The sequence below is a fragment of the Pleurodeles waltl genome, chromosome 6 (assembly GCF_031143425.1).
Source record: "Pleurodeles waltl isolate 20211129_DDA chromosome 6, aPleWal1.hap1.20221129, whole genome shotgun sequence".
NCBI lineage: Eukaryota > Metazoa > Chordata > Amphibia > Caudata > Salamandridae > Pleurodeles > Pleurodeles waltl.
In genome coordinates this window covers 1,711,089,825-1,711,153,680 of record NC_090445.1, presented here as the reverse complement: position 1 = coordinate 1,711,153,680, position 63,856 = coordinate 1,711,089,825, and the positions used below count along the sequence as shown (strand labels likewise).

General features: G+C 48.5%; 1 protein-coding gene across 6 annotated transcripts; it reads left to right on the top strand.

Annotated features, from left to right (window-relative positions):
• Positions 1 to 4,991: 4,991 nt before the first annotated feature.
• BRD2 (bromodomain containing 2) lies at positions 4,992 to 41,589 on the top strand. Of its 6 annotated transcripts, none has more exons than XM_069241910.1 (13): positions 4,992 to 5,381; positions 6,303 to 7,296; positions 7,706 to 8,009; positions 8,485 to 8,622; positions 8,715 to 8,853; positions 8,941 to 9,152; positions 13,850 to 14,215; positions 14,322 to 14,450; positions 24,714 to 24,920; positions 37,449 to 37,711; positions 38,902 to 39,224; positions 39,312 to 39,434; positions 39,947 to 41,589. In XM_069241910.1, the coding sequence occupies exons 2-13, from the start codon at positions 7,118 to 7,120 to the stop codon at positions 40,072 to 40,074; spliced, it is 2,511 nt and encodes an 836-aa protein (XP_069098011.1). In that variant the 5' UTR covers positions 4,992 to 5,381; positions 6,303 to 7,117; the 3' UTR covers positions 40,075 to 41,589. The 6 variants fall into 6 exon arrangements, with proteins under 6 accessions (XP_069098011.1, XP_069098010.1, XP_069098016.1 ...); XM_069241909.1 differs by having other exon boundaries at positions 13,847 to 14,215; XM_069241912.1 differs by lacking the exon at positions 4,992 to 5,381 and adding an exon at positions 5,452 to 5,563.
• The last annotated feature ends 22,267 nt before the right edge of the window (positions 41,590 to 63,856 follow it).

The following is a 63,856-nucleotide window of genomic DNA, read 5'->3' as shown; positions in this document are numbered from 1 at the left end:
GAGGCATATTATCTAGCATATCAACTACAATGGGTGGCAGGCTGGATGGCGGGCAGGGGACATCTGGATTTGTGCACTGCCCAAGGTGAGATTGATATAGCTTGGATCGCTGCGAGTAAGGCAGGCAGGGTGATTCCCCCCATAGGGGACAATATAATGAATAATGTTGGAATTAAATACTGGAAACAGTGCACGAGAAGGGTTGGAGTGGGTCCTCCATACTCCCCGGCTCTGCCACTATCAGTCCTTGCACTGGACCCGGAAGGGAAAGGACAGGAGGGCCAGGGGCTGGGACCGTGGACGAGAGCAGGAGTAGCGACAGTGGGGGGGCTTTTTAAGGAAGGGGTGCTGAGGAGCTTCACTGATCTATCGGGGAATGCCCCAGGGACAGTTTTTACTCCATAGGAGATTAGCGCACACCTTGAAAGACCATTGGGATACGATTCATGCGGAGCCCACTACCAACGTGGTCTTACATCTCCTGATGACCTCAGGGGATGAACCCCATTTGGTGGCTAAAATATACCGAGCCCAGGTTGAGGCTGCATCGGACCCTCTGCGCCCGTTAAGGGAAAGGTGGGAGAGAACAATTGGGCGGGATATGTCTGAAGCAGAATGGAACAGTGCACTGGCTAGCCCCCGGACGATCTCACACAACACGAGATTAAGATACATCCAATACAATTACCTCCATAGGTCGTACCTCACTCCCCACTGACTGTTCCGTATATATGGGGGACCCCCAGGACATGCCCCAGATGTAGCGACGGGGAAGCCGACTTTGACCACATGGTGTGGGGATGCCCAGTACTCCAGACTGGTTGGGGGGAAATGGTGACAGTCCTGTCAGAATTATTTGAGACGGAACTGCAGCCAACGCCTGCTATGTGCTTGCTAGGCCTCAGGGCGGGTGCCCTTCGGGGGAAGCTGAGGGGACGCTTCTTGGACCGGACTGTGGCTCTGTATAAAAGATTGATCACAAGGGGTTGGAAGGCCTCCAGTCACCCATCGTTGGCTGAATGGAAAGGTGATGTTGCGGGATGGGACAAGGCTGAACTGCAGGTGTTAAAAGCGGAGGAGGCCAGGGGAGTTCGCCAGACCCCCATTGCCCCGGAATGGGAAGACTTAGTGATAGGCTGGGACGACCTGATGAAGAGGCAGATAGCTCCCGAGGGAGTAGGATGAGTTGGCCAATTCACCAATCAGACTTGGCCCCTGGGGAGGGCCCTTGGAACTAGAACTGGGGCATTGTCTGACACACTAACAGGCCGTACCCAAAGATAAGGGGGAAGAAATGGATTGGTCACAAAAGGCAACATACCTAATGGAGGGGGGGGGAGAACAGACATCCCCGACTATTGAAGTGCCCCGGCCGAGCCTCCCCCATAAAGACACGAAGGCCCACCCACATAAGCCATTAAGTTTATATATAGTTTGAAGTTGAGTTAAGGCTGTTATGAGAACACATTATTCGAAAGGGTAACAAGAACTCACAGAATGAATAACCACTTAAAGCAGGAATGTTAATTTACTAGAAATAGTGTCTAACGAACACTAAACAGCAACCAAAATGACTAAAGAATTAAGTAACAGAGTATTTGTAAATTATAATAGTAATACGGATTGATGGTTTAATATGCATGAAAAAAGCAAGATGTTACCGCAAATAGACCTACACATGTATAACAGCGAAAAGTTAATAAACATATATTTGAAAAAAAAAAATACACTGTTTGCCAAACTTCTGACGGGAAGGTTGCCACCATATAGGTTACCTCCCCAATGGCCCCATTAAGAGAAAACCCTGCACGAATGATGTTACTTATGCTAAAGACTGGTTTGGCTAATTAACCTGAAGTGATACATCTGTATGTTCAAAATTCATGTTTTGCACCTTAGGTACCCTGACAAAGATATTGGGCTTCCCCAGGCATCTCGCAAACAGTAGAATTTCCTTTTTGGAATCCTGTCAAAATTGTAAATTCCTTAATCCTAAAGTATAGCACTAACTAATCGATTTACAGTGAAACAGACTGAAAGTTTTGCTGATTTACACTGCAGTGCCAACAGGTAGATTTTTTTCTTTTTCATCTGGCTTGAGAAAAACCAAGACATCAAGCACACAGATTGATTGCAAAATTATATTAGTAGTTCAGGTTACTAGTGAGACTTAACTGTCCAACTGAGCATGCTTCAACAGAGATTAGATCTAACCAGACCTTCATAGATGAGCAACATAGATTTATTGTTAGACTATTACACAAAAATGGCTCTGAAGGAAATATTTCAGACAATGTTTATTTTACATCCAATATACAACTGAATGTCAACATGAAGAATGTCAATTTAAAATAATATTGAGGAGGGAATATTGAAGGACAAAATATAGAAATGTTAAGTTTAGATTTACTACTCCTAACTCCACATATACATACCTTGAAGATACATGTACTGCTTAGGTACACCTATGCAGAGTTAAGTATAGAAAATCTAAACTTACTTACCTGTCGATATTTTTTTCCAATATCTTGTACTTGATTCTTAGTACCACCAATATTCTGTTATTTAATATGCAAACCATTTAGAATGGTTAATTAGCACTTTGAAGTCATAGGTATCCAGTATAGTTACATGTGTTTGTAGCTTCCTTCCTCCACATCTGCTGGGGTCATATGCCACCATTTGCTCAAAGTAAGTTTCTTGCAGTATAATTTTAACTTGTTTTACCATCCAGATCATTTGAAGTATTATTTTTCAAATGTTGATATGCATTGGGTGATGTTCCTATGTGTAATTCTTTAAATACACACACAGGGGCGAAAGTCGTGGAGCAAAATTTTCATTATATAAGGCCTTTCACACAAATTTATGTAAGTAACCAAATGTATTTTCGTGTAAGTTAAGCAGAGTTGAAAAATACTTTATAGAGAAATTGAATGAACAAAATCAAATGCTGAAGGAGTAAACAAAGGAAAAATAAACAGCAGTTAGGGAGTTGGGAATAAATCTGAAACATATCTGGATTTTCAAAAGAGGGAGAATGTATGTGTGGTAAGAGAGAAAGGTCCGGTTGAAAGGTCAGAAATTGTTTGGGTTGAAGTGATTGCATACAAGGAATCAGAGCTACTGGTGATGAAGTTATCTCAGGGAATTAATCTGTTATGAGAGGAGTTTATTATTTATGTGGGGAAAAATGCTAACTTTCAGCTTCTGCAAAATTGGTTAGGTAGTTGTTACCTAGCTTTAGAGTTTCCTAAAGTATATTATGTAGATGAAATAGATGATAAGAGTTTAGTGGCTCCTAGAAAAATTAAACTTTAGCGATTCACAGGTAGTAGGTGGTATATCTGGAGCAACTTTACCTTCTATAAGTGTCATTTTAAATGAGTTGAAGATCAGAAAGCTATCTACTTTGGTAGATCGTTTGACTACTGGTGGAGGCTGTCCGTGTATATAGTGGGCAAAGCTAGGTGCACTGTGCAGGGGGGTCTAGGTAACCACATGTTGGTTGCAGGTGTAAAAACTACATCACCTAATGCTCTAATTTTTAAGGTAGCTTGAAGTGCAAAGCATTTGTTGTACTCATAGCATCAATCTTGCAACTCACACACTCAAATACCTTGAGACCAATTTATAAAAATACTTCATTTTTCTATAAATTTTAGCACCAAGAACATCAGAATTGGGTACGTACTTAGAGATATGAATTTCTGAAGTTTCATAAAAATAGTCTTTTTATGCATAATCACACACCATCTATCTACCAATGAAAGTATGGTTAAAGACTGAGGGTGTTAAATGGTGATGGCAATGAAGTAACCACCGCCAAGCACTGATGTGTAAGTAGGGTATCTTTCAATATTAGTTTCATCTAGGGTAGTGGTGGAACATAGGAAGAACTATTGGAGATACAGCAATGAAAGGTGGACCCGCTCTACAATGACCCTGGGCTTCATGTGTGGTAGGCATAAAGAATGAATCTAGAGCTAGTCTCAATTCAGCAGCACTGAAATAATCGCCAGCATGTAGCATACTGATGCCTCCAACAGCTGATGGCTTAAACAGGATACTTTTCGTAACTTGCTCCATACTCCAGGAGTTTCTGTTGTTTTGAGCGGGTGGTGGTGACGGGGATGAAAAGTGGGAGCGCCTGATTGATATATATCAGAGTATATACTTCATTTTAGGACTAGTTACACTAGAAATGTTACATGATTCTCGCACACATACAGGACAGTGCAACATGGGTAGCTAGCACATTAAGAAAGCATGAGGAGTTACAGAACTGTTGTATGCTCTCTAGAAGTCTTGAAACATACAATACGTACAAAACACTTGGAAGAAAACCTCTTTATGGAATTACCATATATTTGTGTACTCACATAGGACAGTAAACCCTCATCTACCTGGTGTGGCATGCATCACTTCTGGCTGCCACATATAGCACTGGGAAGCATCCAGGAGTGCTACTGTCAACAGGCTCCTATGGGTTCCCAAGTATAGGTGAAGTTATGCCCATTACAGTAGTATTAATGTTTTCCCTTTGTTAAACAGTCAGAGCTATAGTAAAACAGCTTTTGAGTGGTACTGTAGGTAGGGATGTTAGACCCGAATCAGGCAGGAGACTCCAGATGTTTGCAGCCTAAAATGGCTTTATTTTGATAGTATAATGTCTGAATTTGCAGCTGCCTCAAAAGAGGTCAATGGGGGAAATATATTCCCCTGAAGACTTCTTAAAAATCTCTAATGTCCTCTTCTAAAATGCTGGCATGCCTGGGGTGTGGGGTGTGGAGTGTTTCTGCTGAGAGCACTAGTCACACTGCAGGGCCCTGCTGTAACTTCCTAGAACTCAATGTCATGCTGACGTTTCAATGTTTAACACAGCCAGTGCGTACTACGCATGCGCATCTTTCAATGAAGACACCTTAGGACCGCTGCGCATGCGCAGCAACACATACGACCTGCCCAGCCCCATACTATTGAGCATGCGCACTGGGGCACCAGCACTGGCAGCCATGCTGACGTTAACCCGAACCAGAGCCCGGGGGGGCAAAATGCGGCGGAGCGACCCGGGCATTAATTACGCACAGCAGCCCGAACAGCAGCAGCAAAGATGCACACTGAGGAGCACGGATCGATGCCGCGGAATCCACGCGGGAAAAGGCCTTCGAACGCTCGACAGCTCGAAGGGCGGGGGAGCAAGGCGCGCCCCCACGTGACCGCCTCGGCCAATCATGCGGCACATGACGTCACCGCAACGCGCTTTGTACCGATTTTTCGACGTTTTTCTCGTGTCTTCGTACTTTAAACAGGAATTTCGGACCAAACGCAGAAATGGCGGACCAGACATAAGATAGGATAGGAGCGAAGAGGATAGACAGGTGAGCTGAAAGGAATCTGCGGTTCGGGGGACCGGGAGGGGGGCCACGTGACGGCTCGCGGCCAATGGGCGCGCGGCCCTGGCAGTGAGTGACAGCTTGCGGCCGTTAACGGCCGTCCGTGGGGCCCGTACAGGCCGGTTGTGCTGTGCAGTGAAATATCTGTTTAATGCAGTAAAACACACGTACGTGTGACTGGCGGAGTGCGCGCGAGCCATGCGGCCGGGCCGCTCACTCGTGAAAATGGCGGCGCTCCTCTCCCCAAGGTTACCCGCGGGGGGCGCCCCCTGTGACACGAACGGGCGGGAGACGGTACTTAGCGGGCGAACGCCAAGCATCTTCTCTTCCCCATAATTCACGCCCGAGGGTCCTGGCTCCGTTAAGTCGTGTGAGTGGTTGCTCGTTTTGAGGAGATGTACGTTTGGGCCTAGGTGGACTGAGGCGCCAGCAGGCCTCGCTTGGCTGTCTGTGCTAGGGTGGGCGTGGGTGTTACAAGGTGTCATCCCTAGGGGGGACCTTCCCGGCTCCCGTGGCCCCCATGAGTTGGCGGACAACACACGGCCCGCGGCGGAGACCTCCGCCCACGGGCCTCGGCCGCCTCAAGATGGCGCCGGCCCCTCCCCCGGCCGCGGGGCGGGGGCAGGCGAGGGAGGGACGCGGGGGAATTTAATGATATCTCGCAGCCTCCGCGCCGGCCTTTCCCCCTTTCTATTTTTAATATTTGCCGTTTTGGACGCAGAAGCGGTTGGCCGTGGTTACTTCCTTGGGGGAGGGGAGGCATCACCCCCGGGAGGGTAGCGCGGCCCGAGGCCTCCTCCACGGGCCCTGCTCGGGGTGGGGTTTTTCAGTCAGTGTTCTTCGGGGGACCCTCTCTGTGCTTCTGTGTAACATTTGTCTCCGTTTCTGTTTCCGGGCGGCATGGAGGCGGCGCAGGGCTGCTTTGGACAAGATGGCGACTGCTGAGCTGTGAGCCGGAGGAGGGCATCGGCTTCTCTCGCGAAGAGGATACCGGGCGCCTCCGTCAAACCGGAGCAAACAACGGATGGGAGATGTGTACAACGGTGGCCACCGAATGGTGTTATTTCCACTTTGGTCTACAACGGACGTCACTGGATTCGTGTTTTTGGGAGTATACAACGTTACATCGTATTTATGGATAGAACCACACATTTTCCTCGGATTTTGAACATTTGGTAACCGCGTTTTGGGCCGACAATTCTCGCAACGGTACGTCGTGCGCTGCCACAAAATGGCGCCGCTGCTTCGCACTGCAGAGGCCAACTGCGGAGAACAACCGCCTCGCGCTGTGTCTCGCCCTGCGCGTGACTCAGCGCGAGGGCTGCTGCCAACTGCCAATGGATGAGTGTGGAGCTTCGCGTTAGTCCTGCCCCTGGAGCACCTGACCAATCGGAGGGGCCGCCTCGTGTTCAAGCACGCCCACACTGCTCGGAATTGAGGCGCAGCAGTTGTGAGTCACTGTCTGGATGTGTCACTGGGCGGGATCGGATTGACTGACTTGGTGGTTAACGAATGAGCGCGGGTTTCAGCTGTTGCTGGTTTGTCGCTCTGCGAATGAAGGCGCTGGCTTTCCGTGATGGACATCTGTGACAGACCAATTGAGGCAAGGCCTTGTGGCAGGAGGTGGAACTGGGGAGTAGCCCGTGGTGTACTTGTGAGGGACGGCTCAGAAGACCAATGGGAGCGGAGGAGCGGGTCAGTGTGATTGCAGTAGCCAACCAATGGCAGGTGGGGCTGCTCTGGGTGGCTGTGTTTATATACGAGCGACTGGGGCGCGAGCGGCGCCATTTCGCTGGAGCTCCGAGCCGGTGACTGGGACGCGGAGTGAGGAGCGCGTTCGAGCGGCCGCTCAATCCGGTGCCATCCGAATGGAGACAACCGTGAACCCGCCATTTAAAAGGTACCGACCGGTGGGGGAGGGCCTACTGGGGTTACCCTGACCCCTAATTTCGGGCGGGGCTTCCCGGGGGAGGGGTGTGTGCTTGTGCTAGATTCCCACGCCCGTGGCCGGTGTAGGGAGAGTAGTAGCCTTCGTTCTAGGGGTGCTGGGGGCCGCCATGTTGGTCTGGTGCCCACCTTAGTGTGTGAGGGGGTTGCTGGGGTGTTAATTCTAGGGCACTGACCTAGGGTGCCAGTCTCCTCGGGTATGGGGTGCCCGTGCGCCCCAGGTTGCCATGGTGCCCCTGGCACCGCGGCCGCCGGTGCCCACGGAGCCGTACACATGCGTCCGAGACCCCGCCCCCGCGGCTGACAGCGCCCCGCCCCCTCGGTGGACCCGCAGCCTCCTAACCTCTGTCCTCTCCCCGCAGGTTACCAGCCGAGCCCGGCAATGGGCTGATCGCCGTTAGCGGAGACAGCAGCGCCCCGGGGAAGCGCATCCGGAAGCCGTCGCTACTCTACGAGGACTTCGAGAGCCCCACCATGACCTCCGCCGCCCTGCACCCCACCCCGCAGGTCAACCCGCCGCCCCCGGAGGTGCTGAACCCCAAGAAGCCGGGCCGCTCCACCAACCAGCTGCAGTACATCCACAAGGTGGTCATCAAGGCGCTCTGGAAGCACCAGTTCTCCTGGCCCTTCCGGGCGCCCGTCGACGCTGTCAAGCTGGGCCTGCCGGTATGTGCTCTCTGATCCTCCTCCGCCCGCAAGTCAGCTGGCTCGGGTCCTGCGTGTAGAGGACGACTCGCTGATAGCATTTGGGTGGTCCCGGTGCCCTTTAAGTAAAGGTCGCGTCGCAGGTGTCATTGGGGTGTTCTGGTTTTTGCTAGGCCCGTGAACCTTAATTAAATTGGTTGCAGTTACGGAAAAGTAATAAACTCGGAAGTTTTTACATGCTCTGCCCTCTGAATGTATATTTACTTGCAACTCTAGTGTCGACACCTCGCACATGTAAGGGTTATGGTCTGGCCACGGCGTCCATGTCTAGGGAGCTTTATATCTTTTTGTACATAACTTTTGGTGTGCGACGCCAATAGTCAGAACCTCACCTGTTGTAGAGGAGGCGCTGCCACATCAGTCTAAGAACACCCCGTTAAAAAAAACCCTTCTTTTTCCACTCTAAGCCCTGCTGACACTTCCCTTCTCTCCCCAGGACTACCACAAGATCATCAAGCAGCCCATGGACATGGGAACCATCCGCAAGCGGCTGGAGAACAACTACTATTGGAGCGCCAGCGAGTGCATCCAGGACTTCAACACCATGTTCACCAACTGCTACATCTACAACAAGGTGAGGTGTCTACCTCCCGCCCCAAACCACTCTCCCCGTCCCCCTTGTGACAGCCGGTGAGCTAACGCCCGTCTCGTGCCGTTCCCCCGCAGCCCACCGACGACATCGTCCTGATGGCCCAGAGCATGGAAAAGTCCTTCCTTCAGAGGGTGGCGCAGATGCCGCAGGAAGAACAGGAGTACCCACTGCCGGGGCCCCGCAGCAAGCAGGTGAAGGCGCGCAGCCCTTCAGGTAGGGGCCCTGTCCTGTGAACTGCTGCCCGAGCCTGTCTCTCTCTTATTGTGTGTATGTGTGACCCAAAATCTGCTGCTCTTTCAGCCGTCCCAATCGGAGGGCTGACCATGGCTCACCAGGTGCCCGCCGTCTCGTCCGTCTCCCAGGCCACCTTCTACCCCAGCGCCCCCGCGGAGATCCCCACCACGGTCCTCAGCGTCTCTCATCCCTCCATCATGCCCATGCCGATGCCCATGATGAAAACGCTTCCTGCTGCCCAGAAGGTTCTGCCCATGGCACCGCCGTCTGCCAGTAAGGTAGGTGAGGCTCCATGTCAGTTTGGTGAAATGTCTGCGCGAACACTAGGTAATTGTGGCAGCGAGCTCTACGTAAATGGCTGTAGGGGGGGGTGGGGGGGAGCTCACACACCTCCAGTACACTGAAAAGGCTTAGATGATGCCTGTGAGGGACGTTTGATCTCCCGGTACTTCTAACACCACGGCGTGGGGAAGATGTCTCCATGCAAAGAGACGGTATGACAACTAAACTGATCTGACGAGAAGCCACGTGGCTCTGTACTCTAACTTATCCATGTAAAGAGAGCTCTTGATGGCTTCCTCGCTGCCCCCAGACCGACTACCCTCGTTGGTTAGAGCATGACATAAGCAACTTATTCTCAGTGGAGCATTTGCAGAACACTTAAATTAATACACGAACATAGGAACTCTCTCCAGTCATGGATCAGATCTGGGAGACGTGCAGGTATGTTTTCGGGGATTGCAGTTGTGTTCCACTTGGTTATGTTAAGTGATTACTTCCCAAATATAGAAGTTTTATCCTGAATAGTGTGTTCGATGGCATCTGTCGCTGTAGATACACATGTTGTGCATAGCCGCCTGTCCGTCCCTTGCAGCTCTGTCTCTGGCTCCCCGGTACGCTCCACTTAGACTTGGTGCCCCACACAAGGCCCTGATTACTAACTGAATGGGTATGTACAGACCGAGCAGGTGAAAGGCTACTCCCTGGGCCTAGAGAGGTTATTCGAAAAATCATGTCGCCAGCTTCTTTCAGAATACAAGCGACGGGACTGATTGTAAGCGATGGATGGGTTGGTAACTTCTTGGGAGCAGTGTAGAGGAAGACCCGGCCGCCCGGTCTGTGTGTCTGGACCCATTTCTAGTAAGCGGCCTTGCGGAAGTGTTTGGGCGGTGTGCGGGGGCGGGCACTAGTTGTCAAATGCTAGGCCCGAGCTGAGTGTCCAGAACGTGTGGGCGAGAAGCTTTAATCTCTTGTTTATGTTAGGGTAACCAGGTTAGCTCTCTGAGGTAAGATGCGTCTGCTGCGTGGGAGTCGGAGAGTGCTTCTGACTGCTGTGGTCTGTAGCCTCCTGCTGAGTTTGTACCTAGTAAAGGGAGTTTTCTCGTAGTCCTGTGGGATGTGTTAGGAAACTGTCCGATGTTGCAGGGAATCCCAGGAGGATGGGGCCGCTTTCTCGGCTCGGCGTAGGATCATTTGGGTCTCCATGGTGGCAATTTTGCTGTGGTTGGCTCTAAAACCAAACATTGGTGTTGATTGTCATTTAGATGTTAACTGAGGCATCTTGTTGTTTCTATTTTCTCCCTTAGTCCCGTGGCCTGGTATGGAAGCATGGGTACTAGTCTGCAGTGTTGGTGGGGTCAGCGGATGGTTTCTGCGGTGGGGGCTGTTGTGTGGGTGACACGATGGTGGTAGTCAGGATGAGTGTGAGCACTGTAGGCCATGGGTCCGGGGCTCCTGAGTGGGTGAAAGGCACTTTTAAGTGGTGTTGGTTCTTTGGATGAAATCGGGAGTCAGTTTGCAAGGTCTGATTGAGGGTTGCAGTTGCATATATTGAGGGGAGGGGGGGTTGTTGCTGATGACTTGGGAGAGTTCTTGTCGACGGTGGGGGTGGCTGCTGCAGTGTGAGAGCAGTGGCGTTCCATCAGTCGTGTCTCTCGGTATCAGCTAGCTTGGGTTCTAGGTGGTAGTGGGGGCGGCCAGTATTTGTTGTTGGATTACCATAGCTCTTTCTGTGTCGCACGTGGCCTGCTTGTTGCTGTACTTAATCCCAGTCGCACACCTGTTTTCTCACCTTCCCGTCCTCCCTGCGGCTCCGTGCGTTGATGTCCATGTGTGCCTTTTCCCTGGCTGTGTTGTAGAGGGTTGGGTACGGGTGAACAATTTTGGGGTTAAAAGGGGACAATAAACTGTTTTTACCATCCGTACAGGACAATCTAGTACAACATGATGCTAAAGAATGATTCATGTGACTTGAACTGTTAGATGAGTATCTGTGCTCTTGGGAAGTGTCAGAGGGGTCCGTGGGTTGTCAGCTGCCCCTCGCAGGGGGTCCTCGACCATCCCCACTAGCTCCTGCCGCCCCTCCGCAATAAAGACCGTTTTGAGCCCTCCTTACATGTAATTCTGGTCTCATTTCACTGTTTGTTGCTCTGATCAGTTCAAGTTCCCTTCTGTGGTGCTTTATTTCTCTAGCAGAGAATCTTTTGCCAAATTTTGTCGTCTCCTCGTTTTAGGTGACTTTGTCTCCCGCGTAGAGCTGCGAGTAACGCAAGAATACTTTGGGAAACGCTCTGTTAGTAGAGTGGCCAGTACTTGGACCTTAAATTGTGGTAATTCTCTCTTCTCTCCCGCTTTAAACCATTGCTACGTATCTCCTTCAAGCCTGTCTTTAATTGATTTGTCATTCCTTTCACAGTTTGTGCTACTGAGTAATGCCCTAGGAGCCGTAGTGGGCTGTGTTGCAACCTGTATGATCTGATTGTAGTCTTCGTTCATCTCCAGAGACAGATTACTCTCGCACTAACCCAGTGTTAAGTGACTCGCTGCAGCTAGCCAGGCTTGTAGTCTTGGGACAGTGCCGTGGGAAGTCCTTGCTCCATTCCGGGGGTTTGACGTGTGATGGCTCTTGCACCATCCACAGGCGTGAGACCCCGCTGACTGCTGGCATATCCCACCTCCCTTTGAGCCGTTTCACAGACGGGACGTGTATCCTTGCTTCCTCCGTCCTTAGACGCCTCTTCCTCCTGCGCCAGGACTTATTTCCGACCACTGGCTTGAGACGTTGAGTGGCACGTGGTGGCTGTTTAGGATATCTTGATTGCTAGTTTACACCTGAAACGCATCTTGTCCTCACCAGTGCATTGTATACACAGCCCCCCCCCCCCCCCCCCCCCCCCCTTTTAAACACGGCTTGTTAATCGGCAGGCTTTTTTGTATTGTTTGTCGGTAGCGCAGTGAGGTCGCCAAAAGGTGTGCAGCTTTTCTGCTGCTTGTTAACACGTTGCCCTACAGCGCTGTAGAATCACAGCTCGGCCCCCCTGCACTGTTTGTAATCCTGACATCACCAGTGTGTTCAACAGGGTCGGTCCATGGTGGTTTGCTTGTAAGAACTGCCCTGTGCTCAGGTGTGCAGCTTCGGTGGCTGTAGCGTTGGAACTGAATGTGGTGACGAGAAAGCAGAGACAGTCCTGCTTCTGTTGAGACTGCAGCTTTAAACCGAGCCTGTGACCTCCATTTGTACATCAGAAATGAACCATATTATAGCTTTATAAGGCTTATGATGGTAAATAACCTTGTGTGCAGGGCCACTGCTGTTGGCATTCACTGCAGTAGCTGTGAAGAGGCTTAAGTCTCAGCCCCTGGTACTCCTGTAATCCATTTATTTTTGAGAGGCGGAGGCTGTGTATTGGGACATTGTAATGTTGGGGCCCGCAGGGGTTGTGTATTGGGACGTTGTAATGTTGGGGCCCACAGACCTATACTGGTTCTTATATCCACTGCTGTTCCGGTGTCTTTGCTGGAGCTCCAGCTTTCCAATGTCGTAATAACGTATTACTGTTCAGTGGTTGCATGCTTTATAACGGATGACTACGGACGTCACAGGTTGCTTGTAATGAGGGCATTAGAGGGGGTTGCATGCTTTCATTCATTGTAATGTGGATACTTTGGAGAGTGCTTCCTCCAGCAGAAAGTTACTGTGAATGTGACCTCTGGGGCTGCGTAGGTCTTGGTGCGCAGTTTGAAGCCACTGTTCTTGCTAGCGAGCTGTTGCGATGTGTTCACATAGTCATCTCAGGCCTGTGAAGATAGTGTTGTGGGTGAGTGTGGGCGCTGTGCATGTGGGTGCTTGAGGAGGTGTTGTGTGAAGGCGGTGCATTGTGGGTTGATCGAGTGGAGGCGGTGAGTTTTAGAGACCGTGCGTTGTGTGCGAGGGGGTGGGATGTGTGTGATGGCGATGCATTGTGTATTGTGGTGGGCTAGTGTGGAGGCGGTGTTTTTTGGGTTTACATTTTTATTTCCCTTGACTTGTAAGATACTACTTGAGCTATGGTGGGGCTAGTGGGACGATAGCGTAGGCAGGTGGCGTGTGATTTCTTGTTAGATTTTAGTGGGAGTTTTGTGGTAGCGAAGCCCAAGGGCCGCTAGTTCCAGATGATACCACAAAGCTGATCAGTGGTGGCCTGCCCTTGGGCTGAAGGGCTGTTCTGTGCTCTTTGTGGGTGGTGCTGGAGGCAGGATGCGTCAGAATTGCTGCAAGGGTGTGTGTGTGGTGGTCTGGGGGGGAAACATACTAACGTTGATCTTAACAGTGGGTGTCTGTTTCCGTTGGGACGACCTTTTTAAAGAGCAAATAAATATCCCACAAAAATATCGCTTATATTTTGGGGAAATGGTTGACGCTTTTAGTGCTAAAAGCTTAATGAGGTCGACTTCTCAGAATTATCAGAAGGGTGGAACGGCTAGAATTAATCTCTGCCACGTTGCTGTCATCTCATACCAGGGGTAGCCATAACCCCATCTTTGCTGTTGCCGCAGGTGCAGGCCAGAGGCAGCACTGCCAGCGGCTGAGATTAATTCAAGCTTTTCACCCATCACTGTTGGTTGCCTTCTGCTTATCGATCTGTCACTCAGTTGAATTCATCAGCAGTGTAAGCTTTCCCAGAAATGACCTTATTTGTTTTCTTTGTGCTAGAAGAAAGGTGTGAAGAGAAAGGCCGACACCACGACTCCCACCACAGTTTCCATCATCACGACGAGCCGGGACTCCTCCCCCGTCATGACCATCGCGGCCAAGCCGGCCAAGATCCCCACGCGTCGGGAGAGCGGCCGGCCCATCAAGCCCCCGAAGAAGGACCTGCCTGACTCGCAGCAGCACCAGACCTCCAAGAAGGTGAAGCTGACGGAGCAGCTGAAGTACTGCAACGGCATCCTTAAGGAGCTGCTGTCCAAGAAGCATGCTGCCTACGCCTGGCCCTTCTACAAGCCGGTGGACGTGACTGCCCTGGGGCTGCATGACTATCATGACATCATCAAATTCCCGATGGACCTCAGCACCATCAAGGTAAGGCCTGCTTCGGCCTCTGTAGCCCCTCTGGACGCTGTCCTGCTGACACCAGGTGTCCCCTCCATCTCTCACACACTCCCTCTTCCCCTCTTGTCTCCTTCAGAAGAAAATGGAGAACCGAGAATACCACCACGCGCAGGAGTTTGCTGCCCACATCCGCTTGATGTTCTCAAACTGCTACAAGTACAACCCTCCGGACCACGACGTGGTGGCGATGGCTCGCAAGCTGCAGGTATGAATCCTCCCTGCAGGAGGTGAGGGCCAAGGGTCGCAAATAGTGGTGTCCACTGGGTTAGTTTGAGGCAGGAGGGTGTAAGGGTCCCAGGGAGTGATGTTCACTGTGTTCTGTAGGAAGTTGGCACTGTATATACTATCTCAAAGTAAGAAATAGTGTGCACAGAGTCCAAGGGTTCCCTTTTAGAGGTAAGATAGTGGCAAAAGTAGATAATTATAATGCTCTACATAGTGTGGTCGAGAAGTAGGCTTATCAGAGGGTAGTGTTAAGCATTTGTTGTACACACACAGGCAATAAATGAGGAACACACTCAAAGACAATTCCAGGCCAATAGGTTTTTATATTGAAAACTATCTTAGTTTATTTTAATAACCACAGGTTCAAGATTTACAGTAAACACTTTAAATGTGAGGTACTTCACTTAGATACTTTAGGAACTTTGAATGAAAACAATATCATGTACAGTCTTTGTAAAAATGGCAAGCTATTTTCAAAGTGGACACAGTGCAAAAATCAACACCTCCTGGGTGAGGTAAGTAAAGGTTAGATGAGGAGGTAAGTAAAACACATACAAGTCTCAGTTCTGGGGCATAAGCAGCTCACCTTTAGGGGTTCAAGGCAACTCCAAAGTTACCACACCAGCAGCTCAGGGCCGGTCAGGTACAGAGGTCAAAGAGGTGCCCAAAACACATAGGCACCTATGGAGGACAGGGGTGCTCCGGTTCCAGTCTGCCAGCAGGTAAGTACCTGTGTCCTCAGGGGGGTTTTGTAGAGCACTGGCGGGAGACACAAGTAGGTACACAAAGTACACCCTCAGCTGCACATGGGCGGCCGCGTGAAGTGTGCAAAGCTGGCGCCTGGTTTTAGATTAAAAAAACAATGGCGGGACCCGAGGGTCACTTCCGTGGTGCAGGCACAGCGGGGGCTCCTTGGGGCAGCCACCACCTGGGATAGGCAGGGGGTCGCTCCTGCACTGAAGTTAGGTTCCTTCAGGCCCTGGGGGCTGCAAGTGCAGTGTTGGTTCCAGTCATCGTGGCCCTTGTTACAGGCAGTCACGGTCAGGGGGGAGCCTCTGGATTCTCTCTGCAGGTGTCGCTGTGGGGGCTCAGTGGGGTCGTCTCTGGTTACTCAGGGCTCGCAGTCGCCGGGGAGTCCTTCCTGAGGTGGTGTTTTTCTGCAGGTCAAGCCGGGGGCGTTGGTGCAGTGTGTGAAGTCTCACGCTTCCGGCGGGAAACATGAAGTCTTTAAAAGTTGCTGCTTTGTTGCAAAGAAATTGCAGGTTTTGCACAGGGCTGCTGTTCACTGGAGTTGGAGCAGGTTTGTGAAGTTGGAGACAGGCCGGTAGGGCTGGGGCCAAATCAGTGGTCTTCCTCTTTCTCCGCAGGCTTGTAGGTCAGCAGTCCTTTCTTCAGGTTGCAGGAATATAATGTTCGATGGCATCTGTCGCTGTAGATACACATGTTTTGCATAGCTCGCCATCTGGTGTTGGGTCGGTGTGTTAAAAGTTGTTTTTCTTCGAAGAAGTCTTTCGAGTCACGGGACCGAGTGACTCCTCCTTTTGTGTCCATTGCGCATGGGCGTCGACTCCATCTTCGATTGTTTTTTTTCCGCCATCGGGTTCGGACGTGTTCCTGTCGCTCCGAGTTTCGGAACGGAAAGTTAGCTAAATTTCGGAAGATTTTCATCGGTATTGTTGCGTTCGGGATCGGCGTAGTTAGATTCAACACTGCATCGAAGATCGAAGCGCTCCGGTGCCCTTAGGGGTAGTTTTCGATCCCCCGTCGGGGCCTGGGCGGCCCGACCGCATGTAGAACAACGCCGATGGAACGGACCCCGTTCCGTTTCTGTCCCAAATGCCACAACAAATACCCCTATACAGACCAACATTTGGTCTGTAACCTGTGCCTGTCACCTGAGCACAGTGAAGAGACTTGCGAGGCCTGTCGTGCGTTCCGGTCCCGAAAGAGACTCCGTGACCGTCGAGCCAGAAGACTTCAGATGGTGTCCACGCCGACAGCTCACCGAGAGTTCGAGGAACAAGAGGAAGAAGAAACCTTTTCGATCCACGAATCGGACTCCGAGGAATTCGACGATCAAAGAACTGTGAGTAAGACGTTGAAAACAACTCAAAAGAAAAGTGACAAGGCCCAGGGGGCGCCACTGCCACCAGGCCATGGCTCGACCCATAAATTCGGTGACCGACCATCGGCACCGAAAAAGGCCCAAACAGTGCCGAGACCGTCCGACTCCGGTCGAGACACCGGCACGCAGCCTTCTCGGGATCGAGAAAAACATCGACACCGAGATAGCGGTGTAGACACGGCTCGACGCCAAGACAGCGGCACCGACTAAGATCGACGCCGAGAGGTTTCACCAGCACAAACCCCGTCACATTCCCCGGCTCACACCACCATGAGCCAAGGTGACCAAGATCAAGACGCTTGGGACTTATATGACGCCCCAGTGTCAAACAGTCCGGAGGCCTATCCTACAAAGCCATCCCCACCAGAAGACCGCACAGCATATTCTCAGGTGGTGGCTAGAGCAGCACAATTCCACAACGTAAACCTCCACTTAGAACAAGTAGAGGATGACTTTATTCAACACCCTCTCCTCCACCCACAGCTCCTACCAAAGCCTGCCTATGCTCCCTGGTAAGCTTCGGCACGCAAAAGAAATCTTTAAGGAGCCGGTCAAAAGTAGGGCAATAACACCAAGGGTGGAAAAGAAATATAAGGCACCTCCTACAGACCCTGTTTTCATTACTTCACAGCTTCCGTCTTAGTAGGAGCCGCTAGGAAAAGAGCCAACTCCCACACATCTGGGGATGCACCACCCCAGATAAAGAGAGCCGCAAGTTCGATGCAGCTAACCAGTGGCGCATCGCTAACTCAAGAACTACTTGCGCGCTATGACAGAGCCCATTGGGATGAGATGCAACACCTCATTGAGCACCTACCCAAGGAACTACAGAAAAGGGCAAAGCAGGTGGTGGAGGAAGGGCAGAACATATCAAATAACCAGATACGCTCCTCTATGGACGCAGCGGACACAGCTGCAAGAACAATCCATACATCTGTGACCATCAGAAGGCACGCATGGCTGCGAACGTCTGGGTTTAAGCCAGAGATACAGCAGGCAGTTCTCAATATGCCATTCAACGAAAAACAACTGTTTGGTCCAGAAGTGGACACAGCGATTGAGAAACTAAAAAAAGACACTGACACTGCTAAAGCCATGGGCGCACTCTACTCCCCGCAGAGCAGAGGAACCTACTGCACCTTCCGCAAGACACCCTTTAGAGGGGGGTTTCGGGGTCAGGCCACACAAGCCAGCACCTCGCAGGCAACACCGTCCAGCTACCAGGGACAGTACAGGGGAGGCTTTCGGGGCCAATACAGAGGAGGGCAATTCCCTAGGAATAGGGGAAAATTTCAAAGCCCCAAAACCCCTACAACCAAGCAGTGACTCAGATGTCACTCATCCCCTCCACACAACACCAGTGGGGGGAAGAATAGGTCAGTATTACCAAGCATGGGAGGAAATAACTACAGACACTTGGGTCTTAGCAATTATCCAACATGGTTATTGCATAGAATTCCTACAATTCCCTCCAAACATACCACCAAAAGCACAGAATTTATCAAAACATCATTCCGAGCTTCTAGAGATAGAAGTTCAAGCACTATTGCAAAAGAATGCAATCGAATTAGTACCAAACACACAAATAAACACAGGAGTTTATTCACTGTACTTCTTAATACCAAAAAAAGACAAAACACTGAGACCAATCCTAGACCTCAGAATACTAAACACATACATCAAATCAGACCACTTTCACATGGTCACGCTACAAGAAGTGCTACCATTGCTAAAACTACATGACAACCTTAGACCTCAAAGACGCGTATTTCCACATACCAATACATCCATCGCACATGAAATACCTAAGGTTTGTATTCAAAGGAATACATTACCAATTCAAAGTATTGCCTTTTGGTTTAACAACCGCACCAAGAGTCTTTACAAAGTGTCTAGCAGTAATCGCTGCACACATCAGAAGGCAGCAAATACATGTATTCCCGTATCTGGACGACTGGCTAATCAAAACCAATTCGCTGACAAAGTGCTCACACCACACAAATCAGATCATACAAACCCTCTACAAACTAGGTTTCACCGTCAACTTTGCAAAATCCAACATTTTGCCGTGCAAGGTACAACAATACCTGGGAGCCATAATAGACACAACAAAAGGAGTAGCCACTCCAAGTCAACAAAGAATTCAAAATTTCAACATCATACAACGCATGTATCCAACACAAACAATACAAGCAAAGATGATATTACAACTCCTAGGCATGATGTCCTCATGCATAGCCATTGTCCCGAACGCAAGACTGCACATGAGGCCCTTACAACAGTGCCTAGCATCACAATGGTCACAAGCACAGGGTCACCTTCTAGATCTGGTGTTGATAGACCGCCAAACTTACCTCTCGCTTCTATGGTGGAACAGTATAACTTTAAACAAAGGCCGGCCTTTCCAAGACCCAGTGCCACAATACGTAATAACAGATGCTTCCATGACAGGGTGGGGAGCACACCTCAAACAACACAGCATACAGGGACAATGGAACGTACATCAAACAAAACTGCATATAAATCACCTAGAACTGCTAGCAGTTTTTCAAGCACTAAAGGCTTTCCAACCAATTATAACTCACAAATACATTCTTGTCAAAACAGACAACATGACAACAATGTATTATCTAAACAAACAAGGGGGGACACACAACGCAGTTGAGCCTTTTGGCACAAAAAATATGGTGATGGGCAATTCACAACCAAATTCGCCTAATAGCACAGTTTATTCCAGGGATCCAAAATCAGCTTGCAGACAATCTCTCTCGATCACCAACAAGTCCACGAATGGGAAATTCACCCACAAATTCTGAATACTTACTTCAGACTCTGGGGAACACCTCAAATAGACTTGTTTGCAACAAAAGAGAACGCAAAATGCCAAAACTTCGCATCCAGATACCCACACAGGCAGTCCCAAGGCAATGCCCTATGGATGAACTGGTCAGGGATATTTGCCTACGCTTTTCCTCCTCTCCCTCTCCTTCCTTATCTGGTAAACAAATTGAGTCAAAACAAACTCAAACTCATATTAATAGCACCAACTTGGGCAAGGCAACCCTGGTACACAACACTGCTAGACCTATCAGTAGTACCCCACATCAAATTGCCCAACAGGCCGGATCTGTTAACACAACACAACCAACAGATCAGACATCCAGATCCAGCATCGCTAAATCTAGCAATCTGGCTCCTGAAATCCTAGAATTCGGACACTTGCAACTTACCCAAGAATGTATGGAAGTCATAAAGCAAGCCAGAAGGCCATCCACTAGACACTGCTATGCAAGTAAATGGAAGAGGTTTGTTTGCTACTGCCATCATAATCCGATCCAACCGTTACACGCAACTCCAAAGGATGTAGTAGGTTACTTGCTTCACTTACAAAAATCTAACCTAGCTTTCTCTTCCATTAAAATACACCTTGCAGCAATATCTGCATACCTGCAGACTACCTATTCAACTTCCCTATATAAGATACCAGTCATTAAAGCATTCATGGAAGGCCTTAAAAGAATTATACCACCAAGAACACCACCTGTTCCTTCATGGAACCTAAATGTTGTCTTAACAAGACTCATGGGTCCACCTTTTGAACCCATGCACTCTTGCGAAATACAGTTCCTAACCTGGAAGGTTGCATTTCTCATCGCCATTACATCTCTAAGAAGAGTAAGCGAAATTCAGGCGTTTACAATACAAGAACCTTTTATACAACTACACAAAAATACACAAAAATAAAAACTACACAAAAATAAGGTCGTCCTAAGGACTAATCCTAAATTTTTACCAAAGGTTATTTCACCATTCCACCTAAATCAAACAGTAGAACTACCAGTGTTCTTCCCACAGCCAGATTCCGTAGCTGAAAGGGCACTACATACATTAGATGTCAAAAGAGCATTAATGTACTACATTGACAGAACAAAACACATCAGAAAGACTAAACAACTATTTATTGCATTCCAAAAACCTCATGCAGGAAACCCAATATCAAAACAAGGTATAGCCAGATGGATAGTTAAATGCATCCAAATCTGCTACCTGAAAGCAAAACGACAGCTGCCCATTACACCAAGGGCACACTCGACCAGAAAGAAAGGTGCTACCATGGCCTTTCTAGGGAACATCCCAATGCAAGAAATATGTAAGGCAGCCACATGGTCTACGCCTCACACGTTCACCAAGCACTACTGTGTAGACGTGCTATCCGCACAACAAGCCACAGTAGGTCAAGCCGTGTTAAGAACCTTATTTCAAACTACTTCCACTCCTACAGGCTGAGCCACCGCTTTTAGGGATATAACTGCTTACTAGTCTATGCAAAACATGTGTATCTACAGTGACATGCCATCGAACTGAAAATGTCACTTACCCAGTGTACATCTGTTCGTGGCATCAGTCGCTGGAGATTCACATGTGCCCACCCGCCTCCCCGGGAGCCTGTAGCAGTTCTGAAGTTACCTTAATCTATTTGTATATATATTATTTTAACCTTAAATACGTACATACTTAGTCACTCCATTGCATGGGCACTATTACTACAACACAACTCCTACCTCACACTCTGCGGGGAAAACAATCGAAGATGGAGTCGACGCCCATGCGCAATGGACACAAAAGGAGGAGTCACTCGGTCCCGTGACTCGAAAGACTTCTTCGAAGAAAAACAACTTGTAACACTCCGACCCAACACCAGATGGCGAGCTATGCAAAACATGTGAATCTCCAGCGACTGATGCCACGAACAGATGTACACTGGGTAAGTGACATTTTCATTCCTGGGATCTGGGGTGACCCTAAATACTGAATTTAGGGGTGTGTTTAGGTCTGGGAGGGCAGTAGCCAATGGTAAGTGACTCCTTGTTCTTCTCATTATCTTCCCCTGGACTTGCCGCAAAAGTGGGGGCTGTGTCCAGGGGGCGGGCATCTCCACTAGCTGGAGTGCCCTAGGGCATTGTAACACGAAGCTTAAGCCTTTGTGGCTCTGTGCTAGGTGTTAAAGTTCCTGCAGGGGGGAGGTGTTAAGCATCTCCACCCAGTGCAGGCTTTGTTTCTGGTGTCAGCGCAAAGGCGTTCACCCCAGGGGGTCAGAAACTCGTCTCTCAGCAGCAGGCTGGCACAGACCTGCACTGAAGGATTGGGTAAAATACAGGGGGCATCTATCTCTAAGATGCCCTCTGCATTTTTTTTTTTTTTTTAAATAATAAATCCAACACTGGCATCAGTGTGGGTTTATTATTCTGAGAAGTTTGATACCAAACTTCCAGTATTCAGTGTAGCCATTATGGAGCTGTGGAGTTTGTTTTTGACACTCCCAGACCATATACTTAATATGGCCACACTGTACTTGCAATGTCTAAAGAATAGACTTGGACACTGTAGGGGCATATTGCTCATGCAGCTATACCCTCACCTGTGGTATAGTGCGCCCTGCCTTAGGGCTGTAAGGCCTGGGGTGACTCGCCTATGCCACGGGCAGCATTTTGTGTGCATGGCATCCTGAGGGGAATGTCATGTCGACTTTGCCTTTTTATCCCCACCAACACACACAATCTGCAATGGCAGTGTGCATGTTAGGTGAGGGGGTCCCTTGGGGTGGGACAGCATATGCTGCAGCCCTTAGGGACCTTCCCTGATCTTATCTGTGTGCCAGGGGTGTGCCAATTGTGGAAACAATGGTACATTTTAGGTGAAAGCACACTGGTGCTGGGGCCTGGTTAGCAGGGTCCCAGCACACTTCTCAGTCAAGTCCGCATCAGGCAAAAAGTGGGGGGGTAACTGCAACAGGGAGCCATTTCCTTATATGTTCACTGTGCTGGTGGATCGAGGCAGGTGGGAAGGGTCCCAGGCACTGATGTTCACTGGGTTAATATGGATGGAGGCAGGAGGTAAGGGGTCGCAGGCAGTGGTGTTCATTGGGTTAGTTGATGGAGGCTGGAGGGTTCAAGGGTCCCAGGCAGTGGTGTTAACTGGATTACTTGGAGGCAGGAGGGTGTAAGGTTCGCAGGGAGTGGTGTTCACTGGGTTAGTGGATGGAGGCAGGAGTTGTAAGGGGTGGAGGGAGGTGAGATTTGTAGGCAGTTTTGTAGCATGAGTTTTTCTGGATTCACATGCTGTATGTTGTTCTGGCATCTATTGGTTGGGAAACTTCTTGTTGGTGCCCCATCCCTTCCCAATTCTTTAGAAGGAGTCTAAAGATAAAGGGTCGGAAGTACTCGCTTGTGGTACTGTCTTAATCGGAAGGGAGTACTGGCATCTGCAGTGCGGCAGCCCAGGTCTCCTTGTCGGGTCTTGTAGTACGCTGGTCTGGTGGTGGGTACTTAAGATACTTGCACCATATGCGGGTCCAGGTACCCCCTATTAGTGTAGTCCGTGTCTCGTAGCCAAGCTCTCTAGGTGTCGCTGTGGATGAGCAGCCAAGGCTTATCTAGGAGACATGCAAACCTCATTCAAAACCACTGTAGTTACACAGCACTTGTACACATGAAAGAAAAGGCACAGAGTGAGACAAAAGTAAAGGTACTATTGTTTTAGTCAAACAATACCAAAAAGGCACCAGAGGGGAAACCCTCCAATATGAGGTAACACACTAGATATGTACACTAGTAATCAGTAATAAAAAGTGATAGTAAATAGCCCAGACCATAGATGCAGCCCCCACAGTAGACCCACTGGACGAGGAACCAGAAGCTTACTCAGCACAACTGGAGAAGGGTCCCATGCTGCAGGAGAAGAGCACAGAGGGCTGTACATCGCAGGAAGGAGCGCTGAGGCTACACAGAGCCTAAAGATCCCTTAGAGGAGATGCAAACAACCCTTGGTTGCTGCAACAGACTGGGGGGTGGTACTGTCCTGCGTTGGAAGGATTACTTCCACCAAAGTTGGACCGCTGACGGAGTGGACCAAGAGGACTTCGGATCACCACCCGTGATGCAGGATCCACACAGCTCAGGATGAGAGGAGGTCAATGCCGCCAGTTGTAGTTGTTGTTGCAGTTGGTGCCTGCGGGTGCAGGGGAGAGGGACTCCAAGGGAGATTTCTTCTTCCTTCTTGTGCAGACTGAAGACTCGCTGTCCTTGGAGGATGCAAAGGAAATTCTTTTGTTCTGCCTTACTGAGCTTGCTGTTCAAGCAGCAGAAGGGCGGAAACCTGTCTGAGTAGTGTCAGCAGCTTGGGCTGCCTGGAAAAGTCTGGTGGTAGCAATGCTGGGGATCCTCTAAGGAGCCACCAGAGTGCATGGAATCATACTTCAATACTGGCAGCTGTATTGGGGTATGCTCTCGACCTGTTTGACATCAAACATGCCTAGGTTTGGAGTTACCATTATGTAGCTGGACATAGGTAGTGACCTATGTCCAGTACATGCGTTAAATAGCGTCCCCGCACTCATGAAGTTCAGGAGCATGGAACTGGAGTTTGCATGGGCTCCCCATGGGTGTCTGAATACATGCTGCACCCCATGGAGATCCCCTGGTACCCCAATGCCCTGGGCACCATATACTAGACTTACATGGGTGCATATCAAATGAGGGGGGGGGGGAACATTTTTAGACGCTTCCAAGTTAGAAGGGAGAGAGCATAATCACTGGGGTTCTGGTTAGCAGAGGCTACTGTCTTACAGGCCTTCGTTAAGGCCCCGCAACCAGTAGTCACCTGTGCAGCTGTGTTTGTGATGCCTAAATTCCATTACTGAAAACCTATGCAAGGTTGTCCATGCACAGACTGCAACCCAAGCCTTAATGTACATGCTACCTCTACTTTGGGTCTTTTTAACAGATAAAGAAAATGAGGCTTTCTTTATGCCTTGCTGAAGAAATGCGTAGGGAGAAAAAATAATTAAATTGGTCACAATTATAGTATGACTTCTGAATAGAATCTTGCAGCCCCGTTACTCAATTGAGGTATTTGTCACCACTGTACAGTGTGCTGATGTGTTCTGCAAGGTTTTTGTGTGTCTGGCTTGGTAGGTTTTTTTAGGGTTGTACACAGCGGGTCGGAGATGTAATTGACCACCATTTCATCTTGATGCCTTTGAGAGTTTCTTATAGGTCCACTCATGAATGGAGTCCTTTTGCCTGCACTTACCAGCTGTTTGCCATTTTCTGTCTGCAGGATGTGTTCGAGTTCCGCTACGCCAAGATGCCAGACGAGCCGATAGACTTGAATCCACCATCTGTCTCCTCGCTGCCTCCTGTAGTTGCTGTCGAGTCCTCCTCGGAGTCCTCTAGTGAGAGCAGCTCTGAAAGTTCATCGGAGAGCGAGAGCTCTGATGACTCGGAGGAGGAGCGTGCCAATCGCCTAGCCGAACTTCAAGAACAGGTACGTCATGGCCCCTGTCTTCGCCTTGGCGTCATGTGCAGGCTGTGGTTGTCTGCCACCTGTGCCCAGTACATGGTCACTACCCTCTGAATCTAATTTTTACAAGTGTGTTCAGGCTCTGACCAAAATGATTATGCAGATAATAGCGCTTTGTTTTAAGCAGAATTTTTTTTATTGCATTTGTAAAAAGGTAGTAAAAGTGCACTGCAGTGTGTAAGTCGAGATTTAAACATTGCAAACAGAATAAATAGTTCTGTTAAGATTCTTTGGGGGGGGGGGGGGGTGCATTAACCAGTTTGGAAACCACTGGGTTACAGCATCAAATCTTGAAAGATGCCCAGGGGATATCTTCAGGGACATCCAGGTCCATTGTATAGGAGAATGAAGAGTCTGGTCCCCTTTAGGCATTCCGTCACACTAGCTATTGCCCAGACCTGCAACTCTAATCCAGAGGAAATAAGTCAGTCCCTGGAAAAAGACGTCTGCACAGAGCATATGGTCTGCAGTGACGAATATAACATAGCACTGCCTATCTCAGACTGCTCAGTGTAACCCATCCTTCAATAGCACCTTGAAGAGTTGGGCAATAAAGACGCTATATTATTATGTTCGATGGCATGTGTAGCTGCAGATACACATGCTGTGCACATCCCCCCATCTGGTGTTGGGCTCGGAGTGTTACAAGTTGTTTTTCTTCGAAGAGGTCTTTTCGAGTCACAAGACCGAGGGACTTCTCCCATTTCGACTCCATTGCGCATGGGAGTCGACTCCATCTTAGATTGGTTTTTTTTCCGCCATCGGGTTCGGACGTGTTCCTTTTCGCTCTGTGTTGCGGGTCGGAAAGTTAGTTAGAATCTCGGAAAAATCTGTATTGTTTGCGTTCGGTATCGGGTTAGTTACAACAGATCGACACCGAATTAAGAAGAGCTCCGGTGGCCCTTTAGGTTTTTTTCGATCCCCGTCGGGGCCTGGTCGGCCCGGCCATGTGTCTCTTCAAGGCTGATGGAACGGACCCCATTCCGCTTCTGTCCAAAATGCCATAACCAGTATCCATATACAGATCAACATCTGGTCTAACTTGTGTTTGTCACCAGAACACAAGGAGGATACTTGTGAGGCCTGTCGAGCGTTTCGGTCCAGGAAGACACTCGGGGACCGAAGGGCAAGAAGACTGCAAATGGCGTCAGCGCCGACAGGACAAGGGTGTTTCGAGGAGGAGGAAGAAACATTCTCCACCCAGGATTCGGACTCGGAGGAGATCGATCCTGAAGAAACGCCGAAAACCGTGAGTAAGACGTCGAAACAAAGAACTCACGAGAAGACCGCTAAAGCCCAGGGGACGCCACCGCCAACAGGCCATGACTTAACCCGAAAAATAGGTGACCGTTCATCGGCACCGAAAAAGGGCGAGGTGGTGTCGAAGTCATCCGACTCCGGTCGAGATACCGGCACACAGCAATCTCGGGCCCGAAAGAGTGGGTCCGAGAAGATTCGCACCGAAATGGGTCGGCACCGAGAGAGCACGACGCCGAAAGTAAAGAAGGTTTCGTCGGAGCCGAAAAAAGCAGCCGAAAAGGTTTCGGTACCAAAACATCCGGCCTCAGAACCGAAAATAAGTTCCTAATCACAGGAACAAGGACTGTCCTCACAAATGCAGGAATTAGAAACAATAGAGCCAGATCACACACACAGACGGCTCTTTATTCAAAAAGGTACGTGGAAGATCAGCACTCTTCCTCCAATCAAAATGAAACGTAAACTTGCCTTCCAAGACAAGGACAAACAGCCACACGCAAAGGTGGCTAAACAAGTAACACCGCCACCATCCCCACATCACTCTCCGCAACCATCACCGGTAGCCACTCCACCAATCATGCAACCCCCAACTCATACAGGAATGAGTCAAGATGACCCTGACACATCGGACCTTTATGACGCACCAGTGTCAGACAATAGTCCTGAGTGCTATCCAGCTAGACCATCGCTTCAGAGGATAGTACAGGCTACGCTCAGGTGGTGTCGAAAGCAGGGGCATTTCATAATGTCCGCCTTCATTCAGAGCCCATTGAAGACGACTTTCTTTTTAATACACTGTCGTCCACACACAGCCAATATCAGAGTCTTCCTGTGCTACCCGGAATGCTAAAACACTCCAAACAAGTGTTTGAGGAGCCTGTCAAAGGGAGAGCCATTACTCCAGGAGTAGATAAAAAAATATAAACCGCCATCAACAGACCCAGTGTACATTACACAACAGCTAACACCAGACTCTGTTGTAGGGGGAGCAGCGCGCATAAGAGCCAACTCTCATACTTCAGGAGATGCACCACCTCCAGATAAAGAAAGTAGAAAATTCAATGCTGCAGGCAAAAAAGGTGGCGGCACAGGCAGCAAACCAGTGGCGTATTGCAAATTCACAAGCTTTGTTAGCTAGATCTGATAGGGCCCATTGGGATGAGATTGGAATGTTATTGAACATTTACCCAGCAAGTAGTAGAAGAAGGACCGAGTATCTCAAATAATCAGATACGGTCAGCAATGGATGCTGCAGACACAGCTGCTAGAACTGTCAACACAGCAGTAACAATAAGGAGACATGCATGGCTGCGTACATCAGGCTTTAAACCAGAGATACAGCAAGCTGTGCTGAATATGCCATTCAATGGACAGCAGTTGTTTGGGCCGGAGGTGGACACTGCGATCGAAAAACTTAGACACTGACACGGCCAAAGCCATGGGCGCACTCTACTCCCCACAGAGCAGAGGCACATTTCGAAAGACAATTTCGAGGGGGGTTTCGAGGGCAAACCACAGAAGCCACAACCTCACAAACAAAGCCCACTTACCAGAGCCAGTACCAGCGGGGAGGTTTTCGGGTACAATATAGAGGGGGACAATTTCAAAGGAATAGAGGAAAGTTCCAACGTCCCAAAACTCCTCCAAACAAGCAGTGACTTCAAGGTCACAAATCCACAACACCTGTTGGGGGGGGGGGGGGGGGGGGGGAAACTAACCAAGTTTTACAAACATTGGGAGGAAATAACAGACACTTGGGTCTTAGCAATTATCCAGCATGGTTATTGCATAGAATTTATCAAATTCCCTCCAAACGACCCACCGAAAACACACTATGTCAAAACAACATATAGATCTTCTAGGACTAGAAGTTCAGGCATTGCTACAGAAAGAAGCAATAGAATTAGTACCAAAACAACAAATAAACACAGGAGTTTACTCCCTGTACTTTCTGATACCCAAAAAAGGCGAGAGTCTGAGACCTATACTAGATCTCAGAACATTAAATACCTACATCAAATCAGACCACTTTCACATGGTTACATTACAAGACGTAATCCCACTGCTCAAATAACAAGACTACATGACAACACTAGACCTAAAGGATGCATATTTCCATATACCAATGTTCGATGGCATCTGTCGCTGTAGATACGCATGTTCTGCAATAGCTCGCCATCTGGTGTTGGGCCGGAGTGTTACAAGTTGTTTTTCTTCGAAGAAGTCTTTCGAGTCACGGGACCGAGTGACTCCTCCTTTTGTCTCCATTGCGCATGGGCGTCGACTCTATCCTCGATTGTTTTTTTTCCGCCATCGGGTTCGGACGTGTTCCTGTCGCTCCGAGTTTCGGAACGGAAAATTAGCTAATTTCGGAAGATTTTCGTCGGTATTGTTGCGTTCGGGATCGGCGTACTTACATTCAACACCGCATCGAAGATCGAAGAGCTCCGGTGCCCTTCGGGGTAGTTTTTTCGATCCTCCGTCGGGGCCTGGTCGGCCCGACCGCGTGCTGAAGAACGCCGATGGAACGGACCCCGTTTCGTTTCTGCCCCAAATGCCACAATAAATACCCCTACACAGACCAACACTTGGTCTGCAACCTGTGCCTGTCACCTGAGCACAGCGAAGACACCTGCGAGGCCTGTCGTGCGTTCCGGTCCCGAAAAACACTCCGAGACCGTCGAGCCAGAAGACTTCAGATGGCGTCCGCACCGACAGCCCAACGGGAGTTCGAGGAACAGGAAGAGGAAGGTACCTTCTCGATCCAAGACTCCGACTCCGAAGGATTCGACGATACACAAACCGTGAGTAAGACGTCGAAAACCACACAGAGAAACATTTACAAGGCCCAGGGGACGCCACTGCCACCAGGCCATGGCTCGACCCATAAATTCGGTGACCGACCATCGGCACCGAAAAAGGCCCAAACAGTGCCGAGATCGTCCGACTCCGGTCGAGACACCGGCACGCAGCCTTCTAGGGACCGAGAAAGTGCTGGAGACAAGCCTCGACACCGTGATGCCGGTGTGGACACGGCTCGACGCCGAGACAGCGGCACAGAAACAGATCGACGCCGAGAGGTTTCGGCCCCGAAAAGGAAAAAAGTCACCTCGGAGCCGAAAAAACACGCAGACAAAGTTTCGATGCCGAAACAAACTGCAAGCGACCCAGCTTCAGGCTCTTATACAGAAGAGCACTCGCTAACCTCCCAAATGCAGAAGCATAGGTTTGAGGAAGAGCTACAAGCAACTGATGTGGACCATACGCAAAAGCGTATCTTCATTCAGCAGGGGACAGGAAAAATAAGCACCCTTCCCCCCATTAGGAGAAAGAGGAGGTTGGAGTTCCAGACGGAACAAACACCACAACCAAAAGTGGTGAAAAGAGTTACACCACCACCCTCACCTCCGCCCGTGATTGACGTTTCACCAGCACAAACTCCATCACACTCCCCAGCTCACACCACCATGAGCCAGGGTGACCAAGATCAGGACGCATGGGACCTATACGACGCCCCAGTGTCAGATAACAGTCCGGAGGCATACCCTGCGAAGCCATCTCCACCAGAAGACAGCACCGCGTACTCTCAAGTGGTGGCTAGAGCAGCACAATTTCACCACGTAAGCCTCCACTCAGAACAGGTCGAGGATGATTTCTTATTCAACACACTCTCCTCCACCCACAGCTCATACCAAAGCCTGCCTATGCTCCCTGGTATGCTCCGCCACGCAAAAGACATCTTTAAGGAGCCGGTTAAAAGTAGGGCAATCACACCAAGGGTAGAAAAAAAGTATAAGCCGCCTCCTACGGACCCGGTTTTCATCACTACACAGCTGCCACCAGACTCTGTCGTTGTAGGAGCAGCTAGGAAAAGGGCCAACTCTCACACATCTGGAGATGCACCACCCCCAGATAAAGAAAGCCGCAAGTTTGATGCAGCTGGTAAAAGAGTCGCAGCACAAGCTGCAAACCAGTGGCGCATCGCGAACTCCCAGGCACTACTTGCGCGCTATGACAGAGCCCACTGGGACGAGATGCAACATCTCATTGAACATCTGCCCAAGGACTTACAAAATAGGGCAAAACAAGTGGTTGAGGAGGGACAGGCCATCTCCAACAACCAGATCCGCTCCTCCATGGACGCTGCAGATACAGCTGCACGGACAATTAATACATCTGTAACTATCAGAAGGCATGCATGGCTCCGAACGTCTGGATTTAAACCAGAGATTCAACAAGCAGTTCTCAATATGCCTTTTAATGAAAAAGAACTGTTCGGTCCAGAAGTGGACACAGCGATTGAGAAACTCAAAAAAGATACGGACACTGCCAAAGCCATGGGCGCACTCTACTCCCCGCAGAGCAGAGGGAATTACAGCTCATTCCGTAAAACGCCCTTTCGAGGGGTGTTTCGGGGTCAAAGCACACAAGCCAGCACCTCACAAGCCACACCGTCCAGTTACCAAGGACAGTATAGAGGAGGTTTTCGGGGACAATATAAAGGAGGGCAATTCCCTAGAAATAGAGGAAGATTCCAAAGCCCCAAAACCCCTACTACTAAACAGTGACTCACATGTCACTCACCCCCTCCACACAACACCAGTGGGGGGACGAATAGGTCATTATTACAGAGCATGGGAGAAAATCACTACAGACACTTGGGTTCTAGCAATTATCCAACATGGTTATTGCATAGAATTTCTACAGTTCCCTCCAAACATACCACCAAAAGCACAAAATTTAACAACACACCATTCCAATCTTCTGGAGATAGAAGTGCAGGCACTATTGCAAAAGAATGCAATCGAATTAGTGCCAAACACACAAATAAACACAGGAGTTTACTCACTGTACTTTCTGATACCAAAGAAGGACAAAACACTGAGACCAATCCTAGACCTCAGAGTAGTGAACACTTTCATCAAATCAGACCACTTCCACATGGTCACACTACAAGAAGTATTACCATTGCTAAAACTGCACGACTACATGGCAACTTTAGACCTCAAGGATGCTTATTTCCATATACCAATACACCCATCGCACAGGAAATACCTAAGGTTTGTATTCAAAGGAATACATTACCAATTCAAGGTACTGCCTTTCGGATTAACAACCGCACCAAGAGTCTTTACCAAATGTCTAGCGGTAGTCGCAGCACACATAAGAAGGCAGCAGATACATGTGTTCCCATATCTAGACGACTGGCTAATCAAGGCCCATTCGTTAATAGAGTGCTCAAATCACACAAATCATATCATACAAACCCTCTTCAAACTAGGGTTCACCGTCAATTTCACAAAATCCCAAATTCTGCCACGCAAGGTACAACAATACCTGGGAGCCATAATAGACACATCAAAAGGAGTAGCCACTCCAAGTCCACAAAGAATTCAAAATTTCAACACCATCATACAACGCATGTATCCAACACAAAAGATACAAGCAAAGATGGTATTACAACTCCTAGGCATGATGTCATCATGCATAGCCATTGTCCCAAACGCAAGACTGCACATGAGGCCCTTACAACAATGCCTAGCATCACAGTGGTCTCAAGCACAGGGTCACCTTCTAGATCTGGTGTTAATAGACCGCCAAACTTACCTCTCGCTTCTGTGGTGGAACAACATAAATTTAAACAAGGGGCGGCCTTTCCAAGACCCAGTGCCACAATACGTAATAACAGATGCTTCCATGACAGGGTGGGGAGCACACCTCGATCAACACAGCATACAAGGACAATGGAACGTACATCAAACAAAACTGCATATCAATCACCTAGAACTTCTAGCAGTTTTTCAAGCACTAAAAGCTTTCCAACCAATAATAGTTCACAAATACATTCTCGTCAAAACAGACAACATGACAACAATGTATTATCTAAACAAGCAGGGGGGGACGCACTCCACGCAGTTAAGCCTGCTAGCACAAAAAATTTGGCATTGGGCAATTCACAACCAAATTCGCCTAATTGCACAGTTTATACCAGGGATACAAAATCAACTCGCAGACAATCTCTCTCGAGATCACCAACAGGTCCACGAATGGGAAATTCACCCCCAAATTCTGAACACTTATTTCAAACTCTGGGGAACACCTCAGATAGACTTGTTTGCGACAAGGGAGAACGCAAAATGCCAAAACTTCGCATCCAGATACCCACACAAACAATCCCAAGGCAATGCCCTATGGATGAACTGGTCAGGGATATTTGCTTACGCTTTTCCTCCTCTCCCTCTCCTTCCTTACCTGGTAAACAAACTCAGTCAAAGCAAACTCAAACTCATATTGATAGCACCAACTTGGGCAAGGCAACCCTGGTACACAACGCTGCTAGACCTATCAGTGGTACCCTGCATCAAATTGCCCAACAGGCCAGATCTGTTGACACAGCACAACCAAAACATCAGACACCCAGATCCAGCATCGCTGAATCTAGCAATCTGGCTCCTGAAATCCTAGAATTCGGGCACTTACAACTTACCCAAGAATGTATGGAAGTCATAAAACAAGCCAGAAGGCCATCCACCAGGCACTGCTATGCAAGTAAATGGAAGAGGTTTGTTTGCTACTGCCATATTAATCAAATACAACCATTACACACAACTCCAGAACAGGTAGTGGGTTACTTGCTTCACTTACAAAAATCTAACCTAGCTTTCTCTTCCATTAAGATTCACCTTGCAGCAATATCTGCATACCTGCAAACTACCTATTCAACTTCCCTATATAGGATACCAGTCATTAAAGCATTCATGGAGGGCCTTAGGAGAATTATACCACCAAGAACACCACCTGTTCCTTCATGGAACCTAAATGTTGTCCTAACTAGACTTATGGGTCCACCTTTTGAACCCATGCACTCCTGCGACATACAGTTCCTAACCTGGAAGGTGGCATTTCTCATCGCCATTACTTCCCTAAGAAGAGTAAGCGAGATTCAGGCGTTTACTATACAGGAACCTTTTATACAACTACACAAAAATAAAGTCGTCCTAAGAACCAATCCTAAATTTTTGCCAAAGGTTATTTCACCGTTCCATCTAAATCAAACAGTGGAACTTCCAGTGTTCTTTCCACAGCCAGATACCGTAGCTGAAAGGGCACTACATACATTAGATGTCAAAAGAGCATTAATGTATTACATTGACAGAACAAAAAACATCAGAAAGACTAAACAACTCTTTATTGCATTTCAAAAACCTCACGCAGGAAACCCAATTTCAAAACAAGGTATAGCCAGATGGATAGTTAAATGCATCCAAATCTGCTACCTTAAAGCTAAACGACAGCTGCCCATTACACCAAGGGCACACTCAACCAGAAAGAAACGTGCTACCATGGCCTTTCTAGGAAACATCCCAATGCAAGAAATATGTAAGGCAGCCACATGGTCTACGCCTCACACATTCACCAAGTACTACTGTGTAGACGTGTTATCCGCACAACAAGCCACCGTAGGTCAAGCCGTATTAAGGACATTATTTCAGACTACTTCCACTCCTACAGGCTGATCCACCGCTTTTGGGGAAATAACTGCTTACTAGTCTATGCAGAACATGCGTATCTACAGCGACAGATGCCATCGAACTGAAAATGTCACTTACCCAGTGTACATCTGTTCGTGGCATCAGTCGCAGTAGATTCGCATGTGCCCACCCGCCTCCCCGGGAGCCTGTAGCAGTTTGGAAGTTACCTTCAATTATTTATATATGTAGCATCTCAACCTTAAATAGGTGCATACTTAGTCACTCCATTGCATGGGCACTATTACTACAATTCAACTCCTACCTCACCCTCTGCGGGGAAAAACAATCGAGGATAGAGTCGACGCCCATGCGCAATGGAGACAAAAGGAGGAGTCACTCGGTCCCGTGACTCGAAAGACTTCTTCGAAGAAAAACAACTTGTAACACTCCGGCCCAACACCAGATGGCGAGCTATTGCAGAACATGCGAATCTACTGCGACTGATGCCACGAACAGATGTACACTGGGTAAGTGACATTTTCAACATCCTTCACACAAAGTACCTAAGGTTTGTATTCCAAGGGGTACATTACCAATTCAAAGTGTTGCCATTCGGAATAACAACTGCGCCAAGAGTTTTTACAAAATGCCTGGCAGTTGTAGCTGCACATATCAGAAGGCAGCAAATACATGTGTTCCCGTACCTAGACGATGGGTTAATCAAAACCAACACGCTAAAACGGTGTTCACAACACACAAGATATGTCATAGAAATCCTCCACAAACTAGGTTCCTCAATCAACTACACAGTCACACCTGCCGTGTCAAACACAGCAATACTTGGGGGCGACAATCAACACAGCAAAAGGGATTGCCACTCCAAGTCCACAAAGGGTTCAGCTATTTCACAATGTAATACAGGCCATGTATCCAAAACAAAAGATAAAAGTCAAAATGGTGATGAAACTACTAGGCATGATGTCTTCATGCATAGCCATTGTCCCAAACGCAAGATTGCACATGAGGCCCTTACAACAGTGCCTAGCATCACAATGGTCACATGCACAGGGTCAACTTCTAGATCTGGTGTTGATAGACCGCCAAACATATATCTCGCTTCTATGGTGGAACAGTACAAATTTAAACAAAGGGCCACCTTTCCAAGACCCAGTGCCACAATACGTGATAACAACAGATGCTTCCATGACAGGGTGGGGAGCACACCTCAATCAACACAGCATCCAAGGACAATGGGACGTACATCAAAGAAAGTTTCATATAAATCACCTCGAATTGTTAGCAGTATTTCTAGCGTTGAAAGCATTCCAACCCATGATAACCCACAAATACATTCTTGTCAAAACAGACAACATGACGACAATGTATTATTTAAACAAACCGGGGGGAACACACTCGACACAGTTGTGTATCCTAACACAAAAAATATGGCATTGGGCAATTCACAACCACATTCGCCTAATAGCACAGTTTATTATAGGGATCCAGAACCAGCTAGCAGACAATCTCTCTCTGGATCACCAACCGGTCCACGAATGGGAGATTCACCCCCAAATCCTGAACACTTACTTCCAGATTTGGGGAACACCTCAAATAGATCTATTTGCAACAAAAGAAAATGCAAAATGCCAAAACTTCGCATCCAGGTACCCACACCAGCAATCTCAAGGCAATGCTCTATGGATGAATTGGTCAGGGATATTTGCGTACGCTTTTCCCCCTCTCCCTCTCCTTCCATATCTAGTGAACAGATTGAGTCAAAACAAACTCAAACTCATACTAATAGCACCAACATGGGCAAGACAACCTTGGTATACAACACTACTAGACCTGTCAGTAGTACCTCATGTCAAACTACCCAACAGGCCAGATCTGTTAACACAACACAAACAACAGATCAGGCATCCAAACCCAGCATCGCTGAATCTAGCAATTTGGCCCCTGAAATCCTAGAATTTGGACACTTAAACCTCACACAAGAATGTATGGAGGTCATAAAACAAGCTAGAAGGCCATCCACTAGACACTGCTATGCAAGTAAATGGAAAAGATTTGTTTGTTACTGCCATAATAATCAAGTTCAACCATTGACGCATCTCCAAAAGATGTAGTAGGATATTTACTACATTTGCAAAAATCAAATCTAGCTTTCTCTTCCATAAAGATACATCTCTCAGCAATATCTGCATACCTGCAGATTACTCATTCAACTTCCCTATTTAGAATACCTGTCATTAAAGCGTTTATGGAAGGCCTAAAGAGAATTATACCACCAAGGACACCACCTGTTCCTTCATGGAACCTCAACATTGTCCTAACAAGACTCATGGGTCCACCTTTCGAACCCATGCATTCTTGCGAGATGCAATACTTAACGTGGAAAGTTGCATTTCTCATTGCCATCACATCTCTAAGAAGAGTAAGTGAAATTCAGGCGTTTACCATACAAGAACCATTTATTCAAATACACAAAAATAAGGTAGTTCTAAGAACCAATCCAAAATTCTTACCAACGGTTATCTCACCGTTCCACTTAAATCAAACAGTAGAATTACCAGTGTTCTTCCCACAGCCAGACTCAATAGCTGAAAGAGCACTACATACATTAGACATCAAAAGAGCACTAATGTACTACATTGACAGAACAAAACTAATTAGGAAGACAAAACAACTATTTATTGCATTTCAAAAACCTCATACAGGAAATCCAATATCAAAACCAGGTATAGCTAGATGGATAGTTAGGTGTATTCAAACCTGCTATCTTAAAGCAAACAGAGAGCTGCCTATTACACCAAAGGCACACTCAACCAGAAAGAAAGGTGCTACCATGGCCTTTCTAGGAAATATTCCAATGAACGAAATATGTAAGGCAGCAACATGGTCTACGCCTCATACATTTACCAAACACTACTGTGTAGATGTGCTAACGGCACAACAAGCCACAGTAGGTCAAGCTGTACTACGAACATTATTTCAAACAACTTCAACTCCTACAGGCTGAACCACCGCTTTTGGGGAGATAACTGCTTACTAGTCTATGCAAAGCATGTGTATCTGCAGCTACACATGCCATCGAACGGAAAATGTCACTTACCCAGTGTACATCTGTTCGTGGCATGAGACGCTGCAGATTCACATGTGCCCACCTGCCTCCCCGGGAGCCTGTAGCCGTTTCGAAGTTGATCTTGAACATTAGTAAATTTGTAAATATATCACTTTAAACCACATCATGTACATACATATTTACTCCATTGCATGGGCATTATTACTATAATACACAACTCCTACCTCACCCTCTGCGGGGAAAAAAATCTAAGATGGAGTCGACGCCCATGCGCAATGGAGTCTAAATGGGAGGAGTCCCTCGGTCTCGTGACTCGAAGACTTCTTCGAAGAAAAAGAACTTGTAACACTCTGAGCCCAACACTAGATGGCGGGATGTGCAAAGCATGTGAATCTGCAGCGTCTCATGCCACGAACAGATGTACACTGGGTAAGTGACATTTTCCTTTTTAACCGCTGATCTTAAGTTTTCTGTTAAAAATAAACGTTTTAATGATGGAAAGCATTTATTTGTCGTACTCTGTAACCTCTGCAACAGCTTTGCACAGCCTGCTGCCTTTCAACATTGCTTATGCTGTGGATGTAGGCAGTCGCTCACAGTAGTGCATGCTATCGCTTGTGGCATCTTCTTTCCGGTATGTTTTGTGCTTAAACCTGTGGTCTGTTTATATCTTAGCTACGGGCCGTCCATGAGCAGTTGGCTGCTCTCTCGCAAGGCCCCATCTCTAAACCAAAGAAGAAAAAGGACCGAAAGGAGAAAAAGAAAAAAAAGAAATCTGACAAACGGAAAGGCAAAGGAGGCGCTGACGAGGAAGACAAGCCTAGCAAGCCAGTGAAGTCCAAGCAGTCGCAGTCCAAGAAGTCCTCCAAGAAGGCTTCTGGGGGGGGCAGTGCCCCCAGCAGCAGTGGCACTGCGACCAGCGCCGCCAGCAGCAGCAAGTGAGTGTGTGGAAGGCACAGGACACCTGGGCCTCTTGTGGGTGAGGGGAGTAAGTGCCTCTTTGTCAGAAGTCTACGACTACTGCAACTTGCGCAACCCTTTGCCCTAACTAGTACCATCACAACTAACCTAACAGGTGCTAGGCTTTTTTGGTGGGGGGGGGCTATTTGGGGTAGTTGATTCTTGGGTCCTCGTAACTTTTCGCCCACACAAGCTACCCATGGCAAATTTGCTTTTTTTTTTTTTTTTTTTTTTTTTTTTCTCCCAACATCCTAGGGATTCTAGAGGTACCCAGAATTCTTTGTTTCCCTGAAGGAGACAAAGAAATTAGGCTAAATATGTCTTTTTTTAACATTGTCTTAAATTTGGAAGCAAAAATTTAGAGAGAGGCAAGGAACAATAACACTTATTCTTCTATTCTGTTACCCCACGTCTCCCCACTCCGATTTAAAAATGGTACCTAACTTGTGTGGGTAGGCCTAATGCCCGCAACAGTAAATGCAACATGGATGCATCCCATTTTCCCAAACAAAACTGACCCGTTTTATACAGTGCCTAGATTTTGGCCTCGAGCTCAGCCAGCACCTAGGGAAATCTACCAAACCTGTGCATTTTTTAAAAGGAGATGCCTAGGGGGATTCAGAATGGGGTAACTTGTGAGGCTCTCACCAGATTTTATTACCCAGAATCCTTTGCAAGCCTCAATTTTGGTGATGGAAAGTTCTGGAATCTGAGAGGAGCTACGAATTTTCTTCCACCCAGCATTCCCCTAGGTCTCCCGATAACAATGGTTCCTCACTTGTGTGGGTAGGCTTAGTGCCTGCGAAAGGAAATGCCCCAAAACACTGGGCACGTCAAAATTATCAAATACAAAACTACCTGTTTTTCGGGGTGGGGGAAGCGCCTAATTAATATAGGCCGAATCTGCCCCAGGGGGTCAGAAAGGCCTACTAAAACACTCTCTCCCCGCTACCCTTATGAGTAAAAAAAAAAAAACACACAAAAAAAACCCCTGGTGTCTAGTGGCATTCCTGCCGCACGATCGCTATGTGATCATGCTGCAGGAATGGTCAGATATGAAAAGGGAAAGAAAAGCTTTGCTAGCACACTACTCGCCATACCTTTATCTCTGCAGATCTGCCCGACTTTCATAGGCTTTAAAGTGTTGCCTTTGTTTTCTGTCCTTTAGGAACTCTAAGAAGGCTCCTAAGTCTCTGCCTCCCCTGCCGCCCCCTCCAATGTATGACTCTGAGGAAGAGGAGGAGTGCAAACCGATGACCTATGACGAGAAGCGGCAGCTGAGCCTGGACATCAACAAGCTGCCAGGAGAAAAGCTGGGCCGGGTAGTGCACATCATCCAGTCCAGAGAGCCCTCCCTGCGAGACTCCAACCCTGAGGAAATTGAGATCGACTTTGAGACGCTGAAGCCATCCACGCTGCGGGAGCTGGAGCGGTACGTCATGTCCTGCCTGCGCAAGAAGCCTCGCAAGCCCTACAGCGATATCTCTGGTGGTGAGTGTGCCAGCCCCTTAGTGGGACAATCAGGTTTCTCATAACGCCACATCTGAACAAAGCATAACTGGCATTTTACTCTTTCAGCAATTAAGAAGGCTGTCGGTAAAACGAAGGAAGAGCTGGCCCTGGAAAAGAAGCGGGAGTTAGAGAAGCGATTGCAGGATGTAAGCGGCCAGCTAAACTCTACCAAGAAACCTCCGAAAAAAGGTAAATCGTTTATTGGTGAAGGCCAGATTCTCTTGTGAATCAGAAAGCTGTGTGCTTTTTGGCACGTGGCAGTTGTACAGCTGCTCTGGAGACTGGCATTGCTGTGGAGGAGGCAGAACTACATGCTGCAGTGGGAAAAATTGGGGCACTTTAGCTGGTTCTCCGTGCACCAAAGGCTGAGGTTTTAGTTGGGGAGAAGTGGCACAAGTTCATGGATATCCTGAGCTCTTGCTTTGATATTGGAGAGGGTAATGAGCTGGGGAGAAAGTCATTTGTGTTCTGATAATAGTGAGATAGATGTAAACTGTTGATTGTGAGTGGTGACCAGGACCATCATGGGCAAATAAAAGTGGGTCAAAATGAGTTGCTCCTTTTTATCTTGTTACAATGTTTAAAGGTTGGAGGAGGGGGGAATAGGTAATTTCTTGATCTTGTACAATGAGTGCGGAGCTACTGATCCTGGCTTGTTCATCAGCATGTGTTGTAACCACAATGCTCTTATTTCCTACCAGCCCATGAAAAGGTGGAGTCTGCGCAGCAAGTCTCCGTCTCTCGGCTCAGTGCCAGCAGCAGCAGCTCGGACTCTTCCAGCAGCAGCAGCTCCAGCTCTTCTGACACCAGTGACTCTGACTCCAGCTAAGCAGAGCAATGTGGACTGTGAGTGGGCACTTCCTGAGTGCGTGGCTAGGTCAGAGCTGTGGTTCAGGTGAGACTTCTGCCGGAACAGAATCTCGGAACCTGTCTCAGCCGGGCTCCTTAATATGCAGAAAATGGGTTCACGCGGTATTTGTCACTGGAGTCTACGGGGATGTGTGCAAGAATGCAAAGAAGAAGCATATGGAGCGCTTACATGTAACCCTGAACTGGCTCTCAGCCTACCAAGGACAGTCATCGGCTTGAGCTCTACTGGTACTTAATGGGCATGCCAAGGGGCCCCCCATTGCAGTGTTGGGTGTTCCAGAAAGTGTGCGTCTAGAGCTGAGAAGCGGTGATAATCAGCTCTGGTATGGAAGCTTCGTGGGAATGAGACGTGGTCACTTCAGCTGCTAGTCCAAGAGGGAGAACCGTGCCTCACACTGGGTTCTGGCATGCTAATGCAGAATTTACCTGTGTTCCTTGTTTCTATCTGTGAGGGTTGTTTACAGTACCAAGCTGACTGCGTCACACCAGTGTATTCGCTGGTATGTTTTGGTAAACCAAAGCCCTGAGGGAGCAGGAGGTGACCCTACTGCTCCCTCTCTGCTTCTCTCATCTGCTTCAGATTGGAGTAAATATTTCTTGGCCTTCAACTTCACAATTCCTTTCTGTTTTGATTTTCACAACCGTGATCTATAATTTAGACTCTGGAGAAAGAAAGATCCACGTTTTTTTTCTTTTTTTTTTTTTTCCTCTCTCTCCCCTGTAACGAGCTTTGTCCTACATTGAATTGCTTTCAAAGCAGAATTCTTTGTCCAGAGTGACTCTGATTACAGGACTGCGGTGCCTCCTCTTCTCTTGTACTGTAACACTTAACAGCCCTTTCACCCCTGTGCGCCCCCCCCAACAAAAAAAAATAGCCATGCAGAAATAATTCCAGGCAATTTAGTTGGTAGGCTTGGCAGCTTGGGCGATGCCAAATTTGGAATATTGGTTGATACATTCTCTTTAAAGATTTGTGAATGCGCCAGAGTTGGTTATGACTAGCACAGCTTCTGCAGGCTACTGAGTGGTTGGGTTACTTTAATTAGTGTTGACCCTGTCCTTACACTTTCCTCAGTGTGACAGTGTTTGGCAAAGACGTTCATCCTCTGTGGAAGGGTCTTATGCCAGGGGGTGGCACATAAAGGGTATAGGGTATTGAATGACCCTGATCTTACTTAAACTTTTTTTTATTTATTTTAAGAAAAGTGTTTTATAATGTAAAATAACTGAAGAGAAGCTCTTGTTGACATGGGCTGCTGTAGATTTGAGATTTTATGAAAATGTATATATTTACAAGTCTGCAATCGCGTAGCATGTTTCTTAACGTAAAGGGTGATGTATTTTTTATGTTCAATGATGTACAGTTCTTTTTTTACTGTCCCTTCCCTCCCTCTTTCAGTGCTGTTTTTCCTTTTCTCTGTGGAAAAACCCTTGAGTTATGAAACATGTAAAATAAATAATAATAAAAAAATGACCTTGGTGTATTAAGTTTTGTCCTCTGTACGTAGTGTTCTGGGTGTATAATGAAGTGCGATGTAGATGTGGATGTAGCTAGTGTTGGACTCTTCAGTGCTACAAGTTTTTCTTTGAAGAGGGTTTTCGAGTCACTGGATCGTGTGACTCCTCCTCTCGGTAATAGTGCACATAGGCATCAAGTCCTTTGTTAGGTTCTCTTCTTTTCGCCGTTTGGTTCCCGGCGTGTTTACTCTCGCTTCGGTGGGTCTCATCGTAGATACTCTTCCCATGCTTCAAGGGCTCCATCTCGTTGGTGATGTGGGAGGTGAGTCCGATGACTCCCTAACCTCAGAGCCCTGAGGCTTCTCCAGCACGTCAGTCTTCGAGGTAGCGGCACCTGTGGAACGTCCTCGATATTCACCTGCTGCTCATAAGTCCAATGTTCAGCAAGCACAGGTGCAACAGGGAGATCAGTGGTATCCTGCCTTCCCGGCTCCAGTAGTGGATCCGGCGGCATTTTTGAATGCCATGTTCTGTGTTCAATGCGATGGCCCTTGCTCCATACAAGGCAGTGCCGTTTATGCCATTCTATCTGGCTGAGGGTGTGGACTGGCGCCAATGGTGTTGCCTCGAGGCCCTGTGGTTCCCATGACGTCACCTTTCAGGCCCATGATGTTGATTTCATCGCCAGTCAGCTGACACCGTTGATGGAGCCGCAAGTGTCCTGCGCCATTGGGATCCGTGCCGGATCCAAGTGAGATATTTGACCTCTCCTGTTCCACGTCAAGTATTGAAGCCTTAGATGTCGACCAATTCTCTGTCGACGCGGAGGTTGAAGGCTAGAGTGATGTCCTGCAGAAAGGCCATGAGTCTCTTAGAAGAGTACCAAAGGCAGTTGGAGGAGGGGGAGATTGTGGAGCCCTTGGGAGAATATCAAGGACCGGATTCGGCCAGTGGGCTTGACACTTGCCCGGAATGGGACTGGTCTTCACCGGGGAAGTTCACGGAGGAGGCAGCCTCTTTTCACACAGCGATTAAGAAGGCAGCGGACTTTTTAGATCTTCCGTTGCCTGCTGTAGAGGTTAAGACAAACATTTTAATGAAGGTCCTGCATCCTTCTTCGACTTTGCGGATCCTTTGCTTCCATTCAACGATGCTCTTAGGGAGCCCATATTAGAGCTTTGGAGGAAGCCTGTGTCGTCGCCTGCTGTGAATAGATCTGTAGCATGAAGATACAAAGTGGTGCCTGGTGATCTGGGGTTTTTATCAAAACATCCTACCCTGGAGAGTCTGGTGGTTCAGGCCTCTTGCTCTACACGGTCTGCTCCAGGCTCCTCCCCTGTGATTCCATCAGACATGGAATCCAAAAGGATAGAGCAATCCGCAAAGAAGACTCTCAGCATGGCTCTCAAGGCTGCGGCTGCGAATGCTACCTGTGTGCTGGGTAGATATGTCCACCCCCTGATGGACTCCGCGAAGGCTGTGGTTCCTGACCTGCTGCAGGATGTACAGAGACCATTTGGTGAACTCCTATCTGATGGCGCAGGCTGCGGCAAAGCAAATAATCTAGCCTTGTCTGGATTCAACGGACTCAGTGGCCAGGGCAATGGGTACATCTATCGCTACCAGGAGGCATGCTTGTTTGAGGTCCTCTGGGTTTTCTTTTGATGTACAGACCACTTAATTGGATTTGCCCTTTGATGGGGGGGGGGGGAAGCTGGGGATAAAGCTGACTGCCATAGAGCGCTTTAAAGATAGTCGAGCCACGGCAAAGTCTTTGAGTCTGCAAGCTTCTTCTGTGAGTCCCTTTCAGGTCCTTTCGGAGGTTCAGTGGGTTTTGGCGTGGAGCAGTTTACCATGGGAGACCATAGTCCAGCAGTCTTCCAGCCTCTATCAATCCTTTAGAGGGTGGGGGAAGGGTTAGGACAAGAGGGGCCACCCAGCAGCACCCTGCATCATCCTCTTCCTCTGGTGGACAACAGCAAGGGAAGCAGCCCAGTTTTCTCCTTTATCGACCATAAGTCTCCTGTAGGGGGAAGATTACGTCTTTTTCTCCACAAGTGGGCATTAGTTACATCAGACTCCTGGGTTTCAAACATTGTGAGAAAAGGATATGCTCTCCCTTTTTCAGGAGTTTCTTCCTCCCATCCCTCATTTTGCTCAGAAGACCATCTCCTGTTGTTGCAGCAGGAGGTCTAGATCCTATTGTCAAAAAGGTGCGGTGGCTTTGGTTCTAGAGCAGGAAAGGGGACAGGGTTGTTATTCAAGATACTTCCTGATCCCCAAGAAGGACGTCGTTTGAGACACATTCGAGACCTGAGGATTTTGAATTTGTTCCTCAAACAGGAAAAATTCAAGATGCTGACTCTGGCACAAGTACTTAAGGATTGGATCGTGTCTGTCGACTTGCAGGTTGCTTACTTTCATATCCCTATACTCAAGTTGCACAGGAAGTATCTGATTTGTGGTGGGGTCGCAACACTGCCAGTTTGCGGTCCTTCTGTTTGGTCTTACTTCAGTACATCGAGTCTTCACAACGGTGACTGCAGTGGTGGTAGCAAGTCTCAGAAGGAAGGGGATATTGGTATTACCTTACCTGGACAATTGGTGGATCAAAGCCTTGTCTCCAGAGCTTGTGTTGCGTCACTTGCAGATGACAACTCCATTGTTGTTCAGTCTGGGCTTTTCGATAAATTTACCCAAATCTCACCTGGAGCCCTCTCAGGCCTCCTGTTCATAAGGGCAGTACTGGATAAAACATTGAATCAGGCCTATCCTCTGCCGATTCAGAACATTCAGGTGTTGATTCCAATGTTTCAAAATGAGTTGTTCCAGTCCTCAAAGTCTTACGACTGCTCGGTCTGTTCGCTTCTTGCATTCTGTTGGTCACTCATGCATGTTGGCACATGAGGGCTCGTCAATGGCGCCTCCCCAGGCAGTGATTTCAGAACAAAGGGGATCTCTGAGTCGATAATATTATCCAGTATTGGATCTTTCATAAATTCACATGCTTGAATCATCCCTGTCGTCGAAGTGGGAGTCCCACAGTACATAAAATAGCAATAAATAATAAATATTTTTTTTTTGCCATAGGCTATAATGGAGTCAGAGCTTGCTCATATAGCCTATCCATGTCCTTTTGTGAAAGGACCCAAACCTGCCTGCTGTCCAATCAGGCACCAGCACCCTCTAGAACCTTCTCCAGAGAAGCTCCCTTCCTCAGATTTTCTACCGCACGTCGTGGGAAGGGAGTCTCCCTGAGCTCTGCTCAGTTTTTTCTTCTACTTCAGAGATTTTCTCTCAAGAAAGCTTCAAATATGTCAGATTCTTCTAGAAAAGGCCTTTTCCGCCCTTGCAAGACCTGTGGGAAGAAAAGGCTCCATGTGGATGACCCACATAAAGAATGTTTGTACTGTCTCTACCCACAACATCAGGTTAAGGACTGCAAAATATGTCGCACCTTCTCCACAAAGACCCTCAGAGACCGGGAGGGCAGACTCCTGACATGGTTACAGGCCAAATCCTGTACTTCAGGTGAGGAGAGTGGGTCAGAGAGGCCACATAAAAGGTCCAGATCTGAGGACGTAGGCCACATTGAGAAATCCAGAAAGAGGCAGAAATCTCATCATGGGAAGGGCTTACAGACTTCAGTCTGTTCTGAGCCTTCTTCTCCTCTTCAAAAGAATGAGTCTTACCATCTATCTCCTTCTTCAGAGCCTTCTACTTCTGGAAAGATGACTGAAAATAAGAACATCGACGACGGTACCTACATCTACCGTCTCTACTTCATCGTCGACGAGACTATCGTCAGCGTCGACGACCTTAACATCGACGGTAAGGGGTCCGATCCCTTCTCTCCAGATTCCATTGGCACCGTCGACGACTGCCCCGTCGACTATGACGTCATTCTCATCGGTGCTATCGCCATCGACGGGGTCAAAGAAGCTACCGTCGACGACACTACCGTCGACTAAACCATCGTCGGCAAAACCATCGTCGGCGACTCCACTGTCGACGAGACCACCGTCGACTGAAAAATCTGCTCCATCCACGGCTGCATCAACTTTCACGCCATCGACAGCAGTGATGCCTAGCGGACACGTTGAGGCCATTCCTACCTCTTCCAGGTCTCCAGCTCTCCGAGCCATGGTCAGCATCAGAAATCTACCTGCACAGGACGTACATCCTATCGACACATCTCCAAACAAGGTGTCGGCTTTACTACCCAGTCATCTTCTTGACTGGGAGGAATCGGACGAAGGTCCTTTTGGAGATGCGCATAGCCCTTCGCAGCTCCATGTCAAATATCAAGATGATGATGAAGAGAATGAGTATGAACAGTATCAACCATACTACTCATCAGGACCAATATTATGAAACACGGGAGCCTCAACACAGAGACACCGTAGAAATGCCTTCCTCCTTAATCCAGGATTTACAATCCATGCTTCAGGATTATAGGAGAAGGTTTCCAGCGGAAGGTCAACCACCGGCGCTGGTCTCTACGGTGACGCCAGGTAATGCTCCTCCAGCTACTCCAAGATCAACATCACACTCTGTGTTAGCTGCACCCCCAGAGATGAAGGTTCCACTTCAGGGGAAGAAGAACAAGAAGGAGGAGAAATTTCTACTCCGCAACATCCTACAGAGGAATGGGATGATTACTTGGCCCCCACTCCTTCTCCACCACCTCCTCGCCCCTCTGATTCTCCGCCCGAGGACATAGGTGGTTTCCATAATCTTATGGACAGAGCCGCAGTACGTTTCCACCTACCAACATCTGTCTCCCAATCGGAATGCTTCCTGCATGACTTCAAAGAACAATCGCGGAAGTCGGTACGGTCCATTCCGATTATTGATTACATTTGGAGCGAGGGCACAAAGATTATGCGGAATCCGGCTACTGTTCCTCCAGTTCCACAAAAACTGGATAAAAAATATAAGGCGACCCAAGATTCTCCGGCATGCCTTACTGGCCATCCAAAGCCTGATTCGGTCATCTCACAGGCTGCTCAAAGGCGCTCCAAAAATCCATCCACGCCTATCTCCACTCCTCCAGACAAGGAAGGTCGCAGACTGGATAATATTGGCAAAAGATTCTCCTCCATGTCTGCAATCACGGTCAGGGCAGCGATTTCATTAGCAATTTTGGGCCGATATGATCGTCAAATGTGGTCCGACATGCAACCTTTCCTGGACCTCATCCCAGAAAATAAGCAAGAAGAGGCACGTAAGATCCTACAGGAAGTTGAGCGTGCGTCGGAAGAGATTATTGACTGCGCTCTGGACATAGCCTCTACTGGTTTCCGCCAACTAGCGGGCGCCGCTGTCTTACGACGACAAGGTTGGCTCAAGGCCACATCCTTCAGACCAGAAGTGCAGTCCCGAATTCTAGACATGCCTTACGATGGGGAATCTTTGTTTGGCAAACATGTGGATGACGCACTTCAAACCATTAAGACGGACACAGACACGGCCAAGTCCCTGGGTACCCTGCAGTACAGGAAGCCGCCCTTTCGAGGGGCTAGAGGGAGAGGTTTCACCTCATTTCGAGGTTCCTTTCATAGACCGTACCAGCAATCGCAGTACAGGCCTTCATACCATCGGCAGTACAGACAATCATCGACTGCCTCCTATACCAGACAGGGAGGGAAACGAAGACAAGGGTCACAATCCAGAGATCAACCCAGAAAGCAATGATCTTCCACAGGCACCGGCTATGCTCCCTCAATGCCCACAACATCAACAAATAGGAGCAAACATTTCCAACTTCATCCAAGAGTGAAAGAAGATAACATCGGACAAGTGGGTGCTAGATATAGTGACAAGAGGTCATACCCTGGAGTTCACAGAAAAGCCACCGCTTCACCCACCAACAGCAGGCAGCTCTCTCCACCTTCGTCTGCTTCAAGCGGAAGTCATCAGCCTTCTGGCCAAAGGGGCTATAGAGGCAGTTCCTCTGCAGCAACGAGGTCTCGGATTCTACTCCTGTTTTTTCTTCATAAGGAAGAAGTCGGGAGAGTGGCGTCCTATATTAGACCTCAGGAAGCTCAACAAGTTCCTTCTGAAACAATCCTTCAGGATGATCACATTGTCAGATATCTTGCACCTCTTGAATCCTGGAGATTTTATGACAACCTTAGATCTCCAGGACGCCTACTTCCACGTTCCAATACACCAAAAACATTGCAAATATCTCCGTTTCACAGTAGCCGGTGCCCATTATCAATTCAGAGTCCTGCCATTTGGCCTCAGATCAGCTCCGAGAATCTTCACGAAATGCCTTGCCCCAGTCGCAGCCTCCCTCAGAAGCAAGGGTTTCCAAGTGTTCCCTTACCTGGACGACTGGCTCATAAAAGCTCCGTCATCCCTACTAGCCTCAAAAGCCACAGATGCCTGCCTAAGACTATTCAACAGTTTGGGTCGAACGGTGAACCTACAAAAGTCAGTTGTGTTCCCCGCACGCAGGAGAGTTTTCCTGGGAGCAGAATTGGACACTATCCAAAACAAGGCATATCTTACCCTAGCAAGGCAGCAGAAGCGGACTCAATTGGCTGTCACAATCTCCGCAAGAAAGTTTGTTTCAGTACGACTATTCAAATCGCTTCTGGGCATGATTTCCTCAGCCATAGTCCTAGTACTGCTGGCAAGACTCAAGATGAGACCTGTAGGAAGTTGGCTCTGTATGTGCTATTTCAAAGTAAGGAATAGCATGCACAGAATCCAAGTGTTCCCCTTAGAGGTAAAATAGTGGTAAAAAGAGATAATACTAATGCTCTATTTTGTGGTAGGGTGGTCGAGCAGTAGGCTTATCAAAGGAGTAGTGTTAAGCATTTGTTGTACATACACATAGACAATAAATGAGGTACACACACTCAGAGACAAATCTAGCCAATAGGTTTTGTTATAGAAAAATATCTTTTCTTAGTTTATTTTAAGAACCACAGGTTCAAATTTTACATGTAATATCTCATTTGAAAGGTATTGCAGGTAAGTACTCTAGGAACTTTGAATCATTACTTTAGCATGTATACTTTTTACATAAAACACAATAAGCTGTTTTAAAAGTGGACACTGCAATTTTCACAGTTCCTGGGGGAAGTAAGTATTGTTAGTTTTAACAGGTAAGTAAGTCACTTACAGGTTTCAGTTTTTGGTCCAAGGTAGCCCACCGTTGGGGGTTCAGAGCAACCCCAAAGTTATCACACCAGCAGCTCAGGGCCGGTCAGGTGCAAAGGTCAAAGAGGTGCCCAAAACACATAGGCTTCAATGGAGAGAAGGGGGTGCCCCGGTTCCAGTCTGCCAGCAGGTAAGTACCCGCGTCTTCGGAGGGCAGACCAGAGGGGTTTTGTAGGGCACCGGGGGGGACACCAGTTAGCACAGAAAGTACACCCTCAGCAGCGCGGGGGCGGCCGGGTGCAGTGTGAAAACAAGCGTCGGGTTTCCTTCAGTTTTCAATGGGCGACCAAGAGGTCTCTTCAGCGATGCAGGCAAGGGGGGGGGGGCTCCTCGGGGTAGCCACCACCTGGCAAGGGAGAGGGCCTCCTGGGGGTCACTCCTGCACAGAAGTTCCTTTCCTTTAGGCGCTGGGGGCTGCGGGTGCAGGGTCTTTTCCAGCCGTCGGGAAATAGAGTTAAGACAGTCGCGGTCAGGGGGAGCCTGGGGATTCCCTCTGCAGGCGTCGCTGTGGGGGCTCAGGGGGGACAACTTTGGTTACTCACAGTCGTAGAGTCGCCGGAGGGTCCTCCCTGAGTTGGTTGTTCTCCACCAGTCGAGTCGGGGTCGCCGGGTGCAGTGTTGCAAGTCTCACGCTTCTTGCGGGGAGTTGCAGGGGTCTTTAAATCTGCTCCTTGTAACAAAGTTGCAGTTCTTTTGGAGCAGTGCCGCTGTCCTCGGGAGTTTCTTGTCTTCTTCGAAGCGGGGCAGTCCTCAGAGGTCGCTGGTCCCTTGGAAAGCGTCGCTGGAGCAGGGTTCTTTGGAAGGCAGGAGACAGGCCGGTGAGTCTGGGGCCAAGGCAGTTGGTGTCTTCTGGTCTTCCTCTGCAGGGGTTTTCAGCTTTGCAGTCCTTCTTCTTGTAGTTGCAGGAATCTAAATTCTTAGGTTCAGGGGAGCCCTTAAATACTAAATTTAAGGGCGTGTTTAGGTCTGGGGGGTTAGTAGCCATTGGCTACTAACCCGGAGGGTGAGTACACCCTCTTTGTGTCTCCTCCCAAGGGGAGGGGGTCACATCCCTAATCCTATTGGGGGAATCCTCCATCTGCAAGATGGAGGATTTCTAAAAGTTAGTCACTTCAGCTCAGGACACCTTAGGGGCTGTCCTGACTGGCCAGTGACGACTCCTTGTTGTTTTCTTTGTTTCCTCCGGCCTTGCCGCCAAAAGTGGGGGCCGTGGCTGGAGGGGGCGGGCAACTCCACTAGCTGGAGTGTCCTGCTGGGCTGTGACAAAGGGGTGAGCCTTTGAGGCTCACCGCCAGGTGTTACAGCTCCTGCCTGTGGGAGGTGTTAGCATCTCCACCCAGTGCAGGCTTTGTTACTGGCCTCAGAGTGACAAAGGCACTCTCCCCATGGGGCCAGCAACATGTCTCTAGTGTGGCAGGCTGCTGGAACCAGTCAGCCTACACAGATAGTCGGTTAAGTTTCAGGGGGCACCTCTAAGGTGCCCTCTGGGGTGTATTTTACAATAACATGTACACTGGCATCAGTGTGCATTTATTGTGCTGAGAAGTTTGATACCAAACTTCCCAGTTTTCAGTGTAGCCATTATGGTGCTGTGGAGTTCGTGTAAAACAGACTCCCAGACCATATACTCTTATGGCTACCCTGCACTTACAATGTCTAAGGTTTTGTTTAGACACTGTAGGGGCACAGTGCTCATGCACTGGTACCCTCACCTATGGTATAGTGCACCCTGCCTTAGGGCTGTAAGGCCTGCTAGAGGGGTGTCTTACCTATACTGCATAGGCAGTGAGAGGCTGGCATGGCACCCTGAGGGGAGTGCCATGTCGACTTACTCATTTTGTTCTCACTAGCACACACAAGCTTGTAAGCAGTGTGTCTGTGCTGAGTGAGGGGTCTCCAGGGTGGCACAATACATGCTGCAGCCCTTAGAGACCTTCCCTGGCATCAGGGCCCTTGGTACCAGAGGCACCAGTTACAAGGGACTTATCTGGATGCCAGGGTGTGCCAATTGTGGAATCAAAAGTACAGGTTAGGGAAAGAACACTGGTGCTGGGGCCTGGTTAGCAGGCCTCAGCACACTTTCAATTCAAAACATAGCATCAGCAAAGGCAAAAAGTCAGGGGGTAACCATGCCAAGGAGGCATTTCCTTACACAACCCCCCCCCCCTCCCAAACGAAAGAGGATGAGACTAACCTTTCCCAAGAGAGTCTTCATTTTCTAAGTGGAAGAACCTGGAAAGGCCATCTGCATTGGCATGGGCAGTCCCAGGTCTGTGTTCCACTACAAAGTCCATTCCCTGTAGGGAGATGGACCACCTCAACAGTTTTGGATTTTCCCCTTTCATTTGCATCAGCCATCTGAGAGGTCTGTGGTCAGTCTGAACTAGGAAGTGAGTACCAAAGAGGTATGGTCTCAGCTTCTTCAGGGACCAAACCACAGCAAAGGCCTCCCTCTCAATGGCACTCCAACGCTGCTCCCTGGGGAGTAACCTCCTGCTAATGAAAGCAACAGGCTGGTCAAGGCCATCATCATTTGTTTGGGACAAAACTGCCCCTATCCCATGTTCAGAGGCATCTGTTTGCACAATGAATTGCTTGGAGTAATCTGGAGCTTTGAGAACTGGTGCTGTGCACATAGCTTGTTTCAGGGTGTCAAAGGCCTGTTGGCATTCTACAGTCCAGTTTACTTTCTTGGGCATTTTCTTGGAGGTGAGTTCTGTGAGGGCTGTCACAATGGATCCATATCCCTTCACAAACCTCCTATAGTACCCAGTCAAGCCAAGGAATGCCCTGACTTGAGTCTGGGTTTTTGGAGCTACCCAGTCCAGAATAGTCTGGATCTTGGGTTGGAGTGGCTGAACTTGGCCTCCACCTACAAGGTGTCCCAAGTAAACCACAGTTCCCTGCCCTATCTGGCATTTGGATGCCTTGATAGAGAGGCCTGCAGATTGCAGAGCCTTCAAAACCTTCTTCAGGAGGACCAGGTGATCCTGCCAGGTGGAGCTGAAGACAGCAATATCATCAAGATAAGCTGCACTACAGGATTCCAACCCAGCAAGGACTTGATTCACCAACCTTTGGAAGGTGGCAGGGGCATTCTTTAAACCAAAGGGCATAACAGTGAACTGATAATGCCCATCAGGTGTGGAGAATGCTGTCTTTTCTTTTGCTCCAGGGGCCATTTTGATTTGCCAGTACCCTGCTGTTAAGTCAAAGGTACTTAAGAATTTGGCAGCCCCTAATTTGTCTATGAGCTCATCAGCTCTAGGAATGGGATGGGCATCTGTCTTGGTGACAGAGTTGAGACCTCTGTAGTCCACACAAAACCTCATCTCTCTCTTTCCATCTTTGGTGTGAGGTTTGGGGACTAAGACCACTGGGCTAGCCCAGGGGCTGTCAGAGTGCTCTATTACTCCCAATTCCAGCATCTTGTGGACTTCCACCTTGATGCTCTCCTTAACTTGATCAGACTGTCTAAATATTTTGTTTTTGACAGGCATGCTGTCTCCTGTGTCCACATCATGGGTACACAGGTGTGTCTGACCAGGGGTTAGGGAAAAGAGTTCAGCAAACTGTTGTAGGACCTTCCTACAGTCAGCTTGCTGTTGGCCAGAGAGGGTGTCTGAGTAGATCACTCCATCCACTGAGCCATCTTTAGGGTCTGATGAGAGGAGATCAGGGAGAGGTTCACTCTCAGCTTCCTGGTCCTCATCTGTTACCATCAACAGATTTACATCAGCCCTGTCACGGAAGAGCTTAAGGCGGTTCACATGGATCACCCTCTTGGGGCTCCTGCTTGTGCCCAGGTCCACCAGGTAGGTGACCTGACTCTTCCTCTCTAGTACAGGGTAAGGGCCACTCCATTTGTCCTGAAGTGCCCTGGGAGCCACAGGCTCCAGAACCCAGACTTTCTGCCCTGGTTGGAATTCAACCAGTGCAGCCTTTTGGTCATACCACAACTTCTGGAGTTGTTGGCTGGCCTCAAGGTTTTTACTTGCCTTTTCCATGTACTCTGCCATTCTTGAGCGAAGGCCAAGTACAGAGTCCACTATGTCTTGTTTAGGCTCATGAAGAGGTCTCTCCCAGCCTTCTTTAACAAGAGCAAGTGGTCCCCTTACAGGGTGACCAAACAGAAGTTCAAAGGGTGAGAACCCTGCTCCCTTCTGAGGCACCTCCCTGTAGGCGAAAAGCAGACATGGCAAGAGGACATCCCATCTCCTTTTGAGTTTTTCTGGGAGCCCCATGATCATGCCCTTTAATGTCTTGTTGAATCTCTCAACAAGGCCATTAGTTGATATGGTGTAGTGAATTTATAAGTCACTCCACACTCATTCCACATGTGTTTTAGGTAAGCTGACATGAAGTTGGTACCTCTGTCAGAAACCACCTCCTTAGGGAAACCCACTCTGGTAAAGATACCAATGAGGGCCTTGGCTACTGCAGGGGCAGTAGTCGACCTAAGGGGAATAGCTTCAGGATACCTAGTAGCATGATCCACTACTACTAGGATGTACATATTTCCTGAGGCTGTGGGAGGTTCTAGTGGACCAACTATGTCCACACCCACTCTTTCAAAGGGGACCCCCACCACTGGAAGTGGGATGAGGGGGGCCTTTGGGTGCCCACCTGTCTTACCACTGGCTTGACAGGTGGGGCAGGAGAGGCAAAACTCCTTAACCTTCTGGGACATATTGGGCCAGTAGAAGTGGTTGACTAACCTCTCCCACGTCTTGGTTTGTCCCAAATGCCCAGCAAGGGGAATATCATGGGCTAAGGTCAGAATAAACTCTCTGAAACTCTGAGGCACTACCACTCTTCTAGTGGCACCAGGTTTGGGATCTCTGGCCTCAGTGTACAGGAGTCCATCTTCCCAATAGACCCTATGTGTTCCATTTTTCTTGCCTTTGGACTCTTCAGCAGCTTGCTGCCTAAGGCCTTCAAGAGAGGGACAGGTTTCTTGTCCCTTACACAACTCTTCCCTTGAGGGTCCCCCTGGGCCCAAGAGCTCAACCTGATAAGGCTCCAGCTCCATAGGCTCAGTTCCCTCAGAGGGCAGAACTTCTTCCTGAGAAGAGAGGTTCTCTTTTTGGTGTTGTGTTGCAGTTGGTTTCCCAACTGACTTTCCTTTTCTCTTGGTAGGCTGGGCCATTCTTCCAGACTCCAGCTCTACTTTTTCACCCTGTGCCTTGCACTGTGCCCTAGACTTGACACACACCAGTTCAGGGATACCCAGCATGGCTGCATGGGTTTTCAGTTCTACCTCAGCCCATGCGGAGGACTCCAGGTCATTTCCAAGCAAACAGTCTACTGGGATATTTGAGGAGACCACCACCTGTTTCAGGCCATTGACCCCTCCCCACTCTAAAGTTACCATTGCCATGGGATGTACTTTAGTTTGATTGTCAGCATTGGTGACTGGATAGGTTTGTCCAGTCAGGTATTGGCCAGGGGAAACCAGTTTCTCTGTCACCATAGTGACACTGGCACCTGTATCCCTCAGGCATTCTACACTTGTCCCATTAATTAAGAGTTGCTGCCTGTATTTTTGCATGTTAGGGGGCTAGGCAGCCAGTGTGGCTAAATCCACCCCACCCTCAGAGACTAATGTAGCTTCAGTGTGACACCTGATTTGCTCTGGGCACACTGTTGATCCCACTTGGAGACTGGCCATTCCAGTTTTAGCTGGATGGGAGTTAGAAGTGGTATCTTTCTTGGGACAGGCCTTGTCTCCAGTTTGGTGTCCAGACTGACTACAGTTACGACACCAGGCCTTTTTGGGATCAAAGTTTTTACCCTTGTACCCAGAATTGTTTTGTGAAGAGGCTCTGGGCCCACCCTCCTGTGCAGGTTTTTGGGGGCCTGTAGAAGACTCTTTACTATTTTTGTTTTTGGTTGTCTCACCACCCTTCCCCTGGGGAGGTTTTGTGACCCCTTTCTTTTGGTCACCCCCTGTGGAAGTTTTGGACACCCTAGTCTTGACCCAATGGTCCGCCTTCTTTCCCAATTCTTGGGGAGAAATTGGTCCTAGGTCCACCAGATGCTGATGCAGTTTATCATTGAAACAATTACTTAACAGGTGTTCTTTCACAAATAAATTGTACAGCCCATCATAATTACTTACACCACTGCCTTGAATCCAACCATCTAGTGTTTTCACTGAGTAGTCTACAAAGTCAACCCAGGTCTGGCTCAAGGATTTTTGAGCCCCCCTGAATCTAATCCTATACTCCTCAGTGGAGAATCCAAAGCCCTCAATCAGGGTACCCTTCATGAGGTCATAAGATTCTGCATCTTTTCCAGAGAGTGTGAGGAGTCTATCCCTACACTTTCCTGTGAACATTTCCCAAAGGAGAGCACCCCAGTGAGATTTGTTCACTTTTCTGGTTTTGCAAGCCCTCTCAAAAGCTGTGAACCATTTGGTGATGTCATCACCATCTTCATATTTAGTTACAATCCCTTTGGGGATTTTCAACATGTCAGGAGAATCTCTGACCCTAGTTATGTTGCTGCCACCATTGATGGGTCCTAGGCCCATCTCTTTTCTTTCCCTTTCTATGGCTAGGATCTGTCTTTCCAAAGCCAATCTTTTGGCCATCCTGGCTAACTGGATGTCCTCTTCACTGGAGTTATCCTCAGTGATTTCAGAGGTGCTGGTCCCTCCTGTGAGGGAGCCAGCCTCTCTGACTATTATTGTTGGAGTCAGGGCTTGAGAGGCCCTGTTCTCCCTAGATAGGACTGGTGGGGGGGAATCACCCTCCAAGTCACTATCATCATCCTCTGTGTTGCCATCCACAGAGGGGTTGGCTCTATCATACTCTGCCAACAGCTCCTGGAGCTGTAGTTTGGTAGGTCTGGAGCCCATTGTTATTTTTCTTATTTTACAGAGTGACCTTAGCTCTTTCATCTGGAGATGGAGGTAAGGTGTGGTGTCGAGTTCCACCACATTCATATCTGTACTAGACATTATTCTTCTAAAAGTTGGAATGCTTTATAAGAATCTAAAACTAGTTCTAGAATCTAATTCAAACTTTTACAAACTTTTAAACTCTAAAAGAAATGCTAACAGGGACTAACACAAGGCCCTAGCAGGACTTTAAAGAATTTAGAAAAATTTCAAATTGCAAAAATCAATTTCTAATGACAATTTTTGGAATTTGTCGTGTGATCAGGTATTGGCTGAGTAGTCCAGCAAATGCAAAGTCCTGTACCCCACCGCTGATCCACCAATGTAGGAAGTTGGCTCTGTATGTGCTATTTCAAAGTAAGGAATAGCATGCACAGAGAGTCCAAGGGTTCCCCTTAGAGGTAAAATAGTGGTAAAAAGAGATAATACTAATGCTCTATTTTGTGGTAGTGTGGTCGAGCAGTAGGCTTATCAAAGGAGTAGTGTTAAGCATTTGTTGTACATACACATAGACAATAAATGAGGTACACACACTCAGAGACAAATCTAGCCAATAGGTTTTGTTATAGAAAAATATATTTTCTTAGTTTATTTTAAGAACCACAGGTTCAAATTTTACATGTAATATCTCATTTGAAAGGTATTGCAGGTAAGTACTCTAGGAACTTTGAATCATGACTTTAGCATGTATACTTTTTACATAAAACACAATAAGCTGTTTTAAAAGTGGACACAGTGCAATTTTCACAGTTCCTGGGGGAAGTAAGTATTGTTAGTTTTAACAGGTAAGTAAGTCACTTACAGGTTTCAGTTTTTGGTCCAAGGTAGCCCACCGTTGGGGGTTCAGAGCAACCCCAAAGTTATCACACCAGCAGCTCAGGGCCGGTCAGGTGCAAAGGTCAAAGAGGTGCCCAAAACACATAGGCTTCAATGGAGAGAAGGGGGTGCCCCGGTTCCAGTCTGCCAGCAGGTAAGTACCCGCGTCTTCGGAGGGCAGACCAGAGGGGTTTTGTAGGGCACCGGGGGGGACACCAGTTAGCACAGAAAGTACACCCTCAGCAGCGCGGGGGCGGCCGGGTGCAGTGTGAAAACAAGCGTCGGGTTTCCTTCAGTTTTCAATGGGAGACCAAGAGGTCTCTTCAGCGATGCAGGCAAGGGGGGGGGCTCCTCGGGGTAGCCACCACCTGGGCAAGGGAGAGGGCCTCCTGGGGGTCACTCCTGCACAGAAGTTCCTTTCCTTTAGGCGCTGGGGGCTGCGGGTGCAGGGTCTTTTCCAGCCGTCGGGAAATGGAGTTAAGACAGTCGCGGTCAGGGGGAGCCTGGGGATTCCCTCTGCAGGCGTCGCTGTGGGGGCTCAGGGGGGACAACTTTGGTTACTCACAGTCGTAGAGTCGCCGGAGGGTCCTCCCTGAGTTGGTTGTTCTCCACCAGTCGAGTCGGGGTCGCCGGGTGCAGTGTTGCAAGTCTCACGCTTCTTGCGGGGAGTTGCAGGGGTCTTTAAATCTGCTCCTTGTAACAAAGTTGAAGTTCTTTTGGAGCTGTGCCGCTGTCCTCTGGAGTTTCTTGTCTTCTTCGAAGCGGGGCAGTCCTCAGAGGATTCAGAGGTCGCTGGTCCCTTGGAAAGCGTCGCTGGAGCAGGGTTCTTTGGAAGGCAGGAGACAGGCCGGTGAGTCTGGGGCCAAGGCAGTTGGTGTCTTCTGGTCTTCCTCTGCAGGGGTTTTCAGCTTTGCAGTCCTTCTTGTAGTTGCAGGAATCTAAATTCTTAGGTTCAGGGGAGCCCTTAAATACTAAATTTAAGGGCGTGTTTAGGTCTGGGGGGTTAGTAGCCAATGGCTACTAGCCCTGAGGGTGAGTACACCCTCTTTGTGCCTCCTCCCAAGGGGAGGGGGTCACATCCCTAATCCTATTGGGGGAATCCTCCATCTGCAAGATGGAGGATTTCTAAAAGTTAGAGTCACTTCAGCTCAGGACACCTTAGGGGCTGTCCTGACTGGCCAGTGACTCCTCCTTGTTGTTTTCTTTGTTTCCTCCGGCCTTGCCGCCAAAAGTGGGGGCCGTGGCCGGAGGGGGCGGGCAACTCCACTAGCTGGAGTGTCCTGCTGGGCTGTGACAAAGGGGTGAGCCTTTGAGGCTCACCGCCAGGTGTTACAGCTCCTGCCTGGGGGAGGTGTTAGCATCTCCACCCAGTGCAGGCTTTGTTACTGACCTCAGAGTGACAAAGGCACTCTCCCCATGGGGCCAGCAACATGTCTCTAGTGTGGCAGGCTGCTGGAACCAGTCAGCCTACACAGATAGTCGGTTAAGTTTCAGGGGGCACCTCTAAGGTGCCCTCTGGGGTGTATTTTACAATAACATGTACACTGGCATCAGTGTGCATTTATTGTGCTGAGAAGTTTGATACCAAACTTCCCAGTTTTCAGTGTAGCCATTATGGTGCTGTGGAGTTCGTGTAAAACAGACTCCCAGACCATATACTCTTATGGCTACCCTGCACTTACAATGTCTAAGGTTTTGTTTAGACACTGTAGGGGCACAGTGCTCATGCACTGGTACCCTCACCTATGGTATAGTGCACCCTGCCTTAGGGCTGTAAGGCCTGCTAGAGGGGTGTCTTACCTATACTGCATAGGCAGTGAGAGGCTGGCATGGCACCCTGAGGGGAGTGCCATGTCGACTTATTCATTTTGTTCTCACTAGCACACACAAGCTTGTAAGCAGTGTGTCTGTGCTGAGTGAGGGGTCTCCAGGGTGGCACAATACATGCTGCAGCCCTTAGAGACCTTCCCTGGCATCAGGGCCCTTGGTACCAGAGGCACCAGTTACAAGGGACTTATCTGGATGCCAGGGTGTGCCAATTGTGGAATCAAAAGTACAGGTTAGGGAAAGAACACTGGTGCTGGGGCCTGGTTAGCAGGCCTCAGCACACTTTCAATTCAAAACATAGCATCAGCAAAGGCAAAAAGTCAGGGGGTAACCATGCCAAGGAGGCATTTCCTTACAAGACCTCTACAAGAAGAACTACAACTCCAATGGACCCAGTCACAAGGATCCTTCGACGATTTAATAACCATCACACCAAGGATTCGGCAGACGTTGGAATGGTGGTCCCACATCAACCACCTCTCCCACGGTCTAACCTTTCTGGCACCAATAGCAGATTTCGTTATCACCACGGACGCCTCCCTGGAAGGATGGGGAGGCCACTTACAGGACATGCGCATTCAAGGCAAAAGGTCCAAGCTCTAAAAAGAGATGCACATAAATCTGTTAGAACTGAAGGCGATTCATCTTACGCTCAAAGCTTTTCTGCCACGCATCGCAGGATCATCCATGTTAGTCAGAACAGACAACACAACAAGCATGTTCTACATCAACAAGCAGGGAGGAACAAGATCCCTCTCCTTCTCAAGGGAAGCTCAGTCTCTCTGGAACTGGCTCACACGGAACAACGTCCGCCTCAGGGCAGAGCACCTGGCGGGGGTCAACAATGCTCTAGCGGATTCTCTCAGCAGGACAGACGACAACTGTCACGAGTGGGAACTCAACCAGACCATACTCGAGGGCATTTTTCAACAATGGGGTCGGCCGATCCTAGACCTGTTCGCCACCAACCTGAACGCCAAATGCCAGGTTTACGCCAGTCGATACCCACTCCCGGGGTCGTGGGGAAATGCTCTTTTGATAAGATGGTCCGGGATCTTTGCATACGCTTTTCCCCCCATTCCACTGATTCCCAGACTCCTCAGGAAAATGAAGACCGAAGGCTGCAAGATCATTCTCATAGCCCCCAAGTGGCCGAGGCAGTACTGGTACACGGAGCTCCTCCTCCGGTCAATAGCCAATCCAGTCCGTCTCCCTTGCAACCACAATCTTCTATCGAAGAATCAGGGTCTCATCTTACATCCCGACCCAACTTCACTGCACTTGCATGCTTGGCTCCTGAGTTCAGAGAGTTCCAAGATATGAAAATCAACCAAGAATGTAGGCTCTAAAGCGCGAGCGGAGAGCACAAATAAGACATACAAATTAAAATGGAAGAGGTTCTGTGTTTGGTGTTCTCAGAACAATTTTCCCCCATTTCAAATCAATCCTGAGCAAATACTTCCTTACCTGCTCTCCCTCTCCAAGGCTGGTCTTTCCCATGCATCAGTCAAGATTCACCTAGCAGCTATAGCCTCTTACAGACGATCGGCTAGCATGCCGTCTATTGGTTCAACCAGAGTCATTAAATAGTTTATGAAAGGACTGTTCCGCACCTTTCCTCCAGTTCGCTTACCTCCGCCAGAGTGGCACCTTAATATTGTTCTCTCCCAGCTCATGAAAGCCCCTTTTGAACCCATCCATAGAGCTGAACTCAAGTACATAACCTGGAAAGTGTCAACCTTGCTCGCTCTCACCATACCAGAAGAGTCAGTGATATACAAGCGTTCACTACTAAAGAACCCTTTTTAGTTTTTTCTGAGGATTTTGTTATGCTCCGAACCAATCCTAGATATATTCCCAAAGTTCCATCTTCATTCCATCTCAATGAACCAGTTATTCTACGAACCTTTTTTCCAAACCCTACTACGATAGCAGAGAGAACTATCCATTCTTTGGACATTAAACGATGCCTAAAATTTTACCTGCAAAGTACCAAGAACATCAGGAAATCAGACCAACTCCTAGTATCTTATTCTCTGGGACGTCAGGGAACAGGAGTAACCAAGGCCACTATAGCACGATGGATTTCTTCCACAATCCAATTTTGTCACACCAAGGCAGGAAAACCCTTGACTAGGCGCCCGAGAGCCCACTCTACAAGAGCAGTCTCCACATCGGCCGCTTTGTTTCAAGGTATTGCCCTTGAAAAAATTTGCCAGGCTGCGACATGGAAAACCACGCACTCCTTTACGCAGCACTATTGTTTGGAGTCATCACAAAGAACAGACTCTCTAGTAGGACAAGCTGTGCTACGCCATCTCTTTCATTAAGGTGAGACCTTTCCTTGGATATAGTCATATGGTTTAAAATGCAGATAACCATGTTTTCTAGTATGTTTCCTGGTGAAATATCTAAGGTGTATGTATGTACGTACTTATTGTGTATGCAGATAGATGAATTTTATCTATATTTATATATATATATGTATGTATTTATGCACGTACTTAGAGTATCTGTATTCCTTCGTAACTCACTCTCAGAAATGTATGAGTTCTCTTTAAATGTTATTATTATTATGATTATTATTAACGATAATTGAGATAGAGGGTCTTCATGCTCGCACCCTCCACACACGCTGGATACAATGTTTATCAACCATACTGCTGTCTATTCAGATTCAAGCATGTGAATTTATGAAAGATCCAATACTGGATAAGAAAACAAGTTACTTACCTGTAACTACAGTTATTCAGTATTGGTATCTTTCATAAATTCACATGCGACCCACCCTCCTCCCCTTTGATGCTCGCATTCCTCTCAGGTTTTTTAATTTTTCACTCCCGTGCTGGAAAATCTGAGGAAGGGAGCTTCTCTGGAGAAGGTTCTAGAGGGTGCTGGTGCCTGATTGGACAGCAGGCAGGTTTGGGTCATTTCACAAAAGGACATGGATAGGCTATATGAGCAAGCTCTGACTCCATTATAGCCTATGGCAAATTGTTTTTATTTTTTTATTGCTATTTTATGTACCGTGGGACTCCCACTTCGACGACGGGGATGATTCAAGCATGTGAATTTATGAAAGATACCAATACTGGATAACTGTAGTTACAGGTAAGTAACTTGTTTTCATCTCCAGAGACGATGCAGCGGAATTACGATGGTGGGTTGTGGACAGCAACCTTTCTCAGGGAAGGCCGTTTTCACTGCTGCCTTCGGTGGCCAGTCATGACGGATGCTTCCACTCCAGGGTGGGGAGCTCATCTGGGGGACCTGGAGATCAAGGGTAGTTAGTCTCCAGTGGAACAGACTTTTCACATAAATCTGTTAGAATTGTGGGCGACACGTTGTAGGAAAGTACCATCTTGCCTGGCATGTTACCCCCATATTTCACTGTATATATGTTGTTTGTCTGTGTCACTGGGACCCTGCCAGGCAGGGCCCCAGTGCTCCTGAGTATGTGCCCTGTATATGTTCCCTGTGTGATGCCTAACTGTCTCACTGAGGCTCTGCTAACCAGAACCTCGGTGGTTATGCTCTCTCTGCTATCCAAATTTGTCACTAACAAGCTAGTGACTAAATTTACCAATTCACATTGGCATACTGGTACACCCATATCATTCCCTGGTATATGGTACCGAGGTACCCAGGGTATTGGGGTTCCAGGAGATCCCTATGGGTTGCAGCATTTCTTTTGCCACCCATAGGGAGCTCTGACAATTCTTACACAGTCCTGCCAGTGCAGCCTGAGTGAAATAACGTCCACGTTATTTCACAGCCATTTACCACTGCACTTAAGTAACTTATATTTCACCTATATGTCTAACCTTCACCTGGTGAAGGTTGGGTGCGAAGTTACTTAGTGTGTGGGCACCCTGGCACTAGCCAAGGTGCCCACCTATGTGCACTGTACATAGGTCACTACCTATGTACAGCGTCACAATGGTAACTCCGAACATGGTCATGTAACATGTCTAAGATCATGGAATTGTCACCCCAATGCTATTCTGGCACTGGGAGGACAATTCCATGATCCCCCGGGTCTCTAGCACAGAACCCGGGTACTGCCAAACTGCCTTTCCGGGGTCTCCACTGCAGCTGCTGCGGCCGCCAACCCCTCAGACAGGTTTCTGCCCTCCTGGGGTCTAGGCAGCCCTGGCCCAGGAAGGCAGAACAAAGGACTTCCTCTGAGAGATGGTGTAACACCCTCTCCCTTTGGAAATAGGTGTGAAGGGCTGGGGAGGAGTAGCCTTCCCCAGCCTCTGGAAATGCTTTGATAGGCACAGATGGTGCCCATCTCCGCATAAGCAAGTCTACACCAGTTTAAGGATCCCCCAGCCCTGCTCTGGCGCGAAACTGGACAAAGGAAAGGGGGAGTGACTGCTCCCCTGACCTGCACCTCCCAGGGGAGGTGCCCAGAGCTCCTCCAGTGTGTCCCAGACCTCTGCCATCTTGGAAACAGAGGTGTCTGTGGCACACTGGACTGCTCTGAGTGGCAAGTGCCAGCAGGTGACGTCAGAGGCTCCTTCTGATAGGCTCTTGCCTCTCTTTGTAGCCAATCCTCCTTTTCTGGCTATTTAGGGTCTCTGCTTTGGGGAATTCTTCAGATAACGAATGCAAGAGCGCACCAGAGTTCCTCTGCATCTCCCTCTTCACCTTCTGCCAAAGGATCGACCGCTGACTGCTCAGAACGCCTGCAAAACCGCAACAAAGTAGCAAGACGACTACTAGCAACCTTGTATCGCTTCATCCGGCTAGCTTTCTCAACTGTTTCCAGGTGGTGCATGCTCTGGGGGTAGCCTGCCTCCTTTTTGCACCAGGAGCTCTGAAGAAATCTCCTGTGGGTCGACGGAATCTTCCCCCTGCAACCGCAGGCACTAAAAGACTGCCTCACTGGTCCTCTGGGTCCCCTCTCAGCATGACGAGCATGGTCCCTGGAACTCAGGAACTCTGTCCAAGTGACTCCCACAGTCCAGTGACTCTTCAGTCCAAGTTTGGTGGAGGTAAGTCCTTGCCTCCCCACGCTAGGCTGCATTGCTGGGTACTGCGTGATTTGCAGCTTCTATGGCTCCTGTGCACGCTTTCCAGGATTTCCTTTGTGCACAGCCAAGCCTGAGTCCCTGACACTCCTTCCTGCAGTGCACAACCTTCTGAGTTGTCCTCTGGCGTCGTGGGACTCCCTTTTGTGTCTTTGTGTGGACTCCGGTTCATTCTTCTTCCAAGTACCTGTTCAGGTACTTCTGCGGGTGCTGCCTGCTTCTGTGAGGGCTCCCTGCATTGCTGGGCGCCCCATCTGTCTCCTCCAAGTGGCGACATCTTGGTCCCTCCTGGGCCACAGCAGCAGCTTCATCGCGACGTGGGACATCTATCCTTCAAATGAGAAGTTCCTAGTCCTCTTCTTTCTTTCAGAACTCCAAGCTTCTTCCAACAGGTGGCAGCTTCCTTGCACCCTCAGCTGGCATTTCCTGGGCTCCTGCCCACTCTCGACACAGTCGCGACTATTGGACTTGGTCCCCTTGACTGCATTGCTGGTGTTTGTTCTTCCTGCAGAATCCCCCTATCA

Bases quoted from the DNA above. Each gene is read 5' to 3' on its own strand.
- BRD2 (XM_069241909.1), top strand. From the start codon at position 7,118: ATGGCAGGTGGGGCTGCTCTGGGTGGCTGTGTTTATATACGAGCGACT. The intron at 24,921-37,448 runs GTACGTCATGGC...TTTATATCTTAG, and splicing joins TAGCCGAACTTCAAGAACAG to CTACGGGCCGTCCATGAGCA. The intron at 39,225-39,311 runs GTGAGTGTGCCA...TTACTCTTTCAG, and splicing joins CTACAGCGATATCTCTGGTG to CAATTAAGAAGGCTGTCGGT.